General features: G+C 42.3%; 2 protein-coding genes across 2 annotated transcripts; one reads left to right on the top strand and one right to left on the bottom strand.

Moving 5' to 3' along the window:
- Window positions 1-5,410: 5,410 nt before the first annotated feature.
- On the bottom strand, window positions 5,411-32,111 carry PLEKHA8 (pleckstrin homology domain containing A8). The gene is made up of 14 exons (XM_086468517.1): window positions 32,072-32,111; window positions 21,050-21,166; window positions 20,225-20,380; window positions 18,138-18,262; window positions 16,558-16,716; window positions 15,587-15,627; window positions 14,725-14,882; window positions 12,052-12,211; window positions 11,551-11,636; window positions 10,850-10,908; window positions 9,403-9,533; window positions 8,831-8,901; window positions 6,547-6,608; window positions 5,411-5,608 (listed from the first exon to the last, which is right to left on the bottom strand). The coding sequence occupies exons 1-14, from the start codon at window positions 32,109-32,111 to the stop codon at window positions 5,411-5,413; spliced, it is 1,563 nt and encodes a 520-aa protein (XP_086324643.1).
- Window positions 32,112-32,898: 787 nt separating this feature from the next.
- FKBP14 (FKBP prolyl isomerase 14) lies at window positions 32,899-40,944 on the top strand. The gene is made up of 4 exons (XM_009951226.2): window positions 32,899-33,110; window positions 34,964-35,115; window positions 37,827-37,954; window positions 39,818-40,944. The coding sequence occupies exons 1-4, from the start codon at window positions 32,914-32,916 to the stop codon at window positions 39,974-39,976; spliced, it is 636 nt and encodes a 211-aa protein (XP_009949528.2). The 5' UTR covers window positions 32,899-32,913; the 3' UTR covers window positions 39,977-40,944.
- Window positions 40,945-60,948: the final 20,004 nt, after the last annotated feature.

The following is a 60,948-nucleotide window of genomic DNA, read 5'->3' as shown; positions in this document are numbered from 1 at the left end:
AATAGCAAAGGGGGCTTCAGAACACAGTTTGTTTAAAAAAACCAACCAAACAAGAACAACAAAATAAATTAAATAAATAAAAGCCTCCCCTTGCTAAGCAGAACTCGACTGAAATTATTTGAGAGCTCTCCTCTAATGCCAACAGCACTATATTACAAAGGTGTGGGTATGATCTCTATTCAAATATGCTGACTGCCATTATTCAGTACTAGATAGCACTTCTATCAGATTGCTTTGGGATTTACCATGTCTCAGCAAGGATGCACACTGGATCGACACTGTCAGTGTCATATGCTGTAGCAGAGTTCTACGCTCAGCTCTACTAATTTCACAAAAAGCAGCCTCACTCCCCTAGGGTAAGGCTGTGATTACTCTTATTTTGCCATGGCTAAGTAAAATCCCTGAGAATATGCAACTGTTAGACATTGAAGGAAACAGCCAAAAGCATTTCTAAAGGAAAGGGACGCAAAACCTTAGACTAGTGCAGTTTAAGAAACCAAAGCAGTTCATGTAAAGTATACAGAGCAAAGGTGCTGTTATCTGAGAGTCACATGGACCACTATCAGTATGCAGGTCAGTTGTTCATAAACGTCAGCCGTTAAAAAAAAACAAACACAAAACAACCCTAACCAATCAATGAACCAATCAAATTAAAAAGAAAACATTGACCTTCTCTCCAATCCTAAATTCGAAGGCCAAAAGTGAGTCACTTGTTTCTCTACAATTGCTAAAATAAAAAGCAATCCTCTGCTTTTCCTGACATCACAGAAAAAGAAAGAAGCTAATTGTCTAGCAGTGTATTTGCTTCCACTTTGTCATCTGGTCTATTGTATCCTTAGAGGTATAACTTGGAGTTCAGTGCTGCAACATGCTGTATGGGTTTCTTTCTCAGTGGTGGTTTGACTGGAAAGATAGCATTCGTAAGTCTTAGAAGTACTCAACGCCCTGCAAGAGCAATGCATGGTGAAGTACAAGTTTTGAAGGCAAGGAGACCTTGCTCAATTCCTTCTCTTACAAGTCCCCTGTTCAACAAGCAGCACACAGGGGTCTCCTAAGAACGTCCTCAAGCACCAATTCCAGAGTTCAGAAAGACCAACTTCACACAGAAAAGCAAGACGAGAAAGCCTGCTTTGAGGCAGAATGCCATGCTGATTACAGGATATGCAATGTGGACCACTCTCTATTGGTTAGAAGAAAGAAGAGTGGTAGAAGTTAGTAACTGCTGAGGCTAATGGCCCAACAAAGCTGTTAAGTTCTCTATGAAATAAAGCCTCCTGACTTTTTGCATCAAACATTGGGTCTGATGTACTACTAATAAACTAGTTGGTTCTCCTAATAAAATACTTGCAAGACTAAGTGCTGAACACACTTTCCTGCTACTGGAAAAGCTTAGAGCAAAAAGGGAAGTAAATTTTCATCATGATCTCATTCTCGATTTCTAAAGAAGAGGGATCTCTTTCTGCTCTCCTCATATCCCAGCTGATATTTTGTGGAAATGTGGTCTCCACTACCTTCCCAGAGCTAAAAACTATTACAGCAAAGTTTCCCACATAACAGCTGAAAACCTTGAGGAAACCACGAAGGGTGGAGAGTTGGTTGTTTTACTACAGGGGTGGTTTCTTTGCATTCATGCTTAGAAGAAGTAGACGGCTGAATCCCAAAGGCTCTCTGCTTCATTTTTGGCATGGCAAGTAGTGAAATAATTGAATGGAGCTTTGGTCAAAAGTTTTGACTTTGTACTCAAACACAAATATATACTACTTAGATTAAGAAAATCCAAAAAACTAAAAGCCCTCCATCCTTCTGATTCGTCTTGGAGTACAAAGGAACTACAGATAGGCACAACTCAGAGAAGATGACAGGAACAAGGAAGTCACATTGTTTAAATGCCTAATTAGAGTCCTGGTATCTTGCTTTATAGACCAAGTGTGATGTTTGGTCTTTTCTTCAAGCATCATATGCTTTTCTTAAAGCTCACAACGTTAGGCTCTTTAGAAAGGATCAAGTATTCGGTGTGCAGAGAGGCTCCTGTCACAGAGCTATGCAGGGCAGCAGGCCTGCAGTACATTCATTTCACTGAGAACATGGGTTTTAGCCTAGCAAAAGCCAACACTTCTGTGAGTGTGGCGACATTGACTTCTCCTATATTGATGAAGATTTAGTAAGTACCCATTAGCACAGTCTTCTCTCCTCCTGCACATGAGTTAACTCTTTGCACAAACCCATCTGAAGCCCTAGGTCGCCACTGAGAGACCTGCTTATGCCTTGAATGGGCAGTCAATAATTCACAGACAGCCTTCTAGTCATCAACAAAACTAGGAATTTTGTCCTTAACCATACCACTAGCTAAAAGGACTTTACTATTTTTAATAGCAGCAGTGTTAAGGAGCACATTTTTATCTGTATCAGCAAAACAAGAAAAAAAAGCAAATCTTACTTTTTTAGTTTCTAGTCACTTCTACATCCTTTCAGATTTTAAGGTTTGTTATTGGCCCAATGTGTAACAAATTCTAGCTTCCCCTATGCTTTACTCATTTCAGGTCCACTTTCATGAAGTCTCTGCCCATAATGGCAGCCTAGGAAGGATTTCAATTAAATCTGTTTAAACTGTTGCATTCAATTTAAAAGGAAATACTACCTTTTTGTGTGAATTTGATTTAAGAAAACAATAAACCCAAAATAGAAAAATCCACCAAAACCTTAATAAACCAGGATGATGGACATGATCTTCAAGCCTCTTTCCATCATCTACCAGAAGTCCTTGCTAACTGGGGAGGTCCCAGTGGACTAGAGAATAGCAAATGTGACACCCATCTACAAGAAAGGCTGAAAGGAGGATCCAGGGAACTACAGACCTGTCAGCCTGACCTCGGTGCCAGGGAAGGTCATGGAGCAGATCATCTTGAGTGTCATCATGAGCCATTTACAGAACAACCAGGTGATCAGGCCCAGTCAGCATGGGTTTATGAAAGGCAGGTCCTGCTTAACGAACCTGATCTCCTTCTATGACAAGATGACCTGCCTGATGGATGAGGGAAAGGCTGTGGATATTGTTTACCTTGACCTCCGTAAAGCCTTCGACACTGTTTCCCATGGAATGCTAGTGAAGAAACTGGTTGCTCATGGCTTGGACGAACATACACTCCGCTGGGTAAAACACTGGCTGCACGCCGGGCCCAGAGAGTGGTGCTCAACGGAGTTAAATCCAGCTGGCGGCCAGTCACAAGTGGTGCTCCGCAGGGGTCAGTACTAGGGTCACTTCTGTTTAACATCTTTATCAATGAGCTCATCGAAGGGATAGAATGCACCCTTAGTAAGTTTGCAGACGACACCAAGTTAGGTGGGAGTGTTGATCTGCTTGAGGTTAGGGAGGCTCTGCAGAGGGACTTGGACAGGCTGGATCAATAGACTGAGGCCAGCTGTGTGAGCAACAAGGTGAAGTGCTGGGTCCTGCACCTGGGCCACATGCAATGCTACAGGCTTGGGGAAGAGTGGTTGATTGACAAGTGTCTGAATATGAGTCAGCAGTGTACCCAGGTGGCCAAAAAAGCCAATAGCGTCCTGGCTTGTATTAGGAATACTGTGGCCAGCAGGAGTAGGGAGGTGATCGTCCCCCTGTACTCTGCCTTGGTGAGGCCACACCTTGAGTACTGCGTTCAGTTTGGGGCACCTCAACACAAGAAAGACATTGAGGTGCTGGAGAGAGTGCAGAGAAGGGCAACAAAGATGGTGAAAGGCCTAGAGAAGAAGTCTTATTGAAGAGCAGCTGAGGGAACTGGGGCTATTTAGTCTTAAGAAAAGGAGGCTGAAAGGAGACCTAATTGCTCTCTACAGCTACCTGAGAGGACATTGTAGAGAGGTAGGTGCTGGTCTCTTCTCACGGGTAATTAATGATAGAACAAGAGGGAACAGACTCAAGCTGCACCAGGGTAGGTATAGAATCATAGAATCACAGAACAGCTTAGGTTGGAAGGGAACCTAGAGATCATCTAGTCCAACCTCCCTGCCATGGGCAGGGGCACCTCTCAACTAGACTAGGTTGCTCAAGGCCTCATCTAACCTGGCCTTGAACACCTCCAGGGAGGGGGCATCCACAACATCTCTGGGCAATCTAGTCCAGAGTCTCACCACCCTCGTAATAAAGAACTTCTTCCTAAGATCTAGTCTAAACCTACTGTCCTTAAAACCTTTTCCTCTTGTCCTGTTGCTGGACACTCTTGTAAAAAGTCCCTCACCAGCCTTCCTGTAGGTTCCCTTCAGGTATTGGAAGGCAGCTATAAGGTCCCCCCGGAGTCTTCTCTTCTCCAGGCTGAACAATCCCAGTGCCCTCAGCTATCGTCATAGCAGAGATGCTCCAGCCCCTGGATCATTTTTATGGCCCTCCTCTGGACTTGTAGGCTTGACATTAAGAAAAATTTTTTTACTGAAAGGGTAGGGTTGTCAGGCATTGGAACAGGCTGCCCAGGGAGGTGGTTGAGTCACCATCCCTTAATGTGTTCAAAGGTCATTTGGATGCAGTGCTTGGAGATATGGTTTAGGGGTGTATTTGGTAGAGCAGGGTTGACGGTTGGACTCGATCTCAAAGGTCTTTTCCAACCTGAATGATTCTATGATTCAATGGCTTGTGTAATGCCCTGTTGAAATTAGCTGGGCTCTGGCAGTCTGTGCCAGCAAATTTCTTGTGGTCCGCTGGCAGGAGCTGACAGGGAGACCGTGGCACGTACCGGGAGCTAGTCAAGGAACACAACAGCCAGTTTCAAAGGCTGTTTCCTGGGCAAGCTCAGACCACCCAACACATACACCTGTGGTGAAGATCTCTGTAGTATTTGGCAAGGTGCTGCATTAAAAAGCTTCAACCCAAATTAAGGGACAAACTCACCGCATACTTACAAGCTGGCATTTAGCTGCCCTTCTCTTCTGCTACCAGGGTAACAACAACTCTCACTGCCTCTGTCCTCCTACACCATTGCAGGGAGTGGGCACAGGGCATGGGAGAGCCAGAGCCAGCAGTGCCTGCCTGGGCGCCATGTTGACATCCCAACAGCAATGCTGCACGCACGGCTCTCTCCTAAGGTACGGGAGCAAAGGCCAAATTCTGCTCTGTTACTTTTATGAGGTGAAGAGAAGAGGATGTGCACAGGCAGGACAGAAACCATCAAAACATTCATCACTGACAGAGTTATGACCCAAAGAGAAATAGTACCTCTGCATTTAAACACAAAACAAGCATAACAAAAAAATAAAAATCATACATACCCTTCCCCGAAAACACTCACCACACCCTTCCCACCTGAAAAGATACAATGAACAGAAACTACGTCCAAAAATAAAACCAACAAAACACCAAAATGAAAGAAATCTTTGTCAACAGACACAGTCCCTGAAGTTTCAAGACGCAGTCTCGCTGTGGTCATACCACCTCATCTGACTCCAAACCATGTACTTCATAGAGAGTGTCCAAGATATTTAGCTGCTTTTCCATGGCTGGTAAGTAAATGTTGAGGTCCCTCTGCATCCCTTTGTAAAATGTTTCTTCATGAGGATCACACTCCTCTACAGACAGAGCTGCCACAAAGTCTTCATACGTTGGAGCTGCCCTTAAAGCTAACTGAGAGAGAAACCAAAGCTTTCAGATTTGCAAAACAACAGGAAAAGAAACCCAACTAAAGCCACAAAAAAAATTCTAAGACATCCCTCTTTGCACTTAGACTGCATAGCTTTAATGTATTTATGTGTACATGCATACGTTAAGATTTTTAACTAGGAGCAAGGCTGACTTGTTTGTTTGGGTTTTTTTTAATTTATCTCTGTGTAGATTCCCAGTTTAAGACATCTTCAGAGAGGACCAATTTTTAGGAAGTGTCTGCATATCATATTTTGCACAAATAAATAGCATACATTACAAATTAATTAAATACATACCCCAAATGAAGTACAGTTTGCTAGGGGAGCTCCCAACCCAGTGTCACACATTTCAGAACTGAAGTCCCATTCTCAACATTTTCTTTAGAAAGCTCTCCCCAATATTTCTGTTCCTCCCAGTCAAAGTCTCTGTCACGATTGCCTGGGTGAGGCTTTCCTTTTTCCTTTTTTAATTCCAGTAATAACTTCCAGTGACAGACACGAGGGGGAGCTGCCAGACTGGACAAAAAATAAACCATTTCCTCTAGCCAATATATTCTACTTCAATTCCCTGACACATTCCGCACTAATCCTTCTTCAATGCTCACATATAAAGACATAGATCAATCTTCAAAAAAGAAACCTCAAACCCTCATTTCTTCACTTAATAGCCCTGAAAGACTATGCTGAAAAGAACATAATGAAAAGAACAAGCACGCAAGCATGATCCATCTGTTTTGGCTCCAGGAAGCAGGTTCCACCCTGAAAGCCCAATACTAAACATAGTGATAACCACAATCCCCACCTTGAAAATAAGGTCTGACAAAGGAATCTATTCCTTTTAGTGCCTAGAATTTTAACACACAACATAAGATCACATGAATAAGATCCCCAGCTCTATCAGCAACCAAAATAAATACTTACGGCGAAGACCCCACGGACAACCCAACCGTGATGCTGCCGTAATGTCTTTCCATAAGCATTGTCTTAAAGGAAAAAAAAAATAATATCAAGAGATAGACGTATGGCAGTTTAAAGTTTGCATCACAAAGAGAACTTAGAGCTTAAAAATAACTATTTAAGGATATATTCATGCCACTGGATGCAAATAATGGCTGTTTCTGAGCACCAAAGTTATGACTGAAAGGAGATGACAGATTTGGAATTTCTGCACTGGGGTCTCAGCTCTGCTGTCAAATCTCCTTCAACTCATCTGTGGCAAGTAAGTGTTCTAACAGACAGGAAGGCAAATGTAATTTTTATCTGACTAGCTGTGCTTCACAACTAACACTTCTACTGTCTAGTTCACAGTTCAGTGCAAGTCCAAGAAAATAATATACGGGGTGAAACAACCCTGCAAGCTGATGGTTAGCCAGCCTCAACTGGGGTAGCTCAGGCATTAACCAAGAACTCTCTCTTTACATCTGAGGGTCAAGTTTTGAGGATCACTGGAACAGAAAGCACCAGGCCATTATTAAAACAATCCTCAGGATCTCTCTTGTGAGTGCCCCTGAGTGTAGCCTTTGATGAAAGCCCTTGTTGTGCTCCTAGACAGCTCCAATTTCATACACAAAGGTTTCCATATACAAAACCAAACATCTTTGAGCCATATTCCCCCAGTCTCAGTTTGTCACTGTCATAATTTCATATCCTTGTCCTTCAGTTAAAATTTTAAGTATCTGACATTGTATTATACTTTCCCTCAGCTGTTCACCTTCAAGAAAGAGAACCTCTACATTTTGCTGCTTTAGGATATTTGCTCAAAAAACTGCAGACAGTTATTATTGTAAGAGTGTAAAAAGGCTGTAAAACACAGCCACAAGTTTTGCTCTAATATGAAGCACTCCTCATCTATCAGGCTGTAACATGAAGTACTCCTCATCTATCAGTCTAATGACTTGGGAATGCAGCTTTTCTATTTTTACAGTAGGAGTGAGAATCTATGAGAAAAGCACACAGTAGTAAGAGCAACAAAACAAGGAGGAAAAGATTATTGCGCAGCAGATAGGACTGACAAGTCTATTCTCTGCCTTATCATTAAAAACTTGACATTAAAAAACATAGGAAGACAAAAAATTTTGCTTAGATTTAAATGCCAAGTAACGACAAATCCCTTCAGAAAGCTGTTTGTTCCTCAGAAGATCATAAGAATGGGTGGATATTCCATTTTTCATCATTTCATTAGCTTGATATTGGAGGTTGTAGAAAGACAACACGTACCCCATCTTTACTTGAGATTCAAATAGCACAGTAAATCCTAAATAGTAAACTGAAGCTGCACTAGTGATACAGACATGGAAGAGCTTTTCGGGGGAAAAATGGAAGGAAGAAGTGAGAAAAAAACCCAGCAGCATGGCTCTGCTGCACACACAAAGCAATTCAAGTAGTAATTCAGTGCTGAAGCCTTCAGACTCAGAAGGTCAAATAAGTGCCTTGACTTTCCATGGTGTTTAACCCACATATGGCAGCAGTATATTTACAGTCCCAAGAGCTGCTTTCACACTTCAGTGTGGTAGTTGTTCTTATTAATTCTATAGAGGGACTGCTTAGCTGTTTAAAAGAAGCTGGAAAAAAAAAAAAAATCTTAAAAAAGGCTGGTTTAAAGGATTATCATAACATTAGACTGCATGCATACAGAGAGGGTCTTACTCAGGAGTAACCAAGCCAAGTCTAAGAGGGATTTGTATTTTGTTTTATACCTGCTGTGGACAGTAGCCTGACTCGGTAAGAGTCAGAAACTGTGTACCTGGAAAAAAGTCTTTCTTTTCTGTTACAAACTCCCTTCTAACTGATACAGGCAGTTCACAGTCATATTGGCAAAGAAGTGATTTCAAAGAGCGATGGCCAGTCTCACAAGGAACTAAAAAAATAACAAAACAGCTACTATAAATTTGGGAGTGCTCTCACTGCAAACAAGTAGAGAAAACGGAATGAGACAAAGCACTTTTTTTCCCTAGGATGTGACTGTCTCCTCTGCCAAAAGCATGCCAATTAAAGGAATCTTTAGCTATTATTAAATCAACACTGATTATCTAGTCACCTGAAGACAGCCATTTTCAAAAACTATGATTTTTAATACAGTTATGTCTCAGAGATTACTTGCATCATTAGTCACCAAAAAAAAGAAAACACACATTCTAGACGAGGAGGAAAATAGCCAAGTATGTGAATTCAAAAGGACACAAAGAATAAAGCAGCTGGCACTTACTCAGAGCTGTTTGAATATTCTTTTCCCCATTCTTCACTTCTGTCAAAAACCCTTTCAAGAACTTTAAGCCTCTGTCACGACGAACCCATGAAATAAAAAGAAACTATGTTTATAATGAAGTAACCCAAAGTATAACAAAGCCCTCAAAGCCACAATACAACTCAGAAGTGCAACAAAACTCAAAATCAAGGTGCCATTTTCAATCTGAAAAAAAAAAAAAAAAAAAAAATGCAGCCACCTCCTCCAGCTTCTCTCCCCGCCCAAAGAAAAACACTTTGCTAACACATTTCTGCTGCAGCCTGAAATCATCTGCCTGATGTTCTGGCCCAGCAGGACTAGTCATGTAACTTCACTTTTACAAGAAAAAACATTGCTTGTGATTGCTTTTTCAGGCCTTTTGACAAAGTTGCAGTGATACAATCACAAACAACACATTAATCTTGACTAGCCAGTCTGGATTGATGGAGCCTGTGGAAAACAACCAGTTTTCTCCATATACATAACTTGCGCTGTTGAAAGGCCCCTCACTGCACATTAGCAGTTCACAGTGTAAGTAGATATGAATCCGTTACCTTTTCAGCCACAGGAGAGCCTCCGTAGCAGAGTTTCTAACTTGTGCTACACCTGCATTCACTTCATGGAGCACTATCTTCTGAAGGGTATCAAACTCTTCTCTGTTGGTTATAAACTTCTGGTTTATTTTCTGGAGAAAAAACCAAGAGGCAGAGCTTTAGGTTTTAAGACCAAACAGTGGCCTGTCCTGTAAATACCACTTATTTACCATGACTCTTCCCTGCAAAGGGATACATGGATCCCCAACCATGTCACACACTTCCCACAGCATGGCTGCCCTGCCATACTGGTCACACCTTCCCAGGGCACCACCTCAGACATATCTGGCTAGCCATCCGGCTAATTGAATCAAAAAAAAGCATCTCAGTCAAAGATTTACATGGAACCCACCATTTCTGCCTGACAAAATGCTTTAGGGTCACATGGCATCCTCCACACTGGTGGAAAGCAGTTAACTCAAGCTGTTCTCCAGTCAAAGTCCCATTTGCCCCAAGCTTCAAGTACAAGCAAGATTACCTTCTGACAACTGCTAAGCTGCAAATTCTTAATTACACTTAGCAGTCATTGTCATGCTTAAGCTTTTTAATTTATTCCCAAGTTTGTTATGCACAACTCCTCACAAAAAAAAAAAGACAGAAAATATATTAAGGGCAGATAAACAGATTCTTCTTCCACATTAAAGCAGTACCTGCCTTGACAATAAACATTCAAGATTTTATTTTCTTAAACAGCAATCTTCTCTCTTGCTGTTTTCATTTTCAGTGGCTACCTTAAGGAAGATAAGAGAATACCTGTCTTACCTTGCACCTAACAAATCTGAATGTATGTAACGTTCCTTATCATATACTCAGAAAGCATATTTTGCTTTTCTTTTTTTTTTTTTCTTTTGAAAGAAAAGCTATGAAAAGTCTTGCTATGAATACATCTTGTCCCACAAGCAGCACTTCAAACCTTTCCAGACGTAGAGCTGGAAGAAATTCCAGAGCAAGAAGCGAGGCTGCAGAGACTGCCCTGACCTGCCGAAAAGCGGCTTCTTAATGCACTAACTTCCTCCTACTTCGTTGAGGAAAGGAATTTTTTTCCCCTCTCCATTTGTTTTAGCGTTTAAGTCAATATTGCTACCAGCACATCATGACTTACAACCTATGCAGCTCAGAATCTATGTCATATTCATTAGGTGTAACAGATGTATCACCTGGCAGTCAATCAAGTATTTTCCAAGTTTGCACACAACAACTGGGTTTATTAAACACAGCGTGTATTCTAAGAACAGAATTAGGTGCATTTCAGCATTCTGATCTGACAGATGGTAGCACTGTCAAGTATTAAATAGCCTTCCAGTATTGACTCCTACAACAAAGATTCTTGAGCTTTAGTGCCTAAAATAGATATTTTGTGAAAAAAAAAAAATACTAAAAAAAATCAGTGCTAGAAATAAGCTGTTACCTTGATGTTACCTACAAAATCCATTTTAACAGGAGCAAAAACAGTTGGTCCCAGCTTGTCTAGAAAAAAAAAAAAAAGCCATATTTTATATTTGTGTCTTTTTCCAGTCCTCCTGTCTTACTAACAATCCATTTCATTTACTCTCTTAACGTTCCTTCTAGATGGCAGGAGAATACTAAATGAATGACATAAACCGGTCTTTCTTTGGTGTAGAACCAATCCACCTCAGTTGGTACAAGTGTTAAAATACTCTGACCTACAATTTGGAAGTCTTCAAAAGGGTGCATGCTCTCAGGGACCGCACATCCACTGTTAGATGCAGGGGCCAACCAGATGGGGGTGGCCACTAGCTGGAGATAGAAGTTTTTGGAAAAATCAAATAGATAGTACAGCTGATGGTGTGCTGTCAGCTGTACTGGACATGTAAGGCACCCACGCTACTCTTTTGAGGGGATGAAACTGCTGTACCAGATAGACCCGTAGGTTTCCAGACAGCTTATACACAGGTCCCATCTAAATGAGAGTGGATCCTCTATAAACCAAAGGATTAAGAAACATCTTCTGGTACTAGTCAGATTGATTCTGATGATAGGAACTGTTTCTACTATATCACTTCCGTAAAGAAACAAATTCTCCAAACCAACTGCTCCATCTTTTCTTGCAGCTGGCAGTGGTCAAAAGGAGTCAGAGGAGCTGCTTACCCAGAACAGGCACAATTGCGTAACATGACTCCAGAAACTCTTCTGTTGGGATGCCTTCCTCCTCCCGAAGTTCAATATCACTGAACCTGTCCAGAACAAGCAGAAAAGACTGTTACCTTAACAACTCCTTCTATGCAGCTTCTAAAGGCAAAATTACATTTCATGCCCACTTCATTTGCATAGAATTATAATTTATAGACATGGAACCACCAACATGGCTTTTGTTTCACTAGGTTAAAGTAAATGACTGCAGAAAATGCACATTTAGTGGTGTGGAAGCAAGGCCTGCAATTACAATGTAAAAACAAACAAGGTGAAAACCTCACACTCCACTCTGTATGCCGAATTCTACAAATGACATCATCTTCAATTACTGTGTTGTATGCAGTCTTCTTAAATAATCCCAGCAAATATAGCTTTACAGACAGAAGAGTCTTAAAAATGAGTCTATTAAAGGCTTAACAAAGCTTCAATAATCCTTTTAAATGAAATCTGTACTACCTATTGCTCATGACACTGAAGAAGGTAGGGGAATCATTGTCATTTCTGTCTTCCTCACACAGAGTCAATCCACTTAAAGAATTTCTTTCTGACTGCAGCAACTTGTGGGCACCACAGCTTTCTACAGCTTGCGACTTGTTGTCTCCATCTTCCTTGATGCCTTACATTTATAGGAAACAGAAGAAAAACAAAAATAGAAAAAGAAAACATCCACATACCCACATTGTTATTCCTGTTCATCAGGATGCTTTCTATTTGAAGGAAGGCACTTGGATATCTGGATCATGCAAGTTTAAAAGCTTTCCCTGCCAGCACCATGATTCTCACCACAGGTCTGCCGGGTGCTCAGACCACATTTCAACCAGTCCCCTCACCATTTCTTTTAATCAGATAGACCAAGCACCAGGCTCCAATGCAAGTGAGCCCACACATCCTCAACAAGGACAGCCTTATGAGAGGAGAGCATTGAAGAAGTGATTTGGTGCAGCAGGGAGCAGACTCATCTCCTTGAAAGAAAGATTACTTCTCACATGGCTGTAACTTCCCCAGTGCTGGTAAAGTGGCACAGTGCATTTTCAAAAGCAAAAGAATAATAGTGACTTGTTTGCTCCTTCTGATAAGTAAACTGGCTGCTTAGATGGATATTGCTATGATATCAAAGGCTGCTATGTTCTCCCCGATCTGTATGAATATCTTTAAAATCTCCCAGAAAAAGATCCAGGTGCCTCTTCCCTGCTGTGGTCTATTTTATTTCTTCTTTGGGGTCAAGCGCATAGTTTCAAATAAATTGAGAACTGCATGAGCACCTCCAAAGGAAGACCAAGTCTTATACATCCCATGCATGGTAAGACCTTCATGACTTCATGGAGAACTGCAGAGAACAAGTCAAGAAGCAAAAATGATATATTCACAGCATCTATAGGGTACATGGCTACAGCATATCTTACTGCCAGACTGTCAAACCAGCATCCAAGATTTTCCAGGGAACCTGTCTCCCCAGGAAAGGAATACTTTCAAGTGCCAGTGAGGATTATAGACCTGAAGTGGAGCTGGGCTTCTGGCTGAAGGGATTAAGCTGCAAGGAACATTCTTCCTCCAAGTGAAGTCTGAAAGCAAGCTTGCAGCAGTCCCTATTACTTGCAGAACCACTGAATAACACCTGGTGCTGGGTGAAAAAAAAACCCACTCACACCCAGTAACAGCAGTGAGATTTCAGCCATTCTCCTCAGGGCAGAAAAAAAAACGGCCTCGGCCATCACTGACCACGCCTCATTCACAAGCAAAGTGACTCTGCTAAGGAACTAGAGTTTGAGGGATGTCACTGATCTGTCCTTCACCAAGACACACAGGCTGGTGAGGCCAACTCTGCAGTGACTACACAGAAGTGCTATGCACAAAGCCTGGCGTCCTCTGAAATTTCAAGCTCGAACACTGTAAGCCCTAAATGACAAACAGAAATTTCTTATGGGACTTCAGTGCTTGAGTGTTTTTAAAGACTGACTGCTCTTAATAGAGGGGAGAGGGAAGGAAGAGTATCTGAGACAGGGGAGAGCTCCTGGGCTCACAGGGAGCATTCAAATACAGTCATTGGCAAGATGAAGCCCACCCGACATGGACGGCACTACACCCCATACTGCTAGCAAAACTCTGCAACTCAAACGTGCATACCCAAGAGGGGGTAAGCTTTTCTCTTTTTTGCACAGAAACAACCTCAGTAGCTAAATGATACCAACAACCTGATTTGAATTGGTTTTATCTCTTTGCTTTAGCACTGTATTCTTGAGGTATTACACTAAATGGTGACACATGCCTGTTATTCTGCAGGGAACTACCACACTACACAACAACAGCCACCCAAATGGGAAAAACTCCAAACAGAGACCATGTAAGAGCAAAAATCACAATGTTCATTAACTTGAGCTTAAAAACTTCAGCTGATTCACTGACTGCATATATATGTTTTGGAATAATGGCCAGGCAGAGAAACCTACTGTTCAAGAACGACATAGCCCATTCAACAGGAAGATCAGAAATCATGTTACTTGTATAGACTTCCCAAAATTAAGTTCAGCAGCCCTTAACAATATAGCTATGTTGGATGGTGTTTTATATTGAATTAGTTCAACAGCGTTTTACTGAAGTAACACACATCTCTAAGTTTCATGCTATTGCTGAAGTAATGGAAGAAAATAAGGTGCTTTCTATCATACTCTTAGCTGCAGGAAAAGGGTTAATTTTCCATAAAGATTTGTCAGAGCAATCAAGAGCGACTACAAGGTCAACCCCTCCCAGACAGACACACAAAGCTTCAATGCCGCCTTCTGACACCGCAGCCCCACATAGTAGCAGAGGTGCTGGCATTCCCAGTGGAGGGCCTCTGGGAATAATGTGTCTGTCCACAGTGCAAGCAGAGTCCAAGCTCTGCCAGGCTGTATTGTTACACATGTCAATCAGCATTGAGAGGAGCCTCCACTTGTCCAAGAAAGAATGTTTAATTTCCTTCCCTATTCAGTTCCAAGTTAGCTATCAACAAGGGCAGACATCAGACTAAAATACACTGACATTCCCTCTCCTGGGAAGCAAAGTATCAGCAGTCTCACAGGCAGCCTACACTTCCCTCCATTTACACTTAAACAGTAACAATTCTGGATAAAAGATGGTGCACATATTTACCTGCCAAATCCTCTGCTGTGTTATCTTCAACAGAAACATCACTGCTCCCCTCATTTGTTTCCAGGTTTAAACATTCCAGACTTTTAGTAAGGGTTTGTTCTTGATGGTTAATTTCTGCTTTTACAGAGCCATTTTCACAGGGGTTCAATTCCATCTGCCTGAAGAAAGTGAAAGAATAATGGCTAGTCTATAAAACATTGCTTGGTAAGCTCTTCCTGTGAAAACACAAAAATAACAGTAACAGAAAAATAGTTGACAGAAATTATAGGCTGTCACAGGCTGCTCTGAGCAAAAGAACTTGTCCAAAATAATCAAAAGGAACCAGGCAGCTCTTTGCAGCAAGTAGGATTAACAATTCAACCTCAGTTTACAGAGTTTGAATATATTTACAATGACTTTTATTAAGAAGAGACATAATCAAAAAAATACAATTGATTACAAAAAAGAAAATTGCAGACAGGTATTGTAGACTAAAGAATACCCCCTCATTAGTACTTATATATACCCTTGCCATTTACTATGACACAAGTCATAGCCTGCTTTCCATCAATGACTTTATGAGCTTATGGAGTAGAACCTAAGATGCAGGAAAGAACACTGAAGTGGGAGAGAGCTGGCTGGTGACTGACCAGTACATCACCAAGTGGATGGCTGAGAAAAACAAAAGGGAAAGGGCTGATAAAGAAGAGACATGATGTGGGTTGAGCCAGCTCTTTTTCGTTGAGTCTGCTTCCAAGTATGCAGCTCAGAGCGATACAATTCTGCCTCCATCCAGTACTAGTAATAGAGTAAAAAAATGGAAAGAACAGACACTACCAAAAACAGATTAGAAAGAGATTGACAGTAAAGACTTTTATTATACCTTTCCGTTGTGTTGTGACTGGACAAGACAGCATGCTTTATCTGTAAGATAAGTGGGGAGGGAGAATACTCTTTAAAGCAAGAAGACTGTATCATACTTTTCAAACTTACATCTTATTAAACACAAGTTGGAGTCAGCAAAACAGCTGAAAAGCTAAACATACACTCACTAATTGTCTGACCTGGAGGCAGTATACAGACAAATGTGAAAAGGTGCTACATTATTATACCATTAAAATATTGAAAAGAAAAAAGAAAAAAGAAAAAAGAAAAACAGGAGACTTCTTTCAGAAGCTAGTTAGCAAGTGCCAAGTGAGACACCATACAGCATGTGGAAAAGAAACAAGGAAGTGAGTTTTCTTTCAATAATATTTTTTTTACTTAAGAAAAAAATGATGAAAAAACCAGAAGAAACGTGAGGCCAGATACCAGGTATGGTGAAGTAATCTCACTTCCCAGATGCAGTGATGCATCTGCCTTCCTACATGCAACTTAATCTGCTGTTCGACAGAGATGCTCCAGTTTTGCGTGTGCAGCTGTGGATCCAGGATTCAAGAAAGTGCCCTCGTCATTAAAAAGGTAAGCTCATCAGCTCATGTTGGCTGGCATATTGCCACAGATCTGATGCTGCAGTAGCTTAGAAGAGTAGTAATTGCTGTGAGCTCCCACAATGGACCAACTTGCCATATAGCCAAGGTATTTTGAATCACCACTGTCTGCAGCTGAAGCAGGTCCTGAAAGTTAATGCTTAATACTTTCACCTATCACTAAAAGTTAAGAGATCCGTCACAGCTTATTAAAAAATGTCCCTACCTCACTTCCAAACCACAAGAAATGGCAGGGTATGTCCAGTGGAAGACTACTAGCCACAATATGGGTAAAAATGCATTCCCTGTTTCTACAAATGGTGCTTTACAAGAGGAAGCCTTAGCATCCATGTCAAGACTAAGCGAAGAGGATACTGGCCATTACCTTGTTTGTTCTGAGAACTGCTAAATGTGGGGATCCAGGTGGGGTCTGATGCAGTAACTCAGAAGTGAAGGCAGTATTTGCTATCTGCATACATTCTTCAAGAGTCTTTAGGAAGGTGTCACAGGTTGATTTTAGCAGAGCTCCCATATCAATCTCACTCTGTGGGAAGAAACAGATTGGAAGAAATGGACTCACCACAGACTACCAGTTTGGACCAACACAACGGCTACAGTCATGATTTCTGTTTAACATGAATTAAAATGCAATGTGTCGGTTGCTCAGAGAACTGGCATCGCGTATTACTGGGGCTATGCCCTCTCACAGCATTACCACTCTTGTCAGCCTCTTGCTACAACAAGCTCAGTATGCTTGCATTTTAAAAGCAATGCCTCTTGGTTACTCATCTCTGGTGTTAAACGTGTATTAAATACTAAGCCTTGATGTATTCAACAATGGCATTCCAGAAGACATCACTGACAGGAGACATAAAAAGTAAACAAATTAAATAGATACAGAATGATCTGCAGATAATAATTTCAAAAATTCCATGAACAAAAAATCACTGCAATTGAAAAACAGGTAGAATGAAGCATCACATTGCCACAATACGCTTAATCTCTGCAAACTGCAGCTATTGATGCTAAAATGCTTTTAGCAATAAATCTTTCCAGTTAAATATAAGTAAGATCAGGGAAAGTGAGTTTTCTCCCAGAAGCATGAACTATGAGCTGGATAAACACCACATTACTTCTTTGCTGTCAACAGCTGTGAGCTGCAAGTTCTAACAGTGCCTTTTAGTCACTTGTACACTATGTCATGCTTCTGCACTGTCTGTTAATTCACCATAAACAGTTTATTAGGTATCTTTACAGAGATGGTTTATACATACAAATGATTAAACTTCAGGTGTTTTCCCTGCCTGTCCTGCACCTGAGGACCCATCTCTCTGGTGGGAGGCACCCTGGAACTCCACACCAGCTTCTCTAGCAAGTGACAGGCATCCCTCTTCACATGTTTCTCTCTCAAAGCAAGGGGAAGATCACTGTCATTAGGGCACCCCTCTTAAATGAGGCTTCTTTTTTTCAGGAAGATTTGCAATGCTTGAAATTTTAACTTAGGTGAGGCTAATCAGGCAGTTCCTTCTAACAATTTTTTGTGGTCTGCATTGTCTCTTGACCTTTTAAGGTTTCGGTTGACAAGTGTACTGCTGAGCAGGATATTAATGACTTAGGGGCAGACAAATGTGCGCTTCTTGCAAGTTATCTTTTCATAAAAAAACGTTTGCGTTTTTGATCCACCATATACACATGATCACCTACAGAGATGTCATCATCTAGATCACAGATATCATATCTCATCTCACTACTCCCTACCCCAACACAGCAGAAGTTATTTGCAACAGTACAGTATTATTCCATTTAAACAAGAACAGTTGTGTGGGTATGTTATTTCCCACAGGTTCTCTGCAGAAAGAGGGTGCAATATTAAGCAACTGTGAATGAATACTACATTGGCTAACCAGAAGAGGTCACAATGCTCAAGACTTTATGGACATGGTCTGCACCAAAATAGAGCTGTACCTCTGGTTCTGATACACCAGAAATGCTGGATTCCTTCGTTTTATGCACTTGCTGAACAAGGAGGTTACAGTACAGTCTAAGTTCAGACATTTTAGTCTTCAAGGCTTCTGTGTTTTCAGTGAACTCTAAAAGTGAAACAAAAGACGAGTTAAATTTATTGTATCCATCTTGCAGTATATGATTTTGGAAAGTTGCTGAAATAGTATCACCCAGTCTAATTCACTCAATACTTCCTTTTTTCAAAACATTTTCTATCAACTCAGAAAGATGAGCTGTATTGGCATAAATTATGCTACTGACAGGTAAAATAATGTTTCATTATTTGCCACCATAGACAGGAACACTATTTTCCTAACAGTATTTTCCTAGACTTAGGACATAGAATAAAAACAAGTACACACCACTCGACCTTAACAGGCATTTAAATAGGACAAAACCCCTACATATCATATTTTTTGTTTTCACTAAGTAGTTTGAAGAGCAAACAATTACACTGTGAATTAAAAGATCAGGGTTCTGGGTAGAAAACACTAGAGGGAGAAGACACATCTTGTCCAACACAAAGGGATTAATTTAATACAGACCCTTGAATCATAGAATGGTTGAGGTTGGAAGGAACCTCTGGACACCAGCTAGCCCTACTCCCCTGTTCAAAGCAGGGTCAGCCTCAGCACATCTAGACCACGTCTAATCAGGTTCTGAACATTGCCAAGGATGGAGGCTCTCTGTGCAATCCGTTTCAGTGCTCCCTCATCCTCACAATATAAACATTTTTGCTCAATGGAATTGCTTGTATTTAAATTTATGCCCATTTCCTCTTGTCCCTTCACTGAGAAGAGTCTGGCTCCATCTTTTTTATGCTCTCCCATCAAATATTTCCTTTAATCATCTTAGTGGCCCTTTGCTGGACTCACTCCAGTATGTCCATATGCTTCTTGTACTGGAGACTGCAGAACTGAGCAGACTAATCCAGATATGACTAACAGTCAATCTGGGACTTTTCAGAAGTAATTTGTTGATATTAGAATCCCAGAATTACAAAATAAATTAATTTGTCTGTTAGTAAGACTAACATGGTTTAGTTCTGCAAATACTTCAGTAGCTTTTCATCCTATGCTACTATATGTCAGTTTATAGAGACAACCTTCTTCTGCTTCGAGGCACTGTGCATCAGATCCCCACTTTGTATAGGACCCTACAATAGCATCTTCTGCTCAGTTCTGACTCAGTTTGAACCGGTTGATGCAAAGCCTGGTGAAGATGCACATAAGGCTAAGAGGAGAAGCAATTCCTCACCTTAGAGAAAGGGAGTGCCCACCCCCACTGCATCTTCCCAGGATCACTGATATATTAACATTAATTTGCTGTTTTCCCAACTTCTGCATAGTCGTTGTGCCGAGGTTATGCAAGGTTAAGGCATGGGGTTCTCACAGTGACTCATGAATAACGCCTTGCTTGTAAGCAACATGGGTTTTCATTGGGGTGAAAGTGAGATTGTTGTTGAAAGCGGAGAGGTAAGTGAATTATTTTCATAGCCTGACCATGATCAGATTTCAGTTTCTGAATACTAGCAAGCACATTTAAAACTAATTGCAAACCTTTATTTTAATTGCCAAGGGATTCTTGAAGTGCATAAGACAGCCTGGTTAGAACATGGAAGGAAAGAATCTGAGGAACTCCAAAGCTCAACAGACACTGGTATGAGAGGTTGGTCATCATGCTAAGACAGCTGCACAAGGTGGGGGGGTCTTACCTTCATGCACAGGCTGCATCCCAGCGACATGCAGCCAGGAGCTACTCACTCCTTGTACTTACAGAACCCATCAGCACACAGATTTCAAATTATTTATATATAATATGTTTTAAGGATAAGCCAAAGTTTTCAAAACCCTGCACTGAGAGTTAACACCTGAGATTTCTAGCTAGAGTTCCCACATGGCTCAGCTTTTAGCAGCACCAAAGACCTGAAGCACAGGTTGGACACAGAGTTCAGGCACGGATTTTGTCATCTTTGTGTGTACATCTACTAGGGCAAGGATGGGTAAACAAAAAGCAAATGGTATGTGCCAGCAAAAGGGTATTCTTGCCTTTTTCCTTCTGTGTCCTGCTGTCAGTCAGACAGGCTTTGGCAGTTCCTAGCGCAACCAGCCACTTTTGCCTTTCAACTGCATTTCTTGCCTTCAGATAGAAGTATTGTTCCCCTGGGATGATCAGGTCCATTCGTGTGTTATCTGCAGGATGAACTGGAAGCAACATAGATTTCAGACCAGTCCCTCAGCCTTCCCAGACAACTGAATATCCCAACAGGTATGTCAGGTGGCAGGTCAAACAGTAATGAAAGAGGAGGAATCTACAGCCCCAAACTTCCCCTGTTGCCTTCTCTTCCAAGTTAGGGAATAGACAGGACACACATGTACAGCTGTGGGACAAAAGGCTATGAAAGTCAGCTTTGTGATCAGTACAGCATCATCTGGGAGTCTTTATGGAAAGGGTATCCTCTTCTAGCAAGTCTCTCTTTCAGGTTTCCAGCCCATAACTGAACATCAAAGATGTGGCAAGTAATCCAATATGAGTGAGCAGATCTAGTACTGGAGTCTATTAATCATATTTCTAGCTTCAGCTTTGTGCTTACGTAGAGTCATTTGAAGCTGTGTGATAGTCCACCACAGCTCATGAAAAACAGTGACCCACCTGCCCACAGAATACTCATTATATTAGAGGCTTGCAGCTCTCTTAACATTTTCAAAATACTATAGAATAAAAACTGGCATATAGATCAAGTTACTGAGTCACTACAAATACATACGGAAGAAATCAAGCAGCCAAATAGCTCTTGTGACCTGAAATCTCATCTTGAATGCAACATTATTGGAAAAAGTTTGTGCAGCTGACTGTTACTGTATCTTAGTTACCTTGAATTTCACACACGGCCATTTGGATGCTTCCCTTACAACCCTTCCAGGCATCTTCCTGAGAGTCATAATAAGACAGGATGCCACCACAGAGAAGAAACCATCGAGGCTGCCAACCTGAAAAACAAAACCACATTTCTCAGTTACTTCTCTCCTTGCAATTCCACCACCACTCTCATTCAGGACTCACTGCAAATATGGCCCTAAAGATCCTCAGTTCCCCCAGGAAAATTAAACTCTTTGAAGCAATAAGATTTGTGGACAGGCCTGGATGTTGTAACACCACAACCCCTGCTTGTTGGCAGCTACATGTCCTTTCTGCAGGCAGCTGGACCTCAGTGGGATTTTCCCAAGACTGTATGTACACGTCATTTTCATAGTTTTGCTAACATGGCATCACTGACTCACTCTCTCTTCCAAAACCAGCTTTTCAGTCCCCCACCCCTCAATTCCTTCCATCACTCCTCAACCCACCTCTTCATCCTTCCCAAAAGCCACTCCAGTTGTCTTGCCTTACTTGTCTTCCTCCCTTGTGGGAAGGGCTAGCCAAACTGTCTTGGAAAGCTATGGGCAAGAAACTCCTAACAATCAAGGGAAGGAGGGGACAGAGGCGGATGTGTTGATTTCTGAACACCATCTTTCAATGAAGTGGATCTCAAAAGCTCTTGAAATTCTTGTGCTGCCCACATAAAAAGTAGTCGTGAATTAATGACTTGGACTTCTGGATATCTTCCCAGAGAATCACCAAAACACCAGGCTAGACCAAAACCAATAGTTCTGGGTATCACTTTTGCCCACCTTACCACCCGACTTCAGAAGCAAATTACCCCTTTTATTTTCTTTTGGAAGTACTATAGCAGTATGAAAAGATATAAACAAACAAGACATGAGAGCCATCATTTATGTGTAATTAAAAACTACAAGCTCATTAACTTAAGAAGAAACGAGACAGTAACGTCACTGGAGGAAAGCAGCTTTCATTACTAAGCTGCAACAAGCTTCCCTGGCCAGGACCAAGGAAGCGAGATACCAAAGCTCCCACACTGCCAGCAAACCATCTGTGGGAAGAAGTTTGAAAAGACCATGTGGCTCCTACGCATTTTTGCAGAGGAGCCTCACTTCTGCTGTCCCCTGCACAGGGGCTCTGCCAACTGGCACAGCGCCGCAGGAGCCCAGGCTGGGCTTGGACTGATATCATGTTGGAGGAATGACTGCTCCTTACCAGCTAGACACTGATTCCTCAGGCTACTGCTGAAGCCAAGCCCGACTCAGTTTAAAGTTAGAAAGCCCTAAAGCCACAGGGTAATAGTAGGAGTACGGTTTGGGCTTTTTGGTTTGGTTGGTTTTTTAAACAAGCAGTAAGATGCATCTGGGCCAACCTGGTCTATAGGTTACTGAACCTTTGTAGTGCTTGGAAAACAAATTAAACATAAATCTGTTTTCACACTCTTTCAGAGCTCTTCCATTATTTCCTAGAAGAATATAAAAACATAAATGCCAAAGTACTCTCAATACTTCTTTATTTGGAAAAAAAAAAAAAATCACAAGAATGAGGGGAAAAAACCCCACAAACTCCAAGATTGATTTTTATTTGTCTTGCCACCAAAATCAAGAAACTATGCTAAAAGTCACTATTGATATGGAGGAACTCACAAAAAAAGGAGGTTATTGTTCAGCAGACAGAAGCAGTTAATTGCTTCAGACACTCAATGGCACAGAACCAATCCTTTAAATAATGCACAGCGCCACAGTCAATACAAGCCTCTAATTCAGTCTGGAGATCCTGCTGCTGCACATGAATCATTTCAGCCATGGTCCTGCAGCTTACAATTGCAGCTGATGCTCAACCAAATTGCATCTCATCAATCAAAGGCTGTGCAATCAATTAGCCAACATATAAAGCATTCTGCCCCCATCACTTTGGAGGCTGGTTAAAAATATGAGTCAATAAATTTTGTTGAGGTTTTTGTTTGGTTGGGTTCTTTGGTTCTGGGTCTATTTTTTTGAGAGGGAAGCAGCAATTATTTGTCTTCCTTTGCAGAACCTAACTCTCCTTTATTAGACATGTATCAAAGACTGTGATAGGCAATTGTTATGTGTAGCATATATTTTCAGAACAGAATTGTTACACTAATACAAATACATTTTCGTAAAAGCAAACCAATCAAAAAAAAAAAAAAATCACAGCAAGGTTCTGTCAGAAGATGCACTAACCACCTGGTACTCACTGACACTGAGTCAGCAGCCATGGGAAGGTTATCCTAAACAACCAGCTAAAAATAGCATGTGGCTGACAAATCACGGGCAGTGCAACAGTGATACAATCTTCAATTACAGGAGCTTCACATTTGCAGGCAAACAAAGAGCAGAGAAAAAAAAACACAACAAAAAACCAAAGCAGCAAAAAACCACTTAGACACTTCCATGAACACAAGAATTGGGTTTATTCAGTTTTATTCTCTCCCCATAAACTGTCCCAGGAATATTGCAATTTTTGGAACTGAGCATTCAGACTTCACATGATATAGAAAGTTAAAGCTGAACCTTTTGAGGTTTTACTGGTGCTAGTACTAACACAACTTTGAAGAAGAATTTACTAAGCCCATTTATAGTGGTGGTGCACAGGCAGGACAAAATATAGCTCATAGTTCCACAGCTCACTTTAGAGGCACAAAGCCATTAACAGTAAAAATTGACTTTGCTGGGGAAAGATATATATATTAAAAAAGGACAATAAAACGGAAAGCACAATAAAAGTGAGTAGTAGCTTAAGGGGTGAGCCATAGAAGAAAGCGAAGATATTCCAGACAACTTCACAGACACTGGTTAAGGTCCTAATACATATTGCACTCCTGTGTGAAACAAAGTTAGTACGTGCAGTACCTGGAAGATCTGATATTGTTCACTACAGAAACAGATATTTAAGCAGTCTGTGCCTGCTAAGGATTCAGTATTTCTCCAGAAGTTTCCATAGCCTGAAGGATCTGCCTACCTCCACAATTACACTTCAGGAAGTCTGGATACAGCTATCACTGAGCAAACTTGACATTTCTTGATAACACAGTTGAAATTTGGACATAATTCAAACTTTAATGTTACACAACACAGACTCCAGACAGCATTCATTCCAAAGCGCCAAGCCTGAAGTAAAAAAAAAACATTTGAAGACATGTAGATCATGTCAGACATCCACAAAACCAAACCATCTGGGAGAATTATGCACTCAAGAAGTCAAACTGATGACCTGGAAAACAAGCTGCAATTAAGAGATTTCAGTTCCAGCTGCATTTCGAAAAGGCACAAGGGCCAGACACCCAGGTTTTTATTATTGCTTGCTTTCCACTAGAATTATGTAATACTTTATGCTTATTAATTTCTTGAGCTTCAACAGAAGTATTTATAAAAACTTATGCAATAGATAGTCCTTGGACTTCTTTGACCTTAATTCAGATTTTAAGTGTGGACAGGAGATAATTCTGAAATTTCCACATTACATCTGCCTAATAGGAGGCTGGTGAAACACTGGAACAGGCTGCCCAGAGAGGTGGTAGAAACCCCATTGCTGGAAACATTAAAGAAGAGGTTGAATGGGGCTCTGAGCAACTTGGTCTAGCTAAAAATGTCCCTGCTCACTGCAGGTGGGTTAGAATAGATGACCTCTAAAGGTCCCTTCCAACTCAAACTATTCTACGATTCTATTTAAAGCCTTCATCACATCCCTACTGCTAGTATCATGCGCAAGACCCAAGACTTAGCTGCAGGTGGCAGAGCAGGGGCAGAGCCTCGCTCTGCTCTGCACAGTTTTAAGAGATAGTCCCAGAGTGGCTGCTCCGATAGTCAAGAGATCTCACAGCAAGAACAAGCACTATCCATCTTTTCACCCCACCCTGGTGTGTTCACCATACCACCACCTACTGCTTTATCTCCCTGCGCCCAAGGGCAGGAGAACCACAGCTTCTGCCCAGCGCTGTGTCAATGACTGATAGCTGGATGAGAGATGCCGAAAACTCAGCTCAAATAGGACCAAGACATTGCTGGTGTCTTGCAAAAAGCAAGATAAAACCCAATATATGTCCTTCTCCAGTTGCCAGTGCTGATAGAACTCTACAAATGCCATCAGGTTCACACCTTTGCTAAAACCCAGCCTGCTCCTGGTTGTTCACGGAGCCGCTGTTGGCCAGAAGACAGCACCTCCCCATCGTGCAACTGTGACCACAAAACACCTGCCTTCCAGTTACAAGAGAAGTCGTATTTTCCAGTTAGAGAACCCATCTAACAGCCAAAACACAGGTCTGAGTCAAGAGCTCTTATTTCCAGCTTAGAAAGAAGACTGCTGAGCTGCCACGGACTGTGCTGAAAAAACATCTTTGACTTCTGCACTGAGTTCCCTGTGTTTCCTCACCCATACAACATAAACATTTCATACTGGCCCAGAAGGGCCACTGCTGGTCTTAATGCACTAGCAAACGATGGACAAGGACTTCCTTGGGGAATTAAGCTATGGAAATCTCCATGTTACAAATGGACAAAATGCTCATCTTTAAGATCCCAGAGCACTTGCAATCTCAACTATAGGGCACCCACAGGAAGTTTTACAATCCAGTTCTGAACAACTGATTGCATGACTAAGTTCAGTTCATGCAGCCACATGTTTCATGCTGTCAGTCACCACCAGGTTTCTAGTCAGGAAAAGCATTTAGCAAGAGAATATCTTGCACAGACCAATCTTGAAACTTTCCCCTTTTTCTCATACAGCGAACAGAAATAATACAGTTAAAGGGTTATCTTAAGTGATTTGCACCCAAAACTGCTACCAGCTTTTTCCATACAGCCTCCTCCTAAAGCTACCCAGCATTTTGGGAATGGCAATCCCAGGCACCAGAACACATTTTGCAGCCTTAATTCTGTAGTGAAACAATTTATCAGCATAAAAATCCAGCCTGTAACCACGAGGGACAGCAGAAAGGCAGACAAGAGTGTGACATCTCTCTTCTGAGCTATTATCCTCTCACCCAGAGAGCAGCTTCTAGAAATTGCCCATATTGCAATTTTACTCTGATTATGTGCATACTGACAGCAGGAACCAACACCAAAAGCCCCTAAAGGCAATGAAGTTAACAGATTTGGCACTTCAACAACGATATCACTTTTTAAAGCCCTCGTTTAACAGACACTAGAGGCTCAAGTGAAGCAAGCAACAGCTAGAAGCAGCTTTAACAGTGACCCTCTCCCAAATTATATTTCTTACAGGAGTCCTATAAAATCCACCCGTGTTTTAATCACAACTGCTACGGCAGTGCTAGCAGCACTGAAAAAGCATCCTGCCATCGCAGAGCAACCGGGTTTGCTTGCACACAATTTTATGCCAGTGACTAGTCGAGACACGATGTACCAGCAGTTAGGCATTTTTGAAGGGGACACTGCAAAAGGATGAAGGGCAGAGAGGGGATCATGGCGAGTGACGGAGGCAAAAGTTCAACAATCCAGGCCACTGCTCAGATACACTAATTCAAGTCATTCAAAGCTCCCGGGAGTTTCACTCCGTTTACACTTCCCAGCCCCAGCAAACTAGCAGCTCCTCTCTCTGACCCCTGGGTGGTTAACATGCCAGACTGAGTCAATCCAATGAACTTATGTAAACATACAGATACCATTCACCATCATTCTGCCACACCTTTTGCTTCTGTCCTACCCAGCCATTCCCACTGATCACTTATTTGTTTCAGTGCAGAAGGACTGAATGCAGAGGCACTGGTACCGCAGCATACCTGGCAGGGAGCACTGCACCGTGTAGGCTCTGCAGCATTGCTCTAACACCTACAGAGGAGAGAAGGGACACTGATTTCCATTCCTGCAGCCTCATCAAACTTTTCTGCTGCAAGCACATTACTCAATTCCAAGAAGTATGACAAAAGCAAGATTGCTGCATGAAGAAAAACAGGCGGAAGGGAAGAGAGAGGTGAGAAAGAAGGTCAAACCACACAAACGTAACTATGAAAAATCTAAAGAGAATGAAGTAACTAGTCCCTGAAGCATCCTGGGTGAGAAGCATAGCCAGGACTGGATGAGACTTGGTCATCCACCTAAACCAATACCTGGTCTCTGAGAGCAGCTACGGTCAGTAATACTGGGCAGAACATTGTCCTGAAGGCAACAGAAACCTCAGCTGTCTAGGTCCACCTCCACAAAAGTCAGACTTCTCATTTTATACAATCAGAACTCAGACTATACTAAGAGGCTAAAAAGAAAGGAAAAAACGATAAACAAAATGATAAACAAAAGCTTTTTAGAAGCAAATATTTATTTAAGCGTGAAGTTTTCAATCACTTCCTCCATTTCTGGAAACAGAGGACCTTATTTCCGAGCTTGATATCAATTGGAAGTGTCTGTGTCTCTCACCCTAAAAGGTCAGACTTCTGAAATGAAACTCTCAAAACAAAGACTAACTCTAAGCAGTATCACACACATCCGGATTCAAGCTATATAAATTAACTGCTCTTTCACATTTTCTTGAGCTTTTCCCCCAAGTCTGTTAAGGAATTCTGAATCATTTCAGACAAGAGTAATTGGAAGTTTTACGTGAAAGCTGAAATTTACTGCTTGGTGCTGGCTCTTCCTATCTCAGGATAAACTGAAAAGAATTCAGAGCACAACAAAATGAGAGCGGATGATTACATACAGGAAGATGGGGAGAGAGAACTATGGTATGTGGTATGATGCAGTGTCACTAGTGATGGCATGAATGCAAGGGTGTCATGCCTCGAGGAATATCAGGAAGATGAATTAGTTAGGTTAAAGTTACTCAGCACAATTAAGGAAGTGAATATCTAAATATCAGGAAAAGCTTAGCTTTGTGAAGAAAAGCTATCAAAGCCATTTCACGGAGCACATAATGAATACCAGGCAAGTCAGTGGAGGCAGTCAGCATTTTTCTTTCTACTGATGAAGCTGCCTTTGATCCCCAAGCCAAAAGCTCATACATACCACCTCCTTCAGAGTTAGGGCAATCCTGCCTGAGTCCAGTGATCCCAGGTAAGGCATGCCTACGCTGAAGTTCTGAACTGAATCAAATTTCAGCACCAAAAAAATCAATTTGAAAGAGCCAAGCTCTCATCACACCACTGAGGGAAGTTATTCCCCAACTCCATGCTCTGTTTCCCTGTGGGTAAGCAATAGCTTACTCATTCTATAAACCTGGTGAGAAATCAAAATCACAGATGATTTCTACAAGGCAACCTCCAAAGACCAAAGAAATTTATTTTATTAATCAGAAGGTGTGCTTAACAAAGAGTGTGAATTGCAGCTGGTTCAGTCAGAGAGTCCTGTTTCCAAACAGCAAAGAGCAGCCTTCACATGCAGTTCATCTCCGCTCTCTCCTTCCTCCATCCTGCAACCAGCATCCCATGGGTTGAGATCAGTCCTGCTGCAACGCTGCAGCCAGGATCCGGCTTTGATGCTCTCCACGCCAGAATGCTTTAATCTCAGCCAAGGTAGTGGCAGAACAGACCGAGGAGCTATAGGGAAGGTATAGGGTGATGCTTTTATCACCCTACTTATTACAATTGGCAGTACTGAAATAAGAGTTATAGTCCCTTTACCCATCTGATAAACCCATCCCTAGCCTCCACAACCTTTACTAAGCAACGCCAATGTTAGGCAGAGAATTTGGCAAAGGATGAAATCTAGGAATTTTTAAAGATCGAATCACACCCTTTGACTGTAGGCTCAGCTGAGGCCAACTTGCACGGCTGTATGATTTAAGACACCCAGCTCTGTGGTTTGAGGATTAATAATTTGAAGTTTGCAGAGGCATCATATATTTGCCCAAATGAAAAAGTGCTATCACACTTTATATGTCAGCGATAACTCTGCTTGCCAAGTTCCCCGTTCCCTTAAGGTTTTAACCAATTTAGTAGAGGAAGCACAGACAAGAGCAATCTCAGGGCACTCTTACTGCAAACACAAGATCCCAAGTGGATTTTCATAGGCTAGACCTGTGTGCATGCATATCTGATCCAAATTTGACACATTTCACTTGAACTTAAACAAAAATATCACATCGAGAAATCACTATCTGGTGTCCATTGCAGTAGGGGAGAGAAAAATTCTAAAATCTCACTTCTCTAAACTCAGAGATTTCAGAGGCAGAACTGGAGCTCTGTATATAGAACCACAATGTGAGCACAGGAGCAACACCTGAGGAAAAACCCTATCTCCAAGCAGAAACCAAGTAACCTTAATTTATCCTAATCTACATAAAGTAAACAAATGCATTTATTATAAAACAAGATAACTTGTTTGAGTGGTAAGGCAAGCTAATCTGTCTTTCAATTGTTGGCAATCATGTTGTGCTTTTGGACCTCTGCCTGCAGAAAGCCAAACTTGTTTCCTACTTCTGAAATGTTCTTGCTGTGAAAAACTATGTAATTTGCAACACAGATCTAGCTCCCTGACCAAGGGCTGGGGCGAAATAGGTTGATGTGGACTTAACCTCTCGTGATGGCAATCATAGAAGGCATTATAAAACAAAAATTCACAGAAAAAACTCAATTACCAACAAACTCCCATCAGCTCCTCTCTCACAGCAAAAAGGGAAAGCAGTTCTCCTTTTCTACAGTTTTAAGCTTGCTCTTTGGTGAGTGTCTTATCTCCTCTCTAACTGTGTGAAACAAAGGTGTGTTCCTCATTATGAGGAGGAAAGGGCATAAGGTATCGGCTGTGTATGTTTACATCAGTGCTGTGTTACTAACAGGCATACATTGACATGCAGAGATGACACACGTTTTCCCTACTTTTTGCATACATCATTTACACTATGCAGCATCAGAGTAGTTAACCTTGAGCAAGAGGAAAAGCATGTTGGTGGCAGAATACTGACAGAAATACTGTTCTGGATGACCTGTTGAACCCTCTTACTTCCCTTAATCCCTGAAAGGAGGCTTTCCTGTCTTTCATTCCTCAGCTCTGTGCTACTGCTACGATAAATGCCACATTCCAGCACAACTTTTTTTTTTTGTTTTTCATCATTGCATAAATTTATAACTTAATGGCTTCAGGGCAGGAAGTCTTCATTTTATGCCAAAAGAGAGCACATGTAAGCATAGCTAGCTTGAAAAACAGCAAATTTACTGTTCTCAAACACACTACAGGCCTTCTACAAGGTAAAAAAAGAAAAGGCATGGAGTGACCTTGACCACCACACTTACTAGCAGAGTCAAGTTTCAGCAAAGAAATCAGAAAGTTGTTTCAATCCTCCATCACAGATTTCCTCTCTGTTGAGAGCAAAAACTCGTCTAGTTTTCAGCTGGGGCAACTCTCACACATCCAAGGAAAAGAGATTCCTTCAGTCTGCATTCACTTAGATTGAGGTTTGCAAAGCGTTATCCTTCTTCATGAAGGGTCATTTGGTTGAAAGTACATTAACAATGTGGCTAGCAAAAAAAAAAAAAAATTACTTTGATGTAAGTAGAATATTTCTGGTTCTTAGTCTTCATCTTATCATCAAAACAGAAGACCAGCCCAGCTGATCCTACCCTATCCACACTCAGGCACAAATGCCACAATGCCAAATGCTCGTCAGCCGTCTACACATGCGCCAGTTCCCACAGACACACATTCCCCAGGTCTCATGGCATAAAAGCGAGGACAAGGGTTCCAAATACATACCAGCATCTAAGCAATGCAAAGAAAAACAAACACATAAAACTCTAGATCGACTGAACCACAGACATTTTTATTATAGGGAAAGGATTAATAACACTGCCCGAGTTCTGCAATCCAAATGGAAAAGCTAAGCATGGCTGGCCCTACTGTCACACACTCCATAATTCAAGAGCATTCACAAATAATTAAAAAAAAAAAAATACATCCCTGTCTATTCACTGAGACCTGACAAATTTTGATTCCTCTCTCAGAACACCTATTGCCTAAAAGGGAAAAGCCGCAGCAATCTTCTAGCACACCAATAAATCCAGCCTCATGCATCACTCCCCCCCCATCCCTCTGCCACATGAATTCATCACTTGCTTGTGCTTCAGCTTTTTCTTTGTTTAATTTTGATTTCCTACACTTTCCCAACTAACCAGAGAGGTGCAGCTGTTCCAGCCTCTCTGAAAAAAAATGCAAGCAGGAACGCAGCCCTCCTGCCTACACTCCGGAGCAAAACTTGCACCTGGCAATGTCAAGGTCATGGTTATTTTTCTCTGACCATCAAGTTTCCAAACTGTTTCAACAAACCCCAGAGAGGTTTGCACCAAGCAAGACCCTATCCATGTACCCCAAATTACAAGCCACCATCGACTCCAATCAGTCCAGCTGCAGACACCCCACAGGAACACGGGTGGCATTGGACCTTCCCCACCCCTGCAGCATTTCTGATCCCACCACCTTTAACCTCCACTGAGCAAACCCTGGCCACGCACTGCTGCTTCCAGTCTGCTACCAAAGTCAAGCCTCCCATGGCACTGGAACACCATAAAACCTAAAATCTGGGCCTAGCGCTAGCAGGACAGTCCCTTTTATTCTTTTCCTTTCTTTCTTTTTTTTTTTTTTTTTTTTCCTGCACGCATTATCATCCAAATCCCCCAGATTTCATCCAAATTCTCCAGATCTGGGATTCCCCCAACTCCTTGAAACGACTCAAAAAAAAGCAACAAAAGTTTAACAGGGGCAAGTATAGAAGGGGGAAGTTCGCTGATGAGTATGACCTAATGCATCCAAAATAGCCCCAAACCCCAACCCACAACCCCAGGGAGTGCAAGGGACGCCCCAGACGAGGGCTGACACCCACGAGTGGGTTAAACGCCTCCTCAAGCGCTGGACGGTGACAATGTGGCAGCGCTGCCGGACACCCAGGGTGAGACAGCGCTGCTCCCCTGCGCGACCGGGTCAGGGGGCAGCGCTGCTCCAGACTCTGCAAATCCATCCATCCATACTTCTATAAATACATAAAAAAGCAGATGACGGCACCCATCCCGCTAGGAACCCGCCCCGCGCACAGGCTGAAGATGGGCAGCAACTCACCACTCAGGTAGTTGGTCCACTTGTACAGCACCCCCTCCATGGCGGCCGGCCCCCGCCCCCATGCAGCGCGGCCGCCCCCCGGCGGAGTCACGCCGCCCGCCGCCGCCGCCGCCGCCCTCCGCGTCCCGCCGCGCCGCCGGCACCCAGGGCCATCGCGGGGCGCCGCCCGCCCGGCCCAGCCCGGCCCCCACCGCCGAGCCTGCCCACTGCCGCCACGCTCCTAGCGCAGAACGCGCCGCTGCCGCGCACCCAAAGAACGACTCCGCAGCGCTACGGAAGCGCAAACGGTTCTAGGAATCGCAACCCACGTGATAGACAGAAGTCAGGAGGTGGGGGCAGGCGCAGAACGCCCAAAGCAGGTGGCCTTCCGCAGCCAATCGAAACGCGCCTTCGGTGAGAGCACCGCCCAATCGGCCGCCGGCAAGAGCCGGCTCTATTGTGTGAGCGCTCCGCGGGGCTCCCCAGCTCGCTAACGTCCGCTTCCTGGAGCGCCGAGGCCCGCCCACCTCCTTTACTCCGCGCCCCTCCCACGGATCTCTGCTGTCGATTGGACAAGCTGAGGGACGGACAGGGGCGTACCCCAATGGGTCGCTGCTTCTTCTGGGCTCGCTTTGAGGCGAGCCAATCAGACGGCGCGCCCCCGGTCGCGGGCCGTCAGAAGCCGGGGGCTGCTAACCGTAAGGGCAGTTGCCACGTCTGCTGGGCGAGCCGGGCCGCGCACCGGGCCCTGGCGTGGCCGCTGCCGCGGGGAGCCGCGCCGCTAGGCTCGTCAGCGAGGGCTGCGGGATGGCGGCCCGGCGGCGGTGAGGTGGGCGCCGCGGGGCCCTGACTGCGGGGCGGCGATGGCGGCGGCGCTGCGGGCCGTCCTCCTGGGCGCGGCGCTGGGCTGCGCGGCCGCGGCGCTGATCCCCGCGGCTGACGTGAAGGTGGAGGTGCTGCAGAAGCCGTTCCTCTGCCACAGGAGAACTAAGTGGGGGGACATGATGCTGGTTCACTACGAGGGCTACTTAGAGAGGGATGGCTCCATGTTTCACTCTACGTAAGTGGCTCGCCTTCGAGCGGACTGGTGGGTGAGCCTGCGCCGGGAAATACACACATCTGTCTCTCTCTGTATATATCTTTATATGCGTGTTAATGTAGGTGATCTCTTCTGGCAGTGCTTTCCTGAATCTGTGCCCCTCATAGTGGCCCGCAATCCATCTGCGAAATAGTTCTGTGAGGAGCGTTTTGTTGAGGGCGGGTGGTTTTTTAATTTTATTTTTACAGTTACTCCTCTCTCCCAAAACTTGCATTTATCTGTGCGCAAGAAACCAAAAGTAATGCATGCATGTTCATAGCATGCCCTAGGCTTTATTTGTTATTGCACTAAATGAGCTTAAATAATGCTGCACAAACTTGTCAGTGAGACCCTTTCTGGTGCCACCCGTTTTCAGGAAGTTTGGTTTGCCTTTATACTTCGACACTTTAGGAAGCACTGACTCACAATGCTGTTTAAGATGAACACCAACAGTAAAGCTTATTTCCTTTCCCAAATCGAGGCTATGAAATAAATCTTATTTACCTTTTGTTTTCTGGTTTGTCTGTTAGAAAGTAATCATGTGGCATTTGTTAAAAATGGGGATGTTATGCAACCTCTTCTGCAACTTGCACACAGGTTCTTGTATATCGTTTCAGCGGTTTACTAAGTCTTCTGCTATGCAAGAATTTGTCTGGTTTCTAAAGCAAACTTCTAGGGGAGAAGTCTGCCTCTAATTTTTTTTTTTTTTAAAGTTACGTATGTCCTCCCACTACTGGCAGTACAATGACAGCTTTTCAGTACTGAAACGACATATTCTTCACCTGCCCCCGACCAGACAAATCCACATACCAGAGCCACAGCAATGCAAGCAGGAGGAAGAGCCAGAAATTCGAGGGAGTCTGTTAAAAGCCTTCAACGACTTGATAATGTTGCCTTTCCTGTAAAACATCAAGGAAGTGTTAATAGTGGGAGACAGCAAATGCTCAAGTATCTGTAGGCTATGTCTGAAGTCAACTGTTGTGGAATATATTTTTTAAAAATAAATAAATACGTAAGACAGTGTTTTGCATGTTTGTGCTCTTGTAGACGATTTAAACTAAAATCTCACTAATTTTCTCTTGTAGTTAACCTGCCTCTCTAAAAGGAGTTCTAGTGACACTCTTAAGTTTTTGCTGCTGACTAACTTCTGTAAGTGCTCTGTTTTCTTATTAAGCACCTTTCCTGCATGACTAGTAAATAGAACTTTTAAAATTTTGTGTCTGTCAGTAGAGTGAAAGTAGTCCTGGGGTACCACCTGGTTAAATTGGAAAGGGGACTTGTCTCCCTATTTTAAACTTGAATGCTTTGCATGCGTTTATTTCTGTTTTTCTAGACTACCTGCTGTGTAGTTGTTGGGGTTTTTTTTCCTCATGGGTTTTTTGGAAGAGATGTGGCTGACACTTCTAAGCATGTTAGAAGGTGTATTGTAATCGTGACCAAGCTGGTCTTTGATTTGCAATTTACCAAAGAATATACATGGCCTTGAATGTAGATTTAAGTAGAGATGCCTTTCTAGTCTGATTAGTTTCAAAAGTGGAAATAAGTGATCAGGGAAATGAAGGTGGGGATCCAGGTTGCTCAGTGTTGTCATAAACACACCATGGAGATGTTGTTTTATTTTTCTCCGCTTCTTAAGGACCCTTGTCATGCAAGGAGTAAGTTTTGAAGACTTAAAGTCTAGGTCTTTCATTTAAGAAATGCCAAGGTGCCAGATGCTGCTGTGTTTTTAATTATATACCTGTGGGCTGTGATATATTATGCTGTGAGGATATTCCATGTGTCTGTTATGGAACTTGCTATCTAAAGACTAAGTGTTTTATTCCATTCTTTTCCAGTCACAAACATAACAATGGTCAACCTATGTGGTTTACACTTGGCATAAGGGAAGCTATCAAAGGCTGGGACAAAGGTTTGAAGGACATGTGTGTGGGAGAGAAGCGGAAGCTAACTATTCCACCAGCCCTTGCTTATGGAAAAGAAGGGAAAGGTAAAACACCTAAGTCCTTCCCTTACTTTAATTGTTTTTAATCTCTGTATTTTACTGTTATTCTTGGCCTAAGAGATTAGCAAGCTTCCCAGGGTGATTCCATTAAATAAGAAAAATTGCTGGAGTCGGGTGCTCTTTCTCTCAAATTTGTTTTCTGCAGAAATAACCTTGAAGGGCTTATGTGGTGGATGCAGGAAAAAAAAAAAACAGGAGTTGATAGTAGTTGCTGTATTGTATGTTCTGACTGCCTTTTCTGTCAGTGCTGGGCTCAACAGTACCCTGCTGGGCTCCCCCCACTTCTTTCACAGTCAAGCTGAAAGTGGTTGCTCAGGTAACAGTTGGCTCTTCAGCTGTTGCATCTGTGTTTGTAATAATGTTTCATGAATGTGCATGTGCGAGCCTCATTCTTGCTTGCAGGTTTCTTTTAGAACCCTAAGAAACTCCCTGTACTGCTGCCCAACCAGTTCTTAGCTGATACAGTGAAAAGTCACTGTTTATTTCTCCCTGCAGGGACACTTAATTCTTTCCCTCTTGTAGCTGTTTTCGGTTTGGGCAGTGGTCCCAGTTACCCACAGTAAGTTATGCAGATACCTGGGCAGTCATATTAGCATCTACTGGAACTGTATCGAAGACCACTGTTTGTAGGGTTTTCTCAGCCTGTCTACTGATGATGATGTTTGAGTGTTTTTCTTCAAACATTTCCAGATTCCTGTTTTAATTGGAGGGCCAGATCTGGAATTTGCAGATAAATGAGTGACAGCTTAAATGATGCAGGAAGGTTAATTTTTTTCCTGCTTTATGGGGTTTTAGTTAACTTTTTCAGAGCAATTATTAGGAATATTTTGTCATGACAACAGTTATCACAAATGACCTAAGGTAATGCAAGGCTTCAAAGCAGGAAGGTTAAATATCTTGGAACATATAATCCTTCCTGCTACTGTCCTCACCCATTAATCTGAGACTGCTTTAGGAATGAGGAGAAGGAGTGTTTGCATGCATCTATCTTCTGGTGAGTAGGGCTGAACATAGGCTAAGTACTCTGTGTTACCCCATGCTAAGTGGTACTCCATCCATACAGCATCTCTACCCTCCTCTCTTGAAAGTATCCTTTTAAAACACTTTTCTAGAAGCTTTCGTTTGGGATTCAAGAGATAGTATTGGGAGTAATCATGTCTCTAGTAGAGATCAGGAAACTTGTGGTGGTTAGACTGTATGCAGTCTAACTGTAAACTGTAAATTTTTTCCACAAATAGATACTAAATGCTGCAATGCTCACATAGTCATCACAGGCCTCATTGCCTTGATTAATATGTAAAGTACTACAGTTGTTCTTCAAAGAATTGCAAGCCTCACCTCTGTGTTTAGTGCAAGAAGGTTGAACAAGTAAACACTGCTAGCTACTGTAAGAAATTACTTGCTTTAGGAAAACTTTGAAGTATTTGAACATAATTATGTTGCTATTTTGAAATGATGCCCTTAAAGACAGAATTATTCCTTTTTCTTCATGCTTTCCTTTGAATGCATATAATTTCACTAGCCTCCCACCTTGCTTGCTGTCTGAGTTCAATGATGAGTCAGATGCCTTTTTCTGTAATGCTCAGAAAAAAATACTTGGGTTCCAAACTCTAAGCAGGCCACTGTGCCCTGTATTTCCAGAAGCCTCTGCATGTTTATTCATCCCAGAAATTTACAAGCACTCTGTTTGCTGCAGCTCATGATGTATTTAACAGTATAGCTCCAAAATAGTAGATGTGGATTAGGTTTTTGCCTGTCTTCTCAAGGCACAGGAATGTGGTTTTTGAGGGATGCTGCTATCCAATATAGAAATATAGTTGGTCCTATTCAGCCTCTCCCTATATAAGGAGCAAAGTGGTGTGCCAAAAGGTTCTTTGACAGTAGCTTCAGCCATCAGCATGAGGGCATATCACATCACTGTAAAAGCCAATGCCTGATAAACTGAAATCCTTGAGGTGTGCTGGCATGGGGTGGGTGGCCTTTGGTGCTGTTAGGAAATTATCAGTCTGTTCACCTGCATCAAAAATGGCATGATGCCAGCACATGTCTTTTGAGCAGGTTTATAAACTTAGTTTCTGCTTTGTGTTTGGAAACAGCTCAGTGTTTTGTGTGTCAGTCCAGAGACAGCTACGGGATGCTGACAGCATTGCTTTCTCTGCAAGAAGCATTTTTCTGGTGGCAGAACAGCAGGTACAAGGTGTCACATGGCAGTGGATAGGAGTTTGGAGACTGAAAGGGTTATGCTGTATCAGGAGGACTAAACTCTCCCTTCTTGCAACCCTATCTATCAGTCTAGGCTGTATGTTATGGTAGTGGCTGGCTGTACAGTCTCCTTCACCATTTTCCACTTTATCTGGCTCTGGCCATGAAAAAAAAGATTCAAGAACATTGTCTGAAAATCTGTGATGATGTTTGCTGATGCTGAATGTGAGCTCACATCAACATGTACTGGTCTCCAACAAAACTCGTTGCATCTAAAGTAGCATATATGCTGTAAGGGTAGTGCAGGGTCCAGGCTACAGTCTGAAATAGTTACAGTTATCACTGTTACAGATACTTATCCTTCTTAGTTCCAATTGCAGGATGCTTTGAAAGTAGTAGCATTACTGGAATGTTGCTCTGACACATTCAGCTTTTGCATGGCACTGATTATGTGGTTGTTTTTAACTTTTCTCCATGTTTACCATTTTGGGCAGGAAAAATTCCACCTGAGAGCACACTGATTTTCAACATTGACCTTCTAGAAATTAGGAATGGACCAAGGTCTCATGAGTCATTCCAAGAGATGGATCTTAACGATGACTGGAAACTGTCCAAGCAAGAGGTGAGTGAGTGCATTACCCTTCTTGCGAGCAAACAGGGTGGGATAGTGGAAAGGGAAAGATAAGCTTAGCTTGATCCAGTTAGGGAAGTATCTAAACACAAGTTAGATTTTAGCTACTGCTGTGCCCAGAGCAACTCTGCAAGCAGAGTACATGCTATTTAAAGTGCTTAAGGCAATTATTTATTGGGCCATGCACAGTACAGGTAACTAGGACTAATGAGTTGTTAGCATAATTGCTGAACTGATATGCTCATCAGTAATGGTAAGACACCCAAAAAGTCTTTGCTGGCCAGGTTGTTATTAGTTACGTGGGGAAGGGTGAGTCTCTTGTTTTTCCCATGGAGATGACTTTCAATATTGCTGCCTTCCAATTCTCTGCTTTTTTTTGCCTTTGATTTATGCCTTTTTTTATTGATATCTTTCCTGCCAAATCCCCTTGAACTACTACTATTCCTGGCTCAACAATTAAGCTTCTGTCTGTGCTTTGCACTTCTTGCGTGGCTTCAGCTCACATACTTTCTCGTACCTTAAAAATAGATTTTTTTTTTTTCTCAAGTAAAACTAAGCCTAGGATGCACATCTGTGCTGCACCATGCTGAGCCTTGGATCCCAGCAGAACTGCTGGACTGGGGGTTCCAAAGCAGCCTCAGTAAACTGAGGCATAGACATGTGACCCATGTGTGCCCCATGCTTATAGGAAACATGGATGAAGTAAAACATCTTAGAAATAAAAACAGACTTTGGGGCTTTTTGGAGTTAGTTGCTGATTTACTAATAAACTGGAATTGGAAACTCCTGCTGTAGGGCAGTCCTGTTTCATAGCGTTCAATGTCTGAAGGGCATGTATTCAGAGCATTGTTCACCTTCTTTTTGCCTGTGATTTTCAGTCTTCTGCTCTTCCAATGTGCAAAAGTCATCCATGAGAAGTTAGGATAAACCACTGAGGTTTGTTTGATTTGGGGCTGGTACAGTTTGCAAGACCCAAAAGACTAATGTATTGTCCATCAGACAGGCAGTATTATTGTGTCCAATGTCTGTGTGTTAGAAATGTAAGCAATGACCCTAACAAATACCAGAATGTGAATTGACTAAAACAGACCTGAAACATGACCCATGTATCTTGCTGTTAACAGTCCATTGTTACAGTTCTTGTTACACAAGTGGTATCTGTTTAACAGGTATATCAGGTGGGTATGTTTGTATTGGTATTCTTGTAGAAGGCTCTGCAGTTTAGAACACTTGAGATCTCAATAGTTAAACCTTAAACTCAGTAAAAATAATCTGATGTTGTTAAAAACATGGCTCACCATTAGTAACTAAGTGTTCCACTAGTCTGGTTAAAAGCTACCTTGAATTTTTGTCCTTCAGAATTTTGAGGTGTCTAGAAATAAATCTTTATTAGATAATAAATCCCATTAAAGCAGCAAACACTGATATTGTGGACAGATTTTTGTATATGTTTGGGGTGGCTGTTTAAATCTCCTGGTTCGTCAAAGTGCTAGGATGTGAAACAGCTGTTTGGGTCTCTGACCTAATGGTAGCTAGTAACTTCTGCCTAGCTATTTATACTTCACTGAGTAGACATCAGATGACAGGTTTGCCTGGCTCATTTTTCAGTGAGATACCATAAAGGTATGGCAACTGATGTGGTAGTTTTACTGTCGCTTGTATTACTGAAGAGTCTTCCATCACTGAACGGGACTGCAGAATCTGTCAGACAAGTATTACTCTGGCAGTGGCATAGGACGGAAGGTATCTATTGTCGAATACTAACCTCCTGAACATAGTGGCCCTCTCTTATGCTGCAGTAGTCAATTTTTTTCATAAGCCTAAAAACATTAACTCTTACCTCTTGTCTAATAGGTGAAAATTTACTTGAAGAAAGAATTTGAAAAGCATGGAGCAGTGGTAAATGACACTCAGCATGATGCTTTGGTTGAAGACATATTTGATAAAGAAGATGAAGACAGTGATGGGTTTATATCTGCAAGGGAATTTACGTACAAGCATGATGAGCTGTAGAAAAGAGGTGGCATAATTTTTTTGACACAAACAGCAGTGACTTAGACTGTATGGTTCTCTTGTCTTAATTCTATGTTTTGGAGTTGACAGGTGCTATTGGCAAAGAAACACTTTGTTTATATAAAAGAACTTCTGTGCATTATGTACAAATGTTTTTAAATGATTTTAAAGTATGAAAATGTACCTCTTTTTATGCAGCAAAGACTTGCACATCAGTGGTTTTAAACCTTGTATTAACTTATTTTTCAGAAATGAAACAAGCTTTCCAGTTATCAAACACTGTGGAAATCAAAATCCAGTTCAGTGCCTTTCAGTGATTTGTTTGTGTGTTAAGATCAATTTTGGTGACTCCTTTATGTATAATTTCTGTGGCTTAATTACTTGACCTTCCTTCTTGTGTGTCAGCACACTGCTTTTTAAGCAGTGATGTTGCTTTTTTTTTCCTGCAGATTTTTAAAAGATGTACTAGAAGGCATCAGCATCTCTATACAGCTGAGAAACTGATACAAAGCTGAATGACTATCCTGTGCCGATTTGTTCTCCTAAAGGGACAGTGTTACCAACCATGCTAATAATTGGATTTTTCTTTAATTTATGTGAGCAAAGTAGGAGTTAAATGTCAGACTTCCACTTTTAATGTCAGCAACCTTCTAGGAAATGTCTGTAATTTGGAAAATAGCAAGTTATGCTGTAGCACAGAGGTGGTGTCCTTTACATATACACACACATTTGCTTTGAAACTTGGAGCTTGCATTCATGAAGAAAGATCATACCTTTCTCCTCTCAAGTTTTGAGGGAGATCTCAAGCAAAATGTTATAAGTTTTTCCCATTTGCAGAAGAAGAGCATGCTGACAGGACCATCAGTATGGCCTGAAGAACCATTTGCATTGGCTTGCCTGATTTGCAACTGCCTGAGTTGCAGAACTTGTTTCATTGTTGCCCCTTTGCAGTATTTTCACAAGTAGCACACAAGTGATGTGAATTTTAAATAATAAAATTACTTTTTAGAAAAAGAGGCATGAGGTAAATGTTACGGTGCTGTGTCTTTACAGAGGTGGAGACCATGAGGATTTAAACTCCATTTTGTGCTTGTTTGAACTGTTTCTGGAGAAGAAGAAATATTTTGCAATTGTCAATGGTTTCTTAAATGAGAGGGCAAGGTATCTCAGGGAAGGAATCTGGCTGTATTCTGGCACGGCTAACATGGGTCTCTGAACACAGTATTTTACTTGAAAAATGTTGCCTGAGGCTATGTAGGCACACAAAGCAAATGCAGTTATGAAATCGAGATTGCTGCATTATACTAATCCTTAACTATTGCCAAGTGAGAGTTTACAGTCAAGTTCTGAATGCTGTAGATGAGTTAGATGTTTTCTCTGCCACCTAGTGTTCCAAGTAAGTATTAAAGACTACTTTATTAAGCAGAGTTCAACTGCATACGGACATTACAGATTGCTGTCAATAGCGACTGTTTTGAGGGGGAAAAATGTAAGTGAAAGTGTTTTGTTTTTGTGGTGGTGTGGGTATTTTTTTTTCTCTTTCAGCATCTGGCCTTTTGTGGCTGATGGCCTATGTGATATGGAATTGTGGCCACATAATTTTGTTTTCGGTAACCTTTAGGTCTTTTTACCATCTAGTTTCCTTAAACCCATTTATACTTTTGATTCCATAATATTCTATGGCAGAGAGTTTCACAGTCAAACAGTATAGGAAAATATTTCCATTTGGTTTTAGGCTTGTTGCCTGTCCTGAGTATTGTATTATAAGGAAAAAATGAATGATCATTACCTATTTTAGCTCTTCTTAGCAGTCCTGATTTTGCATATTGATTTTTTTTTTTTTTTTTTTTTTTTTTTTTTTTGTCCTCATGACTCAAGACAATTAAGCTTGCCCGACTTCAGGTCTCCTAGCTTGCTTGCATGTTCTGTGCTGGCTGTCTTCATTTCCCCTACAGTCACCAGAGCGCTAGGCACCTGGGGAGAACTCATCACATGTATATTGTTCATGTTGGATTGGGAGAGATGCCTTATCGAATAGTTTCCCGTCTTTCTCTGTTGAATACATGGGGAGCCTAGGCAATTGGCATAGCCTAATGTAATAGGGTATGAAGTTGACCCTTAAGACAATCTTGCCCAAGATGTGGGAACTGGGAGGTACCAAACCAACCAAAGGGGAAATACTGTGTGTGTGCTGCTGGGAAGAGCAGAACTGAGACTTGGATTGGGTCTGTCAGCGTTTTAGATGATTGCTTGCAGTGTTTAGCATGTTCTCTGAACATCTGGCTGGGGAATCAAAGCACAAAAGCATGAAATAAAACTTAGCTGAGATTACTGACCAAATACATAAAAAGTTAAGCTTAAATAATGGGGTGCCAGTTTGTGCCTTCAGTAAGGGCCAGCTGGTGTTTCCTTTGAAATAAATAGGAGTTTGGAGTCAGCGAATGCTGTGAAATGTACGTATGCATTATCTTCTGCTTGGATTTTTAAAGCATTTCATAAAAATAACTTTCAGTGAGCATGTAGTTAATTTGTTAATGCCAGCAGAGTACTAAAGCTTTAGGACCAGGATGCTTTATTTGGTGTTGTGTGTAGGTTTATGCCAGATGAGTGGATGGTTTTTGTTCTTAATGCTTTTCTTGATAGCTCTGTTAAATTTCTGAAATTGAACCGAAAAAAAAATTTCAAAAGTGCAGAATCAGCAGCAGATTTGGAAAGCCACTTCAACTTTATTACTGTTTGGTATCGTTAAAGTCCTTCTATGAAGATGGAGGGATTTCTTAGGTAGAAATAGCACTGCCTAACCTCAGTTGGGTCTTGTTAATCCCCAGAGTGTACTGCTGCAGTGCCAGCAGGAGCCAGCTAGCTACCTGCAGGATAGCAGAGGCAGGCAGCTGCCTGTCCCCCGAGGGGAGGAGGAATATTGGAACTTCAGTGGCACTCAGCAACATTTTGGCTGGCTTGTGTGTGAAGTGCAAGGAGTATTTCCCCCGAAGAAACAAACCCTTGCTGTGTGTCTATAAAACGCAGCACTTGAAAAAGTGGAGAGGGCTCCAAACAGAGCACTCTCTTCCTGCAGCTTATAGCCGCCTTGTTGTTTTGTGGTTATATAGGAAAATATGTACTGATGGTTTTTAGAACTGCAGCCTGTCATTCATAGCCACTACCTAGCAATTACAGTGGGAGTTGATGCCTTCTGTAGGTACAGAAGCAGCCTTCGGAGCTCATTTTATTTGAAAATTCTTGATATGTAATGCAATGACACAAGAAAGCTTTTGGCAAAGCTTCAGGAATGGTGCTTATAGTCTGAAATGTTTTTTTAAAGCTTTCTTCCTTGATATCAACTGACAAGGCAAACAGTGTTGAAAATGGAATCACTTTATGAGGTCTTAAATCTTTGCTTTTTAGTACCTTATGTCCTTGTGCTGACAGCAATGTGCCCAGTATAGAGGTGTTCTGGTGAGTACTATATGTGACAGTGTCATAAAATTGCAGTGTTAAGTGCATACTGAACAAACTGCTTCCATGGTGTCATCTTCATGATGTTTAGGACAAAAATGATCCATAGCATGTTTCCTGAGTAATTCAGTGTAAAAATAGGTGGTACCAGGTCAGTCTTTAAATTACAACTTTGTCATACGTGCTCCTCTGTCATGGTTTGAGGCAGTGCCGGCTACTAACAAATGACAGACTCTCTCTATTAACCCCTCTCCCCTCCCAAAAGGGAAAAGGAGAGAGAACAAGGGAGAGAGACTTTATGGTTTGGAAAAGAAAACTAAAACAGCTTTAATGAAATAATAACAATAAAAGAAAAGATAAGAATAAGGGAATAATGAAACAATAACATCTACAAATATATACGAAACCAATACCGAACCCAACTCCTCTGACCCTGATGAGGATACGTCACCACCACGCTGCAGGGCTGGTGCTGGGGCAGTCCCTGGCTGGACTCAGCAGCAGACAGGGACGGGATGCAGGAGCTGGACTCAGGCACTGGATTCGGGGATGCATGGATCGGGATTGACGGCAGAAGAACAGACAGAGTCCTCCTCAGGTGTTGGCCATCGAAGAAGAGAGAGAGACCCTCGTGATCTCGTAGCTTTATACTGAATGTGACGTGTATGGGATGGAACACTCTGTGGGTCAGGTTTGGGTCACCTGTCCAGTTTGCTCCTCCCTGCAGGTGCGACCTTTTACGTGCTTGCGACCCTTTTCACTCCCGGCACCCCAACATGGAGCACAAGATTTAGCAGTGACCTTGGTCACTGTAAGAACAAGTATAAGCAAGGGCCTCTCTGCATCCCATTCCTTGGTACAAACTATAAACATCAGGGGTTATCACTGCTGGAAGCCGTGTGGGAAAACATGCTGCTGTTTCAGAAAGTGCCGTTAGTTAGAGGAGACTTAACTGAAAAGTTAAAGCACTAAAACAGAATTAGTTCTGGTTTAACCCAAACCAGGACATCCTCACACCCCATCACTTCTGCCGTTAGATACAAGGTGGTCTGTCCCTTGATCCAGAAATCCCACTTTCAGATGGCAGAGGAGTATCAGCAGGATGGTGAGAGGTCATTGCTTTAGGGCATTCTGGGAAAAGAAGCAGAGCTAGGTGAGAGAGAGTGAAGTACACATAGCGATGTGAGAAATGCAAAAGATCTTGTTCTCTAGATTCTTTGGCATCTCTTGGAAGGAAGAACACTGGCAGCCACTGATGTAGGTTCTGCAAATAACAAGGCTGGTTCCTGATCTGACTTGGGGTATAAATCACTGCTTCAGCCAGTTTCTGTATTGATTTTTAGTCTGACAACAAAGTTTAAATTCACCCTTCCAAAGTCCACTAAAGAATATTCGGAATAGGTAATGTTGAGTTTGCATCTTGAAAACACATTGGCCTCATCATAGAGCTTTTGCAAAACAAACGAAAAAAAAACCTCACAAAGAAAACCCACCACCCCAAAACACATCATTTGTCTTCAACACAAACAAAAACTGCTTGTATTTGTATAATCCTGGATAATTTTAGCCTCTCTTGAAAGTTAATCGTAATGCTTACATTCTGTGCCCTAGTTTTCTCCTGGTACGTAGGGAAAACAACTCTCTGACAAAATAAGGATCTTTCTTTAGCTATCCTGCTTCTGTTTCCATGCTTGTGCTTGATTATGTCAACAGTTTCACACAAGAAATGTAATTGAGAAGCTCAGTCGGAAGCTACACATCTATATACAGGGACAAGGGCCTTCATTATCAGCTCTCCCAGCCTGAAGGGGATTCAGAGGGAGCCTCCTCCTGCATCACATTTCTTCCTTCTAGGAGTTTCTGTTCTAAAAGTGGGCTGGTTTAGCTAGGGGTTGCACCTAGTTAGCAGCAGTGTGGTATTTCTCTTCTCTTGAATGATGTAAAAAAAGTAAGAGCTTGGTTTAGCTCAGAAATTTGTTATGAAGATAAAGGATAGTTTGAAACATGTCAGGTAAGTAATTTTGTCAAAGGTTTCTGAAGGCTGTGTTTGTGATGGAGGGCTGGAGTTTGTCCACAGGAATAGGGGGTTTTGGTTTTGGTTTGTTTTTGTTTGTTTTCTTATAACTGCTCTGCATCTCCATTAGGTAAACAATGGGCAAATGCACTTTTAGGATCTGACTGTGGAAATCTAGTGGAGTCAACTCTTCAGAGCTCCCAAGTCCCAGTTATGTTTTCCTCTAAAAAACCCGAGGCTGATCCTAACTACCATTAAGAGCTGCTCTTCATATTAGATGGAATGCTTCTAATTTCTAGTTTGTGTCGTGACCTGCTTAAGGAGATTAAATGACGCAGGATAATTGATTCCTCATCTGGGAGTCAGACTGAAAGCATTAAATCAATCCTGTCCTCTTACATTTATTGCTGTTGAAATTTCTTTTAGGCAGTTGATGTTTCCTCTTCCACCTCTTTCCCTGAATAGTGAACTAGGTAATACCTGTTTCTTTTGTGTGCCTGGCCTGCTGTTTCTCTGGGAGTAAAGAGCACAGCTTAGCTCTGGTCTCGCTAATCCACTGGGATATGTCTTTAGAGAACAGGTTTTCATTCCATAGACAAAATGCAAAATGTTTTTGGTGACCCTGTGACTCTCTCTTGGTATGGAATCTATAAGGCTATAGCTAACAGACTAATCATAGCTTAAAGAAAATTATGACCTGCTGGATTTTACTCTTGGCAACACTGCAATACTTGGGTAAGACTGGCAACGTTCCTTCCTTTTAACAGCAGGTAAGAATTTACATTTGCATCCAGTATTTCAGCCCTTATGTGCCATGATGTCCTCATTGCTATTGTCACTATTATTAGTTGAGTTAAAACCCAGGCTTAACACGGTGACCTGGACATTGCAATCTGAAATAATTCAACACACTGCCTCTGCAAAACTCTGTCTGAGGCAAAGCTCCCAGACACGTCACGCTCATCTTGCAGCTGGCAAATGAGCAGAAACTGCCATGGGAGCACGTCTGGAGCAGAAATGGCCAACGCTCCCATTCGTTTGGCACCAGCTGCTGTTACTGCTCACCTGAGCCGAGCGCAGCTCACCATGGCACCCTGTCGAAACAGCCACCGCCAGCCATTCATGCAGCGGTGGGGCTGCGTGAAGGCAGGCTGGTGAGGTGGGCTCTGGGACAGCAAATATACACTCTGCCAGACCTTTGCTGGCTTTGAACCTTCACACCCTGCTTCTGGAGCGGGCAGCTGCGGGAGGGCAGCACAGGGATGCGTCGGTGCCTCTGGACAGACTGGAGCTGCACCCGGGCTCATGCTGTCACGTCACTGCCAGGGGGTAAAGCTAAGGGCGGGTTTGGAGAAAACACCAGGGGCCCTTGCACTGGGGGAAATAGCAGAGAAAATAGACAGGGAATAGCTCTCCGTACCACCCAGTTTTTCTTGGCTGATAGCCACAGCTGGTATAAGGCAGTTTAAAATCTAGGTAATTTATTGTTGACATTCCTTTATTAAAATATGTACGTAGTGAATAGCATGCAACCAGCATGAAATGTACAATACAGTTTGAGCTTTGTTATTTTTTCCATCTATTAACTACTATTTTCCAGTTGTACCTTGTGGACAAGGCCATTTGTGTAAATGTGGGTTCTTTTATGACAAAGATATTTGTGGACATTTTTAAAAATACTTTTTTCCTATCCTTTTGGAAGTACAGGAGCCAAAAGGTGTTCTTTGTTTTATTTTGGTTTGAAGTATTTCTGTTATCAGAGGTTCCTTTCCACCTGCAGTGATCTACCACTTCCACAAATAAGGAAAATGTAATCATTGAGGGGGTTTTTTGGAGTCAGGACTCCTTAAAGCCATATGAAAAAAAAAAAACAACCCACCAAACTGCCCAAGTTTTAAGTCCCCTGAAAAGCAGAATAATGGAAAATGCTGCAGGAAAAACATCTGTAGCCTAGGAAGGACATGCCACTGCTCACAGCCCATAGTGTATGATGTGTATGGGAGGAGAAAAAAGGTTGCTGACACATGCATAACTTTTTAAGCATACTCAGCAGACCTGTTGCTGTGGTAACTAATCAGAAGACTATAACCTCGCCTGAACGAGTGCTATTTGCACTGCACCAGATGGCTGATAAATCATGTAGTGGCATTTTCTGTCCCTTCTATTACTGCCCAATCTTCTCCAAGTGCTAGGATTTAATTTGCAGCAATTTACACATAGATTATTCAGACATGACACTCTAATATAATATATACAGCTGCTTCAGGTGTGCAGTCACTTTCATGAACGCCTGTATCACCTGCATAACACCAGAATTGTGTTTTGTCTTATGTATTGACGTTCAAGCTGTTGCAATTTTATGAATAACACTAAGCTGAGAAAAACTATGCTTGAATTTTAATATTTTAATAAGGGCAACTATATAGCACATAGTTACTATAGCACATCTCTTGCAGAGGGAAGTGAGACACCTCTTCCAGTTCATCAGTTTGCTACAAGCATTTCTGTACAGGCAGCATCATAACAATGGAAGCGTACATGAAAATAAAACAGGATCATTGCGTAAGAAAGTAATGCTGTTGTCTCTGTATTTTCTGCTGCTTTCTTGTCGTTACTGGCTTATCTTCTCAGGATGACAGATTTCCTTCTTCCACCTGCTCTATTTTTTATCATTATGAGTCTTAAGCTATTGCCAAGTGTTTTAGCCTCATTGTTACAGGTGCTGTTCTAACGCACTAAAAAGGCCCCAGGCTCATGGGCTTTATAAGACAATAATAATAAATGTATCTTGTGGTACCTTTTACAGTTAAGAAAATAAGTATGCTGTCACAGGTTACTGTAAACTGAAACAAGGAAAAATACAAAATTTATGAAAACAAAGAGACTGATGCTTTTTTGATAAATCATTACTCCAGAAGGTGGCAACCTTTTTGAATGGGCTGTGAAGCAGCTTAGCTGTGTGGTTCAGTGCTGTGCCTGGTAGGTTTTTAGATGCAGCATGCCCAGAGTCCTTGTAGCATGCTCTCTCCTGTTCCAGTGACACAGGCTAAGCAGTTGTGTTCTGTCACTTGCCCAAGGGAGAAATTAATCACCTTCCGTGGTGCATGACTAACAGCACAGCATCTAAGCCCGCCATTGTGCCTACAATGACACCTTATGTCCAGCTGCAGCCATTTCCATAGATTAATCTTCAATGGTATAATTGGATAAAGGGGCTGCAGCCAGGATTTCTCCTGTCTTTTTCTTTTTGAACATTCACTGAGCCTAGCAGGTGACATCTTTACTTCACATCAGAATATTGCACCTGCCACCCTCTTCCTTTGTTATGAGCAAAGTTACCTTTAGTGTGGGAGAGGTGCTCTCAACTCTCTGCTCCAGTCTCCTGACTACATAAAAACCCCAAAGCACCCAAGTACCATTGACACTTTTTGCTCTTTAGATTTGTTCTATGACGTCAGTTGAATTTCCTGGCCTATGGTGTACCTATTATCTCAGGGTCTTGCAGGGTTTTTTCAATGTTATTAACTCTTCTGTATGCAAGAAGGTTTTTTTGTTCCTATAACTTGCTGTAAGAGCAATCATTTAAGTTTAGTGGGATGTCTTTATGGGTATAGGCTTAGAATTCTGACTTAGCAGCAACTGGGTACATTTGTTCTGTACAACCCCAGTTAATCTGACTTTTAGGTACTCTAAATCAGTGCTCCACCAGAGAGAACAAGACTAAGACAGTGGCTTGAGACAACAAAAATGAGTACCAACAAAAGGGTTTTCTTGACTGTGCTACCCTTTCACCAAAATCTATCATAGTACATTTTTTAAAATTTCATTCCAACACTTAGTTTTTTGGGGGTTTTTTACCATCTGCATTAAGCCAACTTCTTTCCTTCTAAACGCTGTTTGCTGAGAAAACCAGTTCCATCGGTTGTATGCCTGCTGTCTTGAACTTGCAGAGGAAAGTATTTTGGAAATGATGAATCAAAGATTAGTGCTGCAGTGTCTTGAGGATTTTTGGGTACTAGTTCTGCTGAATAGGCTTTGATCTCCAACTAGGGAGGTGTTTAAAGAAGAACAAAAATAAACTGTAACTTAAGCTGTATGTTGCTGTGTTTGCCTTTTGGTCTCTTCCTTTCACAGATAAAACATGGAACAAAAGTTCTTTGAAATTCCCTTTTCTAAAGATGTGTCCTTCCTGCTCTCCTCCTTTGATGTTGCATCCTATTGGAAACTCAACTCTTACAGGAGAAAAAAACATTTTTTAAAATATCCATAAATTCTGCTGTTATTAAAGACAAAGAACACATAATCAATAGATAAGCATTGTGGCTTTGTCCTAATTATTATAATTTTGTATTTTCTGTTTATGCAGCAATCTCCATTCTATGATTTCAAAGATGCAGCTGTGAGTAAATGCTCTCACCATTTTATGTATGAGGTAATTTAATTGCTGTGAGGTTACAAGATTTATCCAAAGCCAAGCAGAAAGCTTATGGCAGAATGACATACACCCCAGGCTCTCTTGATTCCCAGGACCATGCTCTAACCACTCATCCTTGCTGCTTTATGCAGTTCCTGACAGCTTACACAGAAAGGAAGCATCAAAGATTTCTGTCGCCAGCATGTAATCATTCTGTAGACAGTCTAGTAATTCTTAGGTAGATTATACTCAGCCATAATAATCTCCAGTCTAATTTGAGAATAGACTTAGTCATCTAAGTGAGCATAATATGGGTAATATAAGTGGTGTGTTATAGGATATAATTTAAACCCCCTTTTAAATTGCACCTGCTCTTTTCATCGGCTATCTTCTGATTCTAAGAAGCAAGCTGCCTATGACGCAGTTTATCCTTGATGTAACTCCAAAGCAAGGAATTTGGGTTGTTATGTTCAACTGAAGTTGTTACAATTAAGTTGGTACAAACTCCTCAGCTTTTCAGTGACTCAAGTCACCTTTCAGTTAGATATTTTAAGCAAGAGGTATCCAACCTTTTTTTCTATTGCAAAACACATTGAATGTAATTCTGATGACAGCAAACTGATAGCAGAGGAAAACAAAGGCCTTGCTTAAAATACATAATGGAACATCTTAAGAGTATGAAGGGCTCCATGTCGCTAATGATTAGCCCTGCTTTTTAATCAAAACGATTGCACCTAAGTAATGACTTCTAAATTAGCCCTATTCAGGTTACTGATAAACCCCTGAAAGGTGCAGATCCCACAATATTTCACATTCACTGAGATTAGACTGGGAACAGCAAATTATTTTCTCTTTTGGTTATATAATGAAGTTACAATCCAGCATGCGATTAAGTTTGATAGCAACAGCATCCATAATTTCTGAACATGTGCAGACCCATGGATCCTTCTGCTGCTTGTGGTGATGAGAGGAAATTCTTTTTGCCACATACAGTTCCAGGATTTTTCTTTCTAAACTTTCTTTTCATGTAAGGCCCCATATCTAGATTCTGTCTGGCTCTCTTTTTCTTTTGCCAGATTACTAAACTAGATCTACTGATCTAGTGTGATTTTTAAGTGTCTTGATTCCTACCTTGTAGGAGTGCATAACACATAGTACTAACTTAAATTTGGAGTGACTATCAGTCCTGAGCTTTTTGTAGCAATTCATTCTGCAGACATGTTAGGCTGGCTTGGCCCCTGTTAAGGAGTTAGGCTCCTGAAGAGAAATAGGAAGAAGAGCAAATACCCTGAGGAACCCAACTCTGACCACCAAGTTGTGCAGCGCTATAGAGGACATGCTGATGGTACTTTCAGGTAATTAGTTCTGCTGGCAAAAAGTATTAAAACCTGTGAAATAGCTGTGAATAAACCTCTTGGACTTAGGCACAAAGCTCTTTTATAGATTTCTGTATTTGCTGTGCCTTCCCCAGGTTCCACACTGCTGCACCAACCTAACACACTTGCTTCTTTCTGCTCTTAGCTGAAATGCCCTGGGGTTTAATGCTTTTTGTTCTGCCTACTGGCTCATCCTTGCCTTTCTGACCTCCTCCCCTGCTTTCTTTTTAACCTTCCCAGCAAATGTACTTGGCTGTCCCTTCTCCACACTGTCTGGTCTGGGGCAGGCAGTGGCAGAGCGTGCAGCAAAGTTCTTCTCCTTGAAGACAGAGATAGAAATGTAAAGGTGCTGCCTCACACCAGCAAGCCATGTTTGTTTTCCTAAACCAGAGCCATTTAACTGGGTAGCCGTGGACCTGCCTGATTACACCTAGCAGTGAAACAATTACCACCTCTGTATGGAGGCACAGGTGGTATGCTTAGGGCAGAGGCACACAGGACAGCTGCATTTGGGTGGGTTCAGCAAACAGCGTGCCATGACCAAGGCATGCCGTGCTCTACACAGCACCTCAGAGGGACGGTCAGTGCTGTCTTGCTCTGGGCCTGGCGGTTCTGGTGCTTTCACACCCAAAGAGCTGAGAGGTGCCCAGGGGTTCAGCCGCTGCAGGGGCAGGAGCCTGCTGTGATGCTTTGCACCTGGCCAGCAGAGAAGTCTCCCATTGTGAGGTTATCCCCTCAGCTTTGACAGGTCTGGTGGACTCCTCATCCGGCAGTTTGATGGTTGATGAGGTACAAGCCGCATTTTAAATTACCTGCTTTGCTTTCTAGACATACCTGGTGTGTGAGACAGAGGAACACAAGTTACCCATCCAATTATATCACCAAAACTGAACAGACAAGGCCCTTCTCTTCCAACACGCGAAGGAAGTACTTGGTGCCTCCTCTTGGTCCCCGAAAAGGGCTGAGGGACGATGCCTGCACTCCACCCACGCAGGCGAAACGCAGATCCCTCTTCTTGGCTCTTTTCGTGTCCTCGCACTTTGGCGGCCTCTGCCTCGGCGTGGCGTGTGAGGGTGGGTACACACCTGCCCCCCGCCCCCCCCCCGAGTCACCGGCCGCCACCGCTTCTCGCCCTGAGGGTAGCAGGCTGCCGCCAGGAGCCAGGGCCGGCGCTCTCTCTCACGGGGTTGCTCGGGGAGACCCCGGGCAAGGGCAGGAACGGCTCTGAGGCTGCCAACGGGGCAGCCAGCCAGCTGCGCGCTGAAACACCAGGAACGGGCGGTCCCCCCGCCCAGGGGGCGGCGGAGGGGGCCGCGCCGGGCCGGCCGCGCCGGGCCGGCCGCGCCGTTCCGACCCACGCGGGCACGGGCCGCAGCACCGGCCGGGACTCGCCGCGCGGAGCGGTTCGGCGGCGGCTGCGCGCGCAGGGGGGGAGGGGGCCGCGCGCCGCGCTTGCTCCCACCGGCAGGGGCCGCCGCCGCCGCCAGGCTGAGGGGAGCGAAGTGGAGCGGAGCGGGAGCGCTCTGAGGTACGGTAACGGCGGCGGCAGCAGCGCCGCGGGGCAGGGCGGCATCTCCCCGGGTCCTTCCTCCCCCAAGCGGCTGGGCCGGGCCGGGCCGGTGCCTTCTTGGTTCGGGCGGGAAGGTGCGGGGTCTGCGGGCAGCGACCTGCCCGGCGGGGCTCTCCCCGTCAGCGCCGGGCGGCGGTGATGGTGGTGAGGGAGGGGGCCGCCGGGGAGGATGGTGCGGAGCCGGTTTCCCGGAGTGGGTGCGGGCGCCGTCCCCTAGTGGCGATGTCCCTCGGCGCCTCTGCGCACCTGCTCCCGCGGCGGGAGGCAACGCGCCGCCCTGGGCGGGGGCCGCGGGCGCCGCGTATCATGGCTGCCCCGCAGGCCCGCCCCGGCCCGCGGGGGCGGCGGGCCCGGTGAGGGCTGGGCCCCGGTGGTGCGGGTAGGGGGTCTGGGGCGGGGGGAGGACTTGGTGGTTGGGACTGTTATCGGCAAACGCCGTCTCCGGCTGTCCCTTGCCTTCCAGCGTGAAGCAAGGCTCTCCGGTCTCCGTCTTCTCTGGCTGCCCTCTCTACTAGCTGCCTCTTTCCCTTCTGCTCTTTAAGGACCCGGCGTGGGTTGTGCCCCCCCTTCTTTTTTTTTTTTTTGCCTTTTCATATAGTCACCTTGAAATCTAGATGCCTTCGTGTCCATTCCGAAGCATACTGTTACGCTCAGGTAGGTATGCAGTGGTTTCATTTGCTTGAGCCAGCTGATGAGCAGACCTGCCTTCCTGCAAGAGTATACAAAACTGGGATCTCTGCTGGTGCTGCTATAATAAATCTAGAGGCTATGACTAACCTGCCTTAAAAAATGAAGAAGATGTTTTCTCCAGTACTGATAATTAGAGGGGGAAAAAAAAAAATCACATTAAACCACATCTCAAACAGAAGACAGCTTTGTTGGGGCCTTGATCCTATGAGTGTGTGTGCATATAAATATATCCCTATGAAAAATATCCTTAGAACTGAGTAGAGCCATCCATACCTGTAAGATGGGAAACTTTAATAATCCTGGAGACGTGGTTGTGCTGCAGCACACTTGGTAAATTCTGTGATGTAAACTATCTGTGTATGCTAAATTTACTTCGTAGTTTAGAAGATGATAAATACATGAACTTGTGGGAAGTGGAATGACTGACTCATTTGGTTATAGTGTATTACCATTTCAACTATTGGTCTAAAAGCTGTTTTAGAATTAGGGATTTAAAACAGCTCTAAGCATGCTGATTTGTTCATAACATGCACCCAAAATCCTCCAGCCAAACAAAAAGAAATCTCAAAACAAACCCGCAGTCATACAGATTTAGGAAGTTGATGTCTGGACTGGACTTGCACTGATTTGAGGTGAATCAAGACTGAAGTTAACTTAAACCATTCATAGTGCTGTGAACTTTTCCAAGCGGTTCAGATTCCAGAGCTTACATAGTCTCAACAAAACAAATGATGTGGGAGGAAATCCTTTATTGATATGAGTAGGTTTTGTCCTCCCCAGGAAAGTATCTTAGAGATTTTTATGGCAAGTTCGTTTTTTGGAAGACATTTGTGACTTTTTCCTGGTAAAGTAGGGCATGGCTTAAGCTCAATTTCTTTACTCCTGCCAAGTTTGGTATTTTTCGTAGAGGGTACTGAATTTGGCTCTCTACCAGCCCCTTCAAAAGTCATCAACCGTGGATGCTTTACACAGCTTGCATGTGGGAAAGTGTGCTAGTTTATGCTAGAAGCTTCCAGTAAGAATTTCTTTATTTATTATGGACTTGAAGAGTTGTGAAGCTGGACGTTGCCCCTGTGGTGTATCGGCCTGCTCTTTCTGTAAGCTTAGCAGATTGAGAAATTGCACAGGTTTGCTATCTATACGTGCCTCTCTGTAAGGTACCCAAATGGCTGGTTTCTGCCACAATGCGTTGCATGACATCCTAACATCTGCAAACTCTGTTGCTAGTATTGCAGCACTTGGCTGTTGTTTTAGGTTATATTTTAAACTAAACTGAGGCTTCCAACTAGGTACTTTGATGCTTTTTATTTTACTCCTTGTTAACATAACGATGTTGCTAATTTGAAATGACAACCAGTCAGGGTGCATTAGCCAGTGGTGTGTGGAGGTGGACAGTCTCCCCTGTGCGATGGCAAAGACCTAACTGAACCGCAAAACTGGATTGTGCTGGCTCTTTACAAAGTGGGAAAGCTACATGGCTAGGTATTATGCAGCAGTTAGCGACTTCTCATTGTAAGGTTGTGTGTTGTACAAAGATGCTGTAGATGCCAGCAGCTCCTAACAAGGGGCTCTGCCTCAGTGACAGAAGGAGGAAAACAGCTGCTTCTCTGCAAAATGGAGAATGTTACAAATATGACCTTAGACAGCAAGCTGGAGTAGCAGCTACAAAAGGAATAGAGTTCTGTGACTGCTTGGAGACTTAATTAAGTGCATTGACATCTACTCAGTGAAAAGTCTGTATAAATAATGAATTTTCCCTCTATGCACATCCTGTGATGGAAATGAGACTGAAATCTGCTGTCTTCTGGGTGACTGACCCTGATTTGTTTTTAAATAGAACTACGTTTTCATTAACATAATTCAGATTACTTGAGGCAAAAAATACGATTCGTCTTCTTTTGAAAGGTGCCTGCTTTGACAGGTTGGACGAGGGTATATTGGACAATTAAAATAGAACTGGTTAGTAAAGGGACTGTAAACTTTTGTAACAGCTGAAATTCTACCATTTTTTGGGCCTTCAAATGCTGAAGAGTTTTAGCGTGCTCATTTGATGGCCAGTATCTAATTTGTTAGGCGGTGTTAAGAAATCTGGTAGCTGTTGCCAAGAATATTCCGAATTTTACCACATACAGCAGGAGAAATATTTTCAATTCCTTCCAGGCCTATTATGCATTTGCTCCGTTAAATGACCGAAGGGGACATACTGCTTAGGAAAGCTTTGAAGTGCAACTTGGTTTTTATGCCTGTGTAGGGAATAGCTATTCCTTGTAATTTAAAAATAAAAGTAAACTTGCTGGAGAAAATGGCCTCCCAAATCTCTGAACAGAAGTTTGAGATGTTGCTCATTTTGAGCAAATTCTTGAGAAATTTTCAGCATGTAGTTAATCTACCGAAAAGAAAAAAAAAAAAGAGAGGGAAAAGTTGAGCATGGCTTAGCTAGGTCTCAGCTGCTGGTAACTCCTCTTGGATGTCTTCTCATACACAGCTTAGAGGGACAGAGACAATCAAAGTTGAGTGTGGCACCTTCAAGTGGTAAATTGGTATCAGCATCCATTGGTGGTAAGGAAAGAGTCAAGTGGTTTGCCTAATGTCTGATAATGAAATGTCCAAACCGTAGGGACACAGAGATCTGGTGTGGTTTTGTGCTATATATGTGGTTTTGTGCTGTATATTCAGGAACAGTCTCTGCTTTCTAATTTCTTAATAAATTCAACGTTCCCCTCTCCTGATGAGTCATGCATTAAAACTGTCCGGATTGTCAATTAAAAAAAAAATAACCTTTCAGTGTTTCCTGAGATGGGAACAATATTATTATTGTGCCTTACAGTTCACTGTCTTTGTTCTGTGCCTGCAGCTGAATGAATTTTGCTTCTCATTTCTGTTTTTGGAAACATTGCTTTTCTGCAGGATGCAGAGATCACATGTCTCTGTGTGCATAAAACACTAGGCTTGATTTGTAAATGGAAATACAAGCTTGTCTCGGGCACAGGGAGCATCTTAATTTCAAAGTTAAAGTAGAGGTTCAAAACCAACAACTAAACTGTGTACAAAGTTTTCACATTTTAACTGACCTTTCTCCTGCCACCTCGTTAAAAATATGGGAGAGTTGAGAATAAATAATGTGTGGCCTATTCGATAGATTCTTCCTGATGAGACGGCCTTGATCCACATCTGAGGACCCTTGTTCAGATGCTGCCTCTCAGTTTTTCATTGTAAATATTTCATGCAGGTTAGGTCACTTATCCTTCCTGGTAGCCATGAAACCAGATTTATTGAAATCTTTAAACATTACTGAAATAGTTCAGAAGTATTAGCACAGCTGGGTTTCTGTTTTATAAAAGCCCAAAATATAGTGAGGAAAAGTCATCCTTTAATACACAGGAACCAGTTGTATGTCTTTGTAAAGGGTTTAACATGCTCTCTGGACTTTAAAAACAGCTCAAATCTCTTCTGCAATATAAACGTTAAAGAAAATGCTGTTGTCACCAGAATGCACTCGGAATTTACCAGCAAGGAGTTTAGCAGCCTCTGTATTTCTGGGACCTAAAGCACCTGTTCCAGATCAGCTTTAATTTGAAGAAACTATGGAAGTGAGGGTGGAAAAAACAGGGCTATGTGATCAGTAAAACTGGGGTCCTGACCAAACTGCTGTGGAGGTCTGAGATGAAACCCCAGTGTTAACCCTCCCACCCTTATTTTTGTAGACACCCACCCCACACTGTCTTGAAAACATAGTGTTGAGTATCGCCAGATTTAACAGTGGCTTATCTAGGACAATCACAGGTGTGCTTGAAAAACTGGAGGTTTGGAGAGGTTTAGACTTTACCCTGTACAACACTTTGGTTATGTCTGTGCTTCAGAAAGATTGATGGTTATGCCAACAAAAGTCTTGAAGGCAGACTTAGAAAATGTTTGAAAGAGTTTGTGTGACATTTCTATGATGATCACTAAGCTGAATGAAAGCAGTGTGTTTTTCATGGTTCCATCCATGCTGGAAGACTTGCTGGCATAGCTATGCTGAGTAATGAATGCAGCAGTTATGCTCCTAGGTGAAGGTTTGGCTTGATCAAGCTGAAGTTTTGCCAGCTGGTGAGTCAAATCATATCAATACAAGGCAAATTTTACAGTTAAATTCTACTCATAGCAATGTGAGGTGAGTGCTCGTCTATTGTCAGTGCTGACTGCTTGGTCTCACTGAACTTTTCTTCCTTAGTATCTCCTTGAGCGTTGATTTGATTTCGTGTGAAGAGGAGCTGTAATGGTGGTAGCTGGTCTGGTATCACTTCACATGACAGTGATGGGGTATTACTGAATTTTCAGGCAAGAGACTGTATTGGTGTAGAAAACAAAAATTTTGCATCGCATGTTAAGGGCAGAACTGTTTGTACATGTGCATCACTTAACGTGTCCTAAATGGTTCCTTATCAGGAAAGGAGTAGGTCTATACATAGGAATAGCTACTTCAGATTTTTTTCATTTGGTGTAAATCTTAATGAACATCAACAATAAATCTTAATTAGCATTTCATAAACCTCCGCTAACCTAACTTGTATTAAAACCAAAGGGTCTTTATATGTGACTTTAGGGGCATATTTAGCTTTTCTTGAGATAAAGTTGCAGGACATTAAGTTAGCAGCAGTTAAAAAAAGGTGAAGAGCAAGTATTGATTCGATTCAGTAAGTGTGAGTTAGGTTTCAAGTCTCACTCTTTTTTTGACCCTAATCCTTTTTATTGCCCACTGCTTCTTAGTGAGTGCTGCAGTTTCATTATAAGCCTATTGTTTTGTTTTCCAATTGAAAGAAAAGACAGAGAAAAAAACTTGCTGTTGACAAAAGCAGTTTTACTGTTTTAGCAATAAGCTTTGGAATTGCTTGAGCAATAAGTTATTAGAAGAGCTTCCGAACCTCATAGTTCATAATATTGAATTTTCATTTTTGGTGGGTTTTTTTTGTGGCTTTTTTTTTTTTAATAAATAAGACATAGCAACTGTGAAAGCTCCTGTTCGCAAGCCAGTTTTCACATAATTTGTAACTGATGAACTGGTAACTACTTCATGCTTAATGTCTTCAGGGTATTTTGGCAAACAAGGAAAATTAGCTGGCTTGAAAAGAATTGGTATCTTTGATATAGGAGGATGAAGTTATTTTTCTGAGAAGTAATTTTATTATAGCAGTTAAATTCTTGAACTTTATAAGAGGTTATTTCACTACCAAATTGCAGCTTTCAGAGAAGTAGTACACAGTGTTATTCTGGAAAAAAAAAACCAACAAAACAAACCAAAAAATCTTGAGCGGGTTAGTATGAAAATTTCCCTTTCTCCAGTTTGGACTCTTGACTTGCTAAGCTCAGAGTGCTTTCTTGTGGATACATAGCTATTTCAGCTTTCTTGGGTCGAGGGGGAAGGCTTCAGAACACACTGAATAATTTATACCCATCCCTGTTCTCCTAGGAGCATGGCTTCAGTCTCTCAGAGTCATGTGTTCATGAGGGGAGGAGGGGATACTGCAGTCTGTCCTCCATGTCTCTTGCTATAATGGCATTATTTATTTGTCTGTTCCTTTTTTATAAGTGAAAAAATACATCCAAATGAGGCTTGCACTAGATTATGTCACAACCTTTATGTACAAACTTAAAGAATAACAAGTCTGATTGTGGACAAATTTTGACGCTAATAGTTCAAGTTGTTCTAATTAGAATTTGTGACTGTTCTTAATACATGTTAGCATTTGTAAGATCTTCATACTGACAAATGGAAAATACTCCCGAGTGAAATATTCCTGATCTTGATAGTTTCAACCTCCAGATTAGTATTTTATGTCTATCATGACATTCCTTGTTGGCCGCACTGTCAGGCATGTATGCTAACATGCTCTGTGGTAAAGAACTGTGTGAATGGGTAACAAGGTGTTCTTTGAGATCTATTTGCAGTCATTGCCAGTGTTTTCTGAGTTTTTCAGGATTGCCTTTCATTGGAGGAGCAAATAATCTATGAAAAAAAAAAAAAAAGAGTAGGGATAGACAGTAGGTGGTTTTGTAAATTAGCCTGATTTATCAGAGGTACTGTGAAGGAGGAGTACGCTATTCTTCTTGTAGATGAAAGATGCTTATTTGGTATTGAGTCAGGGTGGTACCTTGTGAGGGCAAAGAGGTGGCAAATGTGTGAAAATGAGAATGAGGACAACCTGAAGTTGAACTAAGAAAAAAGGAAAATTGAGTAGGCAAGTAGAAATGCCCTGCTTAGATAGGTAGCTGCTAACAGACCGCTTTAGTTATGTGATGAAGTTCAGTAGTGTTCTGAACAAACAGGTTGTGGGTGTATCTGAGAAACTGCCATCCTTGTCATACTTGAAATGAACCAAATGAGGTTTTAGGAAAAACTGCTACCTATCAAATTGAGGAGATTAAAACTCTAGTAGACTGCTAGCTAGCTTCCTTCTCTAGAAACATAATTTAAGATCCCATGGCAACTCTTAACGACACTCATGTTTTCAGTATAAGGTTGTAACATTCAGCTTGCAGTGTTTCACTGTTTTAGACCCCGCTGTATGACATACACTGTGTGTTGAAGTGAACTTTAGATATGGAGTAGCTTACTTAAAAATTTTCATACTTAAAACTTTCATACTTGAAAAGCGTTTCTAAAATGGCAATTTGTTTTTTTGATTTAGTAGCTGTCAGTATATTTAAGGGAAGAAAATAAAAAACCTCACAAATAAATTAAGCCTGCTTTATTCCGAAGAGGGCTGCTGGAGTCTGTAGAACATTAGATACCTGCAGGTCTTTCATTCTTTTCCCTGCCTGCTTCGTCTATAGGTGTGTAAAAGTCTGCCTTGCATACCTTCCAGTTTGTTCAGTAACTCGGTGCTGAAGCGTTCCTTCCCGTGTTTTTAAGCCCACCTGGCAGTATGTTTGGTATGTAAGTTGAAGAACTTCGTGTAATAAAAATTAGTAGTGTATCACTCTGACCTTTCTTTCCAGGCTGTTGGACGTTTAATGTCTTTCAGTTGCCTTATGTATTTCAAATAAATCCACTTAGTTTGTGTTTAGAATAAAGAAGTTATTTGTGTTGAATACTGAGATCCACAGTAAGCCTGCAAGTTATTCAAGGTTTTGGCTGCTCTGGGAAGCCAATAAAAGACAGATTTAAAGCACTAATGATGGCTTACCTGCAGGTAGATGTGAACTCTTAAGGTTCTGGGAAGCAGTTACATCGCCAACATAGCAAAATAAATGTACATACTTGGAGTAATTCATAGCAAAATACTAAATGGTTTCATTAGTGATGAAGCTTGGGCAATGCAATACATGTTGCATTTCAGTTTAATCACAAATGCGCTGATGACTCGGACGTGGTAAGAGTGGCAGTTAAAGTGGAGCTTTGTCTGTGTCTGTTCTGCAAGACACTCATCTAAACCCAGTAATGTACTGAGACTCAGTGGTGCAATACGCCAG

Source organism: Leptosomus discolor, chromosome 7 (assembly GCF_034619465.1).
Source record: "Leptosomus discolor isolate bLepDis1 chromosome 7, bLepDis1.hap2, whole genome shotgun sequence".
In the NCBI taxonomy this organism is placed as follows: domain Eukaryota; kingdom Metazoa; phylum Chordata; class Aves; order Leptosomiformes; family Leptosomidae; genus Leptosomus; species Leptosomus discolor.
This window is presented reverse-complemented; position numbering and strand designations above follow the sequence as displayed.

What these genes read in the sequence shown, in the direction of transcription:
- PLEKHA8 (XM_086468517.1), bottom strand. Translation starts at nt 32,111, where the DNA reads ATGGAGGGGGTGCTGTACAAGTGGACCAACTACCTGAGTG. An exon ending in CAGTTCTCAGAACAAACAAG is followed by an intron (nt 15,628 to 16,557) that starts GTAATGGCCAGT and finishes CTTATCTTACAG; the next exon opens with ATAAAGCATGCTGTCTTGTC. An exon ending in GAATATTCAAACAGCTCTGA is followed by an intron (nt 6,609 to 8,830) that starts GTAAGTGCCAGC and finishes TTTTCCTTTAAG; the next exon opens with ACAATGCTTATGGAAAGACA.
- FKBP14 (XM_009951226.2), top strand. Translation starts at nt 32,914, where the DNA reads ATGGCGGCGGCGCTGCGGGCCGTCCTCCTGGGCGCGGCGCTGGGCTGC. An exon ending in GGCTCCATGTTTCACTCTAC is followed by an intron (nt 33,111 to 34,963) that starts GTAAGTGGCTCG and finishes ATTCTTTTCCAG; the next exon opens with TCACAAACATAACAATGGTC. An exon ending in TTATGGAAAAGAAGGGAAAG is followed by an intron (nt 35,116 to 37,826) that starts GTAAAACACCTA and finishes CATTTTGGGCAG; the next exon opens with GAAAAATTCCACCTGAGAGC.